General features: G+C 45.5%; 1 protein-coding gene across 2 annotated transcripts; it reads right to left on the bottom strand.

Moving 5' to 3' along the window:
* Positions 1–19,326: 19,326 nt before the first annotated feature.
* Positions 19,327–44,598, bottom strand: DOK5 (docking protein 5). 2 transcript variants are annotated; one of them, XM_088064733.1, is made up of 8 exons: positions 44,423–44,598; positions 30,466–30,573; positions 24,785–24,899; positions 24,575–24,694; positions 23,674–23,824; positions 23,197–23,332; positions 21,536–21,656; positions 19,327–19,947 (listed from the first exon to the last, which is right to left on the bottom strand). In XM_088064733.1, exons 1-8 carry the CDS (start codon positions 44,486–44,488, stop codon positions 19,880–19,882), a joined length of 885 nt encoding a protein of 294 aa, XP_087920859.1. In that variant the 5' UTR covers positions 44,489–44,598; the 3' UTR covers positions 19,327–19,879. The 2 variants fall into 2 exon arrangements, with proteins under 2 accessions (XP_087920859.1, XP_005524918.1); XM_005524861.2 differs by having other exon boundaries at positions 23,674–23,863; positions 44,423–44,597.
* Positions 44,599–71,725: the final 27,127 nt, after the last annotated feature.

Here is a 71,725-nt window from a genome sequence, read left to right on the forward strand (position 1 = left end):
AGCGATTCTTTGGATTTATTTCTCTAAACAATGATCCATCCAGCTCGGTAAAACACACCAAAACTTTTCTGCAGGGTTTGGTTTTGGTTCTTGCTGGAAATTCCCCCTTTTCCTTCCTTCTTTTGGGAGAACTTCTCCCATGCAGAGAAAAAGGTGTTTAAACAGCTGAAGTGCCACTTCATCCCTTACAAAATGTGGTACAGAAAGGGAAATCAAAGAGGTTGAGACCATTTAATAAACCTTGGATGATGCAGCAGATTTACAGCTGATTTTTCTGGGGCTCCCATCTGCAGCAGGACTCAGCGCTCTGGAGGACAAGATTCACACAAAGACTAAAAGCTGTTTGCCTTGAGTTGCAGCAGATGTTTTTGCTGCCTGTGTTGTAATTTTCCCTCCCTTTCCTCTGGTTTCCCTAAAAAGCTCTGCCAGGAGCAGGACACACAGGTTGGGCTGCCAGGCTGAGAGCAGAGCCTGACTCAGGCCCAAAATCAGGCCTGGATTATTCCCTGGCGACACCAAGGAGAATAATTCCCAAGCAGCATTCATCCACCTGCTAAAAAATCCAGACCAGCACCTGGAATATTAGCATTAAAAACAAAAGTGGGGTTATTTTTTGCTCAGGATATTTAAATTGGAAGTCCTCAGATGAAGCCAATTGGAGTAAAGCACCTCTGCTCATGTGCTTACAATGTGCATAGCTAGAGCTGCCACAGAACGCTCCATGAGAAAATATCAAACATTCATTCATGCTGTTTAATGCTTTATCTGTGATGTTTTCGTCAAGTTTTGTAGAAAGACCAAGGAGGTGCTGGTGTAAAAGGAAGATTTTTGGTTTATTCTCACTGAACAAACTTGAGGGTGACAAGAGGATTCCTCAAGGGTCAGAGGAAGATCTCACATCTCTGTTCACCTGGGCCTTAAATTAACCTCAGCCTAACTCTGTCTCACCACAGAGGGAAACATCAAAGGTCCCAGAGCCTCAGAGTTACTGGGAATCATGGAAATCCTAGAGCCACCGAGTCCAGGATGGTTTGGGTTGGGAGGGACCTTCGAAATTGTCTTTTTCCATCCCTTCCCCTGTCCCAGCTGCTCCCAGCCCCATCCAGCCTGGCTTTGGGCACTGCCAGGGATCCAGGGACAGCCCCAGCTGCTCTGGGAATTCCACCCCAGCCCCTCCCAGGGAGGAATTCCTTGGTGTCCCATCCCTCCCTCTGGCAGTGGAACACATTCCCAGAGGAATCAGAGTCACCAGGAACAGCACAAGTGGGAAGGGCTGGAGTGAAGCCCAGGTCTCACACTCCTCAGAGTGAGGGATTGAGCCCAGGGCAGGTTCCCTGTGACCCCCGGATCACACATTTTCATTTAGAAAAAATCAATTTACTCAGCAATAGGAAATCTGTTTGTCTGGGCACCACAGGCTCCCACTGAACCAGGGAATGATTCACTTCTCTCCAGGACTGGTCTTTGGCCTCCCAATGGATTTATTGGATGAGTCTGTGATTCTGCCACAGCCCAGATCTGAAAATGCAGAGCTGGCTCTGATTCAAAGAAATGTTTGGAGACAATGAATGGGTACCAGAGATAATAAAATCAGCTGTCAGTACATTAAACATTTTTTTCCCCATGACTGGTCATCACAAAATATCATCAGATCTGTCATAATAAAGGGCAGCCTGTTAGCAATGGGCCGATGAGCTCGGAAAGATCAGATGTGATTTATTTGATCATTATCAAAGAGAATGAAGAGTTCAAAGATGCAGAACTTTTTGTTGTTGTGGGCTTGTTTTCCTCGTTTTCCATAACTGAACAAAGTCAGGATGAAATTTTTATATCCAGACACAGAATATTTCAGTGGCTGTTGACTAGAAACTCATATCTCACTGACTACAGGAATTTTGAAGGATAACCTAATAAATATCATGACCTAAAAAAACTTTTTGCCTCTAATGAAAAGACTTTGGGGTTAACTTTGTTCAGGATTTCCTGGGAACAAGGATGAATATGGGAAAATACAGAGGGAAATTACAAAGTCAAAAGAAAAAAAGCCACAGATTTTTATAATCCATATATAAAATCCCATATAATCCATCTGTAAATTCATGTATCATTCATATTTAATCCATGTATATGTGATGTGTCTCTCTTTATTTGGCCAAAGATCTGGGAAAATTATTGTCCATCATCTTGGAGGGTTTAATATTCCAAAAGTAACCCTGGGAAAGCTGCACAATATTTAATAAAGGCATTAATTGAGTTTGCAGTGCCTCCCTCTCCATCTGCCACCAGCTTGGTGCAGACAGAACAAACTCATCTCTGGCTGTGGGACACAGGAAGATTTGTGTGCAAGACTTAAACACTTCCAGAAATAAATAAACCACTCAGACACCTCAAATTAAGTGAATTTGTTTGCTGCTACTATCATTTAGTAAATGGTTTGATGTTAGAGGGAAATTACAACCTGCAGGTGTTGGATCACTGCTCAGGGCATTTGGACATTTTAGAGATGCATTAAATCTCCTGAACACCTAAAGGAGGGATGGAAATTAGGTTCCATTTTATTTGTTTTGATGGTGAAGTCGGATCTATTTGGACATTTTTTATAGTTAATATACAAAGCAGATTGTCAGGGATTTACTTAGGGATGCATTAAGTTATTTTTCTTCAAGATTAACTCAGGACCCGTTTCATGGCTTTGCTATGAATATTTCAATGTCTGAAAGATCCTCAGCTGAAAATAAATAATATTTGGTATTTTACAAATATTTGTAATGACATAAAACTCCCATATTTTCACCAGAAATGTTAAATGTTGTGTTCCAAAAGTAGCCCAAAATTCAGCCCTGAAAACACTGAATATCAAAACCTCTTTACTAAAGAATTTATCTTTGATTGCTGGTAGCAATTTAAGCCAGACACTGCTAATTGGTTCTGATCTTAATTAACAGAGGGTTACAGGAGGAAAGCCAGCCAGAGCTGCTCCAGGAGGATTATCCAGCACAAGTGACCGAAATGGATAAAGCTAATTTCATGTCATGCTTTCCACAGCTGAAAAGGCAGAAAAAACCCATATTTTTGCTTTTGCAAAAGCATAAACTCATCATAGTTTGTGTTTCAGCTGTTAATTAATGACAACACATTAATTAGAGATGCCAACAACTATGCTCTGAGATGGGAATCACAATCCTGGGCTAAAAATGCCATTTCCCCACTTTTTTCCTTCAAATGTTTGCTTCTTTGCCACATTTTATTGCTGCTAGTATAAATTTTGATTAATTAAAAGAAGAAAAAGAAAGTTTTTTGTTGGAGGGAGCCACAGAAATTTGTAAAACCTTGGTGCAGCCAAGTGTGGAGGACAGAAAACCAATTAACCCACGGACACGGCTCAGAAGCAGGGCTGGAAAAATGAGTGGATTGTTCCTTGCTCCAGCCATTCTTGCAAATTCCAAGCTGGAAATTAAGGCTGGATATGCATCTTTTCCCTTGGAATAAATTGGGGGATTGTTGGATTCCCCACTTGGCTGAAAGCTGATGAATAAATGGTGTTTTGGGCCTTTTCAAAGCAGGGAAATAATGAGTGAGTCTCCAGCAAGTGTAAGAAATACAGTTTTCTAAAGGACTATGAGAGGTAATTTCTCCCAGCACCTCCAAAAGATCCAGCAGGATTTTCCATTTATCCTGGCAATGAGAACAGTGCTCCTCAGATAAGGAATGCCACTAAAATACTTCCATTATATCCCATTTTATCCAGCACTACCTGAGACTCTAACTCAGTTCTCCTTTAGATTATTTAAACTCTATTTTTCCTTCCCTAAAAACATCCAGCTCTGGAAATATATTCATGGATCACATCCCAACCAGAGTGCCAAGTAAAATTCATAAAATACAATTAAAAATGAATCAATTTATCTCTCAGTGTTTGAATTGCAAGCATGTAAAGTTTGTCTTTTTCCACCCAGGAAAATCTTCCGTTGTCCCAGGCTGCTCCAACCTTGGGCACTTCCAGGGATCCAGGGAATTCCAGCTTCTCTGGGAATTCCTGTGCCAGCCCCTCCCCACCAATCCCAGCCAGGAATTCCTTCCCAAAATCCCACCTAACCCTGCCCTCGGTCAGTTTGAGGCCATTCCCTGGATCCTCCATCCCTTGGAATTAACCTCTCTCCATCTTTTTCAGCTCTTTCAGGCACTACTTGAACAAAACCAGAGTTTGGGAGATGTGTTTTATTCCTCATTCCTGGTGCATTTATTCCATCCTCCCTTCTCTCCTCACCCCAGCACTCCCAAAAAGAAACACAAAAAGAGCTGGAGCTGAATTCCCTCCAAGGCAGCACTGCAGGAATCACTCCACTCAGTGCTGGCATCCTGAAAAAACTGATTTTTTTAAAAAACCCCACATAATTACATCTTCCATCTCATTATTTCCCCTTGCAACAACAGCTGGGCTGCCACAAACAAATGCCTAAAACCGTGTTCTGTGTATTATCCCAGCACATAATGGAAACAGGGAATTTCTGTTCATTTCCAAACCTCTGAAAAGGCTTTTTGGGTTTATTTTGTTGGGCTCTGACAGCTCAGCAGAGGAGGAGAAAATTATCCACGACCGTGAGGTTGTTCCTACAAATTGAGTCTTTAAGGGAAGCATCACCTTACAGGTAATTTTAGATTGTAGGAGCTCCTAAAAAAAAAGGGGTTTTAATTTAGGAAAAGCACTGAGTTTTCTAAAAACTGTGCAAGACAGTCAAGGAAATGATCCCCCAGCAGGAGCAGAAATCAGTTTAACCAGGATGGATGGGGAGTACATTTCTTAGAGTACATTAAAAGGAAAACATTGATAGAGATTATGGATTTAGGACATTTTTTTTTTTCCAGTCAGTTCAGGGTTTATATAAAATACCTTCATTCACTTTGAAGCCACATCTTAATATTTACCAAGATAAGATTTTCAATTTACTCAAACAATTTGCTTTTTAAATCTACTTTTACATAAAACTTCGCAGCCAGTTTTACCTGTGTATGGCATAGAAAATATGGAACATTCTGCATTTTCAAATTCCAAGGGCTGAGGTTCCAAAATCATTTAAAACCATGTACGATTTACAAACACAGCTCTGGAAATGCAGAATATTCCTTCCATGGAACCTCTTTGGGAAAGGTGAATTTACCACAGATTATATTCACTCCAAACCCAGAGAATATTTTGAGATCTTTAGATGATTATGGATTAAATTACCTAACCCTCTTCCTTCTTGTTAAACAAAGTTCCTCAAATGAATAATTTGGAAGAATTTCCTGCTGTTTAAAAACCAAATTTCTGTTGGCAGACAACCAATGGTTACTAAAATTTGAGTTAAAAGATTTTAAAGCTGTTTATTGCAACACTTAATTTAAATTCTTTATTTTCCTCCTAACAATGCCCTTAAATTAGCTGAATAATAAACACCTTAATCACAGTTACCACGTTCTATTTTAGCTTTATGGCTGAGATTTGATTTTAAATTCATAAATGAATAACCTGCTGTTAAAAGTGACAGCTTGACAGCGCTATAAATTCTTGTTCACCCAGTTAAAAAATAAAAAATAAATTTGCAAACAAAAGATCTCTTCCCTCCAAAAAAAATCACATCACTGTGCTTTAATCTCACCCTGAAGCCTGGGTTTAATTTCAAATTTATTAAATTATATATAATATTATTATATATTAATTCTATATTCTATATTCTATATTCTATATTCTATATTCTATAATATATATTATATATTATATATTCTATATTCTATGGTCTATATTCTATATTCTATATTATATATTATATATTATATATTATATGGTCTATATTCTATATTCTATATTATATATTATATATTATATATTATATAATAAATAAATTATATTTAATGATAAAATAAGAGTTTAATTTAAATTAATTGAATTATTTTTTTTGAGACTCTGGCTTGCATTTCTGAAAGATGCTTTTTAATAAATTCAGTGTTTCCTGTCAAATTTGCTTTAGTGGCACAGAGCAGGTTTGGATGTCTGAGCTGGAGATGAATCTATCAGAGTTTCTTACCAGGTGAAAAGATTTTCCCCCCTGTAAAATCACATTTCCTTCACTTTTTAAGATGGAAAATTGGAAATTTCACTGCTGGGAAAGATTTTTCAGCATTCTAAATGAAAATTGCAAGGAAAAATGCAAAGGTTAATTGCAGCCTAATTATGAATTAAGATTAAATTTTAAATTTTAGGTAAACAAAAAGCCACATCTGGAGAGAATCTCAAAATAAAATTCATGTGATCAATTCATGAAATATATGTAGCACTAATTAACAAATCCATGGGAGCCTCTTGCAAAAGCAGGGGAGTGATTACAGAAAAAACTACCAAGAATTAATACTTAAGTAAAGCTTCCTAGAAAACACTGGATTTCTTCATTTTAGGATGTGTTATGGCAATAATAGAAATGTTTATCTCAGAGCTGTGAGTGGGATGAAGTCTCTACACCCAACCCTGAGAAAAATGGAATTTTTCTGGGAGAAAAACGGGATTTGGCAGCCACCACATCCAACCCCACACAGCTGCCATTTCCAGTCACTCCAAATCCCTTTAATTCCCCTTTCCCTGCCACCCCTCTGACCACCTCCTCCTCTCCCCACAGTACTATTCCTTGCTATTTTTGATCTAATTTTATACTTTTTTTTTATTTGTTTTATACATTTCCTGCAGCTGCCACATCCCAAAAGCAGCTGCTGTGGGATCAGTGCAGGAAATTCCCCCACAAACTCCCAGTGCTGGGATATTTCCCTTGGATATTTCCAGCTTTATTGCACTGGATTTAATTCCAGCCCCAAGTGGGTGTTGCAAATTCCTTTTCCATCCAGTCCTGATTCAGAAGCTGGGAATTCTGTGATCTTTAAGGTATCCATTCCAAAATTCTGTTACCTTTAAAGCACCCATTTCAAAATGCTCTACAGAAATGACACACACCAAGCAGGCAAAACATAAACCAGGAACTTTGGAAAAGGAAATAAAACAACCAACATAAACCAGGAACTTTGGAAAAGGAAATAAAACAACCTCTAACACTTTTTATCCTGATTTTTTGTTCCCAGTAACCCAATTTCCTCTCTGGCTCTTCCCTGAAGGAGTCTGGCTGGCTGCTGTTTGTTGCCAGAGCAGCAGAGGGTGAGGATGAAGGGGTTGGATCACAATTTGCTGATTTTGGGGCTTTCCAGGCCCCTAAATTCCAAAATTGCAGGAGAAATGTGCAGGCAGCACCCGGAATAATGAGGGCAGCACTGCCAGAGCCACCAGGAAATGTGGGGAGGTCATTGAAGGACAAAGAGGGGTCACCAAAAAGCCTCATTGCCACTGTCTTGGCAGCACAAGCTGCCTGATTTTTGCTCTTTATTTCCATGTTTTCATTTGTTTCCATCAAATCCTCCCTTTATTCACAAATTCCTGCAGTTTGTGGCACTGCTCAGACCCAATTTGTCCTTTACAGACAGAGCTGCTCTCGTTTTCTCCGAGTCACCCCAGCCCTGCTTTCCCCGCTGTGTTAAGGAGTATTTGTTAGCAAATGAAGTTAATTTGCACAGAAATTGGTCCCATTCACCAAATCAAGGCAGTCCAGGAGCCTTAAAATCCTTGATTCCAGTGGCATTCCGTAATTCCATAAATGTGTTCCTCTGGAAGAGCACCTCAATTACAGCTCCTGGCTGGAGGGACACATTTCCTGGGCAGGGAAGCTGAAAACAAATTTATCTCAACTGCAGTACTTTGCCCCTAAATCTTTTAAATCTTTTTAAGAGAAAAAACACTTTACCACTCAAAAGATGCAACAGGAGGAGGTTTAGAAACCAAACATACTGGAATTAAGAGAGGTTGTGGCTGCCCTTGGTTTTGTTTGAAATACCTCCATGTTTGGGCTACCGAGTTCAGCAAACACATTTGGTGTTAAATAAGTCATTTTTTAACCTTTTGGGTAGATAGCACATTGCAACTCTGCTAGTTAATAACATCCCCATAGCTATGGCACACCAGAGAGCTCATTTGGCTCCAGAAATAATTCCATTTACCTGCCTCAGATGCAGCCCCTTGGCCCCAGCCAGTGAATTCTCTCAGGCAAGTCTTGGTCTGGGAACCTTCTCATCAAACCCCAGGAGAAAAAACAACCTTAAATTCAGGTTTAAAACATCCAACAAACTTAACTGGTGAGATTTGCGTCATCACTGCCTTCCTAAAACCCCTGGTACCTGGGCAGCTGCAGGAGGGGAGCTCCTTTTTTGGGGCCATTTCTTGTTACCAGCAGCTTTCCCTCGCTTTTACAACATCGATTTTCTTGCCATGGAATAACCTGTGAGCTGATCCCGAGGCAGGGTGATCGATTAGCCCAGGGCACGTACAGCTTCGTGTACCTTCAGCTCAGGAACTCTATTTTTACCCAGCTGCCTTCCTCTAATATTTGCATTTCTTTTGAGGGTAAATCTGCAGGTTTTCACTGGTTTGGAGCTTTAAAACCGAGATTCTGAGCTGACACGGAGCAGTGGCCGGATAAAGTCACCTGCACCTGAGAGATCAACCAAGGGAACCCCCGAGGAGTGAGAGCTCTGTGTGAGCCAGCCCCATCTCAGAGGCAGCTGCACATCTCCAATTCTGGCTGTAAAACCCAATGGGATTCATTTGGATTTTCCTTTCCCAGCCCATTCCCAGCGCAGCTTTCGGAGGAGCCGTACCTGAGCTTCCCACTGCAGTGCAGCCACATTTCATGGAGTGTGCTCATCACTTCCCATTAAATCCACCTTTCTACACAGGTTTGTAACCCATGAAACGTGGGAATAGAAACAATCTGACAGACAACACCCAGGTGTTTGGGGCTGTTGGAATTCCTTAGTCCCCTGGATCTATTCAGGGTCACCTGCCCTTTGTTCTGGGGGAAGAAAAGCTTAAACAGAAATTGGAAATGAAAGCCTTCAGCTTCTTTTGTTTAAAGATCAAGTGTAAAATCTCTCCTCCAAGGTTTATGATGATTAAGGATTCCAGGGTATCCAACAAATTCATGTAATGCACCGGTGGGTTAATCCCAAAGCCGTAGAAAATATTGTTAAATGGCAAAATAATCTATTTAGAGAGCAATCTTTTGAGAAAGGAATATGAACTTGAGGGTTAACCAAGGAAGCTCACTGCAGATTCCAGTGGGATATCAGGAATTCCCTGGGAAGTTGGTGAACTCCTCTTTGCCAAAGTCTGTCTTCCTGCCTTCTGGAAATTCCTTCCTTTTCCAGCACTGTTGCACACAGGTCATTCCACACCGAGCCAGACCTGACCAGCAATTGATGATAAAGCTGGCAACACCTGAACTCATTAAAGATTTACACAGACCTCATTAAAGAAAAGAAAAAACCCTAAAATCAACAAGTGCAGAACATCCCAATGTTCTCTTTCCAAGTCACACTGCAGGTGCATTCCTGATCATTTTGCTTCTTACGAATGTAAGGTCAGAAATTAATTTATATTCTATTAATAACTGACATTTTGATGACATCTTGGAAAATGGGTCGCCGGGTTTAACCATATTCAGCCTCATTCTCAAGTGCTAAATTAACATTTGGAAGGTTCTTCCCTGGGGTGGGACTTGGAGGAAAAGGAAGAATTGCCTGGAGCTCTCTGGTCACTGAGGGCCCATAAAGCAGAGAGTCCTTGAAGGGTCAGTGTGGGATCGCTGCTGGTGTTGGGATTGTTCTGAGAATTGCTCAGTGATGGGAATCAGGACTCCACAACCAGCTCAGGGCTCATTTCTGCTCTTTTTTCCTCAGGTACAACAGCGCAGGCAGGATCAGAGGGATGTACAAATGCTTGAGGAGGAGGAGGAGGAGGGAATGATAAAAGCTGGAGTCAGGATGGGCTCCCACCCTGGGCAGCACCAACAGCAGGTTCTGATGGACACAGCCTCAAGGGTTCTTCTGTCCCTGTCCTTTTGGTGAGCAAATTTAAGTGTTTGAGCACATTTCAACCCAATCAGCCCCGGGCCTGTGTGTGGCAGCCCAGCCCCAGCTCTTCCTGCAGGAAATTTGTTTCATAAATAACTTTAGAGCATAAGGACATTAAAATCATTGGTGTTTACATGAAAAGTAATTGAATATCAATCAAAACACACTGGCAACCTCCTGACAGCTCCAGTTCTGCTGTAATTCATTGAATTAATCAAGGCTTGACACTGTGAGATGTTATTGCAAAGGCTGAGCAAGGAGCAGGAAATTACAAAGTTAAGAAAAAACAACCCAGGATATTCTTTTTTTTTTTTTTTTTTCCCCTTTTCTTCACTGTATATGAAACTCTCCAGTGGAGGAGAATAAGGCCATGAAAATGCTGCCACAGTTCAGAATCAGCTCATTTATATTTCAGCCAAAAAAAATCCACTAAAATAATGGTGAAAGGATTGTCTTGACTAAAATGACATTATGGCACCTGCATATCCTTAATGAGGGGAAAGACCAAATTAACTGTATTATATTAATATTCCTCTGTTTCTGAAAGGGAATCATCTCTTCTCACTGGCTACAGGAAAACCTTGAAAGACACAGCCAGGATAAGGTTTACAAAAATTTTAATAAACACCACTGGTTTTGATCAGCCACCACAGCTTCTTTGAAGTATTTCAGCCACAGGACATTTACATTTTAAAACCCCACTCTGGGCACCACAATGAGGAGGTGATCCCTGAGTTTCTGCTTTATTCCTGAACCATTGGGCTTCAGCATCCTTGGCTGTGGGCAAATATTCACCTGTGTGCAGGGGTTCCCGGGATTTCTTCTGCAAAAAGAGCTAAAACTGGTTTTTTGCATAGCAGGCAGATAACATCCTAACTTTTGTCATCTCTAATCCCCCAAGGGATGTCCCAGCATCGTCTGGTGGAGCTGCTCCAGGAATTCTTGCTGCAGCTTCCTACTCCAGCCCATTCCTGTGCTCAGGAATGTCTGCAGACCCCAGGAAAGCTCTGCAAGCACAATAAAACATTCCATCATGCAAATGTGTGTTCAGTGCACGCTGGAGCCTGTCCTTAAAACAAATGGGTCACTTAGGAGGACAAATAGGCAACTGTATAATCAAAATAATCTTCATTCCACCCATCCAGACCTGCACACACCACAGAGGAGGTTTTCCTGCTGAGGCTGTTCACACTCTCAAGACAAAGTGCTGGGGAAAAGCTCTGCTGTAGTGAACATTTACCAAAAAACCCACAGGATATTCTTCCCTGCTCCATCCTGTGCTTCTGCAGCATGAACAGGAGCAGGTGAACTCAGAGCCATCTGCTGAAGAGGTGCAGCAGCTCAGGGGGCAGGGGGGGAATTCTGCCCTGGGATCTCTGCTCTCCAAATGACCTTCCCGAGAAAAGCTGGCACTCCCCAGCAGCTCCTTGCTGTTTTTTGACACTCTGCATTGAGAAAAAAGGGGAAAAAACAGCCAAGCAGGTTTTAGTTTCTGAAAATGAGAAGATTTTAAGATCGTTTCAGCTGGCAAAGTGCCACAGGTGCTCAGGAAAAGAAGAAAGTGAGATATTTTAAACCTCACACTCTATTCCCACATCATACAGCAGGGAATATAAATACCTTCTCCTCAAAGGTTCTGGCAGAGGATATTATTTTACTCCACTTAGATTTGTTTTTAAAAAATGAGCTTGGTGAGCAGATGTTGAATTTACCCCAGTGGAAAATGAAGTCTGCTCTTCATCCACACAACAAATCCAGGCACTCTAAAATCAGAGCTGACAGATCTCCCCTGAAGTTCCGTGCTCTGTTCTTCACTGCCTTTTGTTGCACCCACCATTACGATCCAAATTCGATTTTTCCAGTCCTCCCCCCATTTCCAGCCAGGTGGAAACACCACGAGCCTGATTTTTAAACATGCTTTCCCCCCTCTTTCTTAGAAACTGAGTTCTATACTCACAAGGGAAAGAAAAAACCTGCAATAATTCTTCATTTGTGCAGAAATAAATTTGCTCTGCAGTCCTGAATTGCTTTCCAGAAAGTGTCCTGCTTTTACCTCGTGAAATGTTCAGATTGTGGACAAGTCAGAAAGCTGTTTCGAGCAAAGGAACCATTTAGATGAGATATTTAGGGAGCTGTGAGCTTGGGGAAGATCTCCTGGCTGGGAAATTGTGAGACCAGCGCTGGGACAGGAGGGAAGGGGGTCTCTGGCAATCAATGCTGGATTTCCCTTTTTCCTCCAGCCTGGGAAAACAGGAATGAGCACAGCACTTCCCAGCCCATCCTGGGCCTCCTCTGCCTGTGTTTGCCACCGCAGGGCTTGGTAACGTCAGGAGTTTTGGAGGCAGAAATTCAGGAGGTGTTCTGGTCTGGAGGGATATTCCAAACCAAAACCTTCTCTCTGCTGCCTCCTGCTGCAAGAAATTACATGAAATCCCCAGATCCTGACTCCCCTTTTAATCCCCTGAATTTAAATCCATATTAGCAAATCTTCCCATCACAAGTGTGGCAGCGGCTCCTCCACACACCGTGACTGGATCCAGATCCTGATTTCCTAGGAGTTAAATGACTCATGGGAAAATCAGGTTGGAAATTGTTCATGAGGTTTTAGATTTGGGTTAAACCTCCACCTGCACATCATTTAGAGATCTTTGCTGCAGCAAGCATAAAACAAACAGCAGAGAAAGGCTGAGGTGCACAGAACCTTGGAATGGTAAAAGGCAGAGAACAGGGCACAGGAGGTGCTCTCAGAAATTCGTTCTCATCTCCAGCTCACACACACACAGGGCAGTGATATTTAATACCTCAAACCTCAATAATATGTTCAGCAGCAGTTCCTAAAAGAAGAAATTACTTTTTCTGCAGCACCAATAGAGCCAGATCTCTTGGGAAAAAGGAAATAAAATGTTTTTGTTTGTCTAAAATATGAGCTGTGAAAATAAATAGCTGCTCCATACAGAAAATGCCATTCAAATAAAACCCTGCACTTTTCCTTTTGATAGGATATTAAACATTACACTGGCACTGTCTGAGATCCCTGCCCAGCTCCTATTACCCCACAGACACCTCTTGGTAATGCACAGTTTGTTTTATTGGTCCTCACATGCAATATGAGTCTTTTCCTGCCGTGTAATTAATCACTGTTACACATTTGCACAGCTCCAGAGTCTCCTCAGGGGAAAGGCTCCACTACATATTTAAGAAGTAGATTTATGTGTGCTTATGTAGATGGACCCTCTGGGATAATTTCTATTTTGTTGGGGTGATTGCTCAGTCAGACACATCTGAGCTGCTTTTGTTTTTTCCAGTGCAAGAACAACATCCACAAAGTCAGAGACACAGAAATAAGCCCAAAATAAAGTGGCACTCCCTGGGAGCTGAAGGAACAACACTGCCTTCAGCAGTGAAGGTGTTCAGCACTAAAATAGGAATCAGATCTGGTATTTTAATCGACTTCCCAAAAGTTGGAGCAGATTGTTGGTTTGCCTGTTTGAGCAGTGGTGCTCCAGCATCTCCGGAGTGAGAGAGCTCCAAGATAAGAGGCATTCTACTCTTTCCCTGCTCCAATCCTGCAGATATAATCACTTCAGACTCCTGCCCTGACTCAAAGCACAGTGAAATGAGCAGAGCCTTTTCCTGGGGCTGCTGAACTCTCCTGGCTCCCTGCACAGGGCTGCCTAAGGTGTGGAACTAATACAGTTTAGGGGTGCATAATTCCCATTCATGTCAGAAAGGAGAGGATTCCTATGGAGATCAGCATCTCCTGATTGCATGGCTAATCACTGCCTTCCCACTCCACAGGCCAGGGAGATAAATATTTTTCCTGGGAGTGAATAAATCCAAATGTGCCAGCTGAAGTGAGAGGAGCTAAGGGGAGAGCAGCATTCCCGTGGGAGGATGGATAAATAAACCCCGAGCTCTCAGGACACTTCACCAAGCCAGGGGGACAAGGCTCTGCCCTACCCAGAGCATCCCCACACAGAGAGGAACAGCCTACCCCAAAACCAAACAATCTGAAAGGGAAAAAGGGGGAAATCCTGCTTGGGGTGAGAAGGATCTCTGTAACGAGCAGGGCTCAGCTCAGCTCCGTCCTTTCCTCAGGGTCCCAGAACTCTGGTGCAGAATGGAAGACTCAGCACCTCCTGCCTTGCTCTGAGGGGATACAGGGAATTTCACCATCTGCTGTGGTTGTCTGGAGCTCACAGGAAAGGGATCAGCAACAGGGAGAATATCTGGGCAAGCAATTCTGCACCTTGCATAGTGGGAAAATAAATTTGTGTCTATTGGCAGGACAGTCTGGGGTTCATTCTTCTGAAGAAGGATGGTATTGCCCTCCAAATTTTACTTTCCAGAAGGATTTGAATGGTCCCATAGTGGAAAACAAGTGGAGAGTGGATGGTGAGAACTGTGCCAAAATAATCCCTAAACAGAGCAGGCAGCTGAGAGCCTTTCCAGAGAGCAGCCACTTACCAAACACAGAAATCACCTCTCATGTGAAACCCCAGTTTCACAGCTTTAAACAATCCTCTCACCTTGGTTAAGCAGAAAATCAGAATCATCTGCTTTTATTTTTCTGTCCCAGCATGTTGGGGTTTTTTTTAATTTTTATTTCCTATTTACAGCCACAACTTGACATCTATTTTAACCACAGCTACATTCCCCTGACAAGAATAATGGAAGCAGCAGCTGATTTTAGGTACTGAGCAATTTGCTGGCTCCAGAGCAGTATCTTAGCACACCTTCTGCTTGCACCTCGTGGTTTCACTGCAGAGCAAAGAGTCAGGAATGTTTGATGGAGCAGGCACAGGTGTTATTGAATTATTGGCACTGTGCAGATTTCCATGGCTTACATTGATTTTCATCCTTTGGCCAAGAGGCCTCGTTCCATGTTTGACCATGGGCAAAACCAAAGTGCACACTGTGGGCCCAGCAGAGACCAGGAGTGTTGAATTCAGATAGAATTAATTCCCTGTGTGATATTCACAAATCTTTATTCCATGTCTTTTCTCCAGGATGAGCTCCCTCAGCCACGCCTCACAGGGCTCACAAATTATTTATTTAAAATAATGAACAGAAAGGCACAACACAGATATCTGCACAGTCCATCCAGGACAGGAAATGCAGGATATTCCTGCCCTGAGCCGTGGAATGATTAAAAGCCCTCATCAGGAATGGCACAAATATTTGGAGAGGCAGGGATGGTTTATACCCAGAGCTTGGGCTGACAGCTCAGAATTCCCTCAGGTGCCTCCCTGGTGGAATGAATCCTATCTCCCATCTCTGCTGCAGCAGAGGAAATGGATATTTCGGTTATCAGCATGTTCTGCTGGACTTTCACAGTCACTAGGAGTAAGTGAGGAGCTGATCTGGCTCCAGCAGCACCAGGAGGTGCAGCCAATTCCCCAAAATCCAGCCCCAAGGGAACCCTGAGCGCTCCTGGGTGTCCATCCCCATGGGCTGCCATGAGGAGAGCAGCTCTGGAGAGGCCTCTGGCAGAAAATCCCATCACCAGGAGGTTGCACTGGGTTTTATAGGATTTAATCTCTCATTAAATGTCCAAGTGCTGGCAAGGGGGGTGAAACTCACCCATTAAATGTCAGCCTTTACAAAAGGGATGCCACGAGGAGTCACATCCTCTCTGAGGGGTCAGGAGATGAACGCTCATGGGCTGCTGGAAGGGGCCACGAGCATCTAAAGCTCTCCAGCCTGTGTGGAAATGGGAAAAGATGATTTTTGTGTTGCCTTGCTGCTGCCAGAGAAAAAAACTCCTTGCTAAGAGAAATACAGCAGAAGGCAAATATCCCCAAAATAGAGATAGCAAGCGAGGCTTGCCCCCAGAGAGCAGCAGGAATTCCCAAATTGTGCTTTGTTTTGGCTCTGTGCCGTGCACCCCAGGGCTTTGCTCTAACCCAAGGGATTCACCCAAACCTGGGGCAAAGGCTTTGGATCTCAGGCTCAGGTTTTGAACTTGACAGAGATGAGAAACTGTTGCTTAAGAAAGGGAGAATTTGGGCTCATAAAATGAATGAAATCTCCTGTATACAGCAGTCCTCAGGCAGTGCTGGGAGAACAAAACCAAGGTTCCACCCAAAATTCTCCAGGTGCCAGGAAGGAGAGAAGCAGGACCTGAATCTTGGGAAGTGGAGATTTTCTGACACTGAGCACATCAAACTCTTCCCACAGCCCCAAATCCCTTGGGAACAGCGCTCCCTTCGTCCCGGGCAGCGGCGGCGCGGGGGATGCGGGGGATGCAGAGATTGCAGGGGATGCAGGGGATGCGGGGGATGCAGGGGATGCAGGGGATGCAGGGGATGCAGGGGATGCGGGGGATGCAGGGGATGCAGGGGATGCAGGGGATGCGGGGGATGCAGGGGATGCGGGGGATGCAGGGGATGCGGGGGATGCAGGGGATGCAGGGGATGCGGGCAATGCAGGGGATGCGGGGGATGCAGGGGCTGCAGGGGATGCAGGGGATGCGGGGGATGCAGGGGATGCGGGGGATGCAGGGGATGCAGGGGATGCAGAGGATGCAGGGGATGCAGGGGATGCTGGAAGGGGTCACCAAGCAGCATCAATCCCGTGGGATTTTCCCGGCGGATTTTCCCGGAGCAGTCGCTATAAGGACAAGGCTGGCATCCCGCGGCAGCCGCCGGCATCGCGCCCACAGAAACGCTCCTGCTCATTCCCTCATTCCCTCATTCCCTCATTCCCGACATCCCGCGGCTGCAAAACCACAAATTCATTTCACCAGCGCCAAAGAAATGAGTTTTGTGATGGCTGAGAGCAGATGAACCCCTCCCTCCTTTCACCTGCAAGATTCCCAAAGTGTTTAAAAGCTGGGAAAACACCCACGGACAAGCCAACCACCCGGAATGCCTCAGCACCCAATTCCAGTTTGGTTTTTTGGGTTTTTTTCTTTTTTGGATTGCCTAAACCAGAACCCATAGGCAATAAAAAGCATCCACAGCAAAATTTTCCCTGGCATTTGTAAATCCATGCAGGAAGTGTGGAGCAATCAATAGAGCCGAGGCCGGGGTTTTAATTAGAGCCTTCGGAATGAAACCAGCTTTGCTTTAAACACTACAGGGCTCGTGGCAGGGGCAGAATATTCCCTAAAAACCAGGGAACGGTTCATTAGTGTTCATGGAAACAGAGGATCAATGTGCCCTGGTGAAAGTTAATGAGCACACCGAGATTTCACATCCTGCCCTGATCTCCCTGCCTGGGGCTGCAGGGTTGTTCTGCACTCCCAAGTGCTCAGCAACAGGGCTCAGACACAACTCCCACCGAATTCATTTCATCTAGGTTTATTATATTTAATATATAATAAATATATTTATTATTATATTTATTATATATATTTATTATTATATTTATATTTATTTTATCACTATTTAAATTCATGCCAATCTGGCTGTAAGTCACAAACTTCAAGAGATGCTCACCTACTTAAATACCCGTGATGCTTTTCTGCTGTGAGGTGTAAGGGAAAGGAAAACTAAAGACAGTTTTAAGAACAGGCATTGACAGCAGTGAAAGCTGGAAAAATAAAAGGTGTTTCACTCAGACAAATGCTAAAGCAACCCACTTCAATCACTGCCTTCCCTCAAGGAGGCAAAAGTTGCTTTATTAAATCTTGGTCAAGCAAAAAATGGAAGATCTCCTTTATTAGGGGAAAAGAAAAAGGTTTGAACTATGATAAAAATACCTCGAGGTTTTGAGTGACTTTTAGCAAGTCCTGGTGCAAATCCATGTCCCTTCATCCCTTTAAATGGAAATGGAGATGACGTGACCCATCCTGTTTCTCCCAGCAGCACCAGGATTTATTTCCAGCAGTTGTGATGCCCTCTGTGCTATTTAAATCATGCCACTTGCATTTTGTTACCTGCCATAAAAACATCTGAAAAAAAGAAATGTAATGGGAAGTCTTGATATTAGATTTATGTGTTTGTTGGGTTTTTTTTTCCTAATGCATTTGATTCCAAGATTGGCGTTTTAGGATCGTTACCTGCTGCAGTCAGGACCTCTCCCTCTACCCACTGTGCTATTACAGTTTGTAATAACTGGAATAACTTCCCAGCATGGATCTGAAAAGTGGGGTGAGCAGCTCCACACTTCCTCCCTGCTCCCTTTCCCAGCATCTCCACTATTCTGACCTGCAGGTGCATTTTGTGCGATGAAAGGGTCCAGGGGTTCAGCATTTCTGTGAGGTTGAAAGATATCAAAAAGGCCATGCTGGAAATCCACGGGGCAATTGAAACCAGTCTGTAAATTGGTTTTTATTCTCCTTTTCACACAGAGCCCAAGCTCCAAGCCCCTTTGTGAGGGGCTGTTACTGGGGAGGGTCCCGTGTGGGGAGGGCAGGCACTGGAGATGAGGAATTCTCAAGGATGTGGCACCCACCATGCTCTGAGCCCCACAGAGGCTTTGCAGGACATTTTCTGGAGTCCATTAGACAGAAGCACCTGAAGGATCCACTCCAAGTCCTTCCCAGCTGTTCCAGCATCCACGGAGCCTGAACTCCCAGCTCCAAACACAGGGAGCCCTTTCCACTGCCAGAAAGCCATTCCCTCCAGGAACAGCAAATTCCCTCATTCCCTCAGCTTTCTGGGCCAGCACTGGTGCCAAGATAACTTCATGTGCTGGTACCAAAAACCAAACCAAAGCAACTTCTTCATCCTGTGTCATCCACACCCAGTAATGCAAAGCAAAGTGAATTCCAGGCTGTTTTCCCAGCTTTCCCAGGCAGTTTCACTGGCAAGATTAATCTCAGAGCTGGTTGATTTAATGACCCTTCACTTAAAGGCCAAGGTTAGAGTGGCTTTTCTTTGTCTTCTTTGTAATTGGAGTGTTGAGCCACAGCTAGCTGTGTTCTATCAATCACTGCATGAGTGAAAGGTGAATAAAAGCATTTACTGAACTGTCATATCCACGATAAAACAACAGCTGCTGCCAGGGAGGGAATGCATTAGCAGAAATAAAGCTGGAAAAGAAAGACTTATCAGTCACAACATGCCCTTCAATCCCTTAGCTGTGTGAGCAGTTCAGCTCTGGAATGAACATAATCCTTATTTACAATATCTTAAGCTTCTCTTTGCACTGTGGGGTACCTTCCACAACGATGGCAGATTGATTTTGCCTCCCTCACAAACACATCTCCCTGCACCACTCTCAGGGTTTGGCTGCCCTCCCTTCCAGCTCTGTTCCTACAACACTCCAGCACGTGGAAATCCAACATTTACCTTCTGCTGTTTGTAATTCAAAGCCCCAGACCACAATTCTGTCCTGGAAGCAAATTAGCCTGTGCTAAATGAATGACAAAAGTGACAAAAAACACTGAGCCACAAATTGCATGGGACTTTTTATTTTCAATGTTTACAGAGATGGAAATAAATACAGGAAAGAGGAGATTCTTTTAAAAGAAATCAATAGAGTCTGCAAACAGGAAAAATTGTATCCAAGAGCTGCTCTAAACTGGCCACCATTCCAGAGCTGAGGAACAGGGGAACAATAATGGGAAGAACTAAAGATAAGCATTGCCACAAACCAGGGTGACACGGCAGTGTCAGGAGACAAAATAACCACACTACAGCAGGAGCCTCACATATTTACAACATACCTATCATACAAAATCAGAGGGAAGTGTTTAGGGAGTGGTTTCTTCTCTGTCCAGCTGTAAGATATAAAAGATACACCAGAGGGTTTGGTGGTTTGGCTCCTCTCCCCAGTATCCACAGAAGAGTTTCTGCTTTTGGCAAAGTCTAAAAAATCCTTTGTATTCCAAGAATGTTTAGTCCAGCCTGAACTTCTCTGCATGTCCATCCTTGGTGGTCATCACCACTGTTATCCACTGGGGCAGTTGGTCAGAGGCCAAAGAGTTTGTGAAGTTCTTCCTGCATTTTTATCGATGCTCTGACCTGTAGGTTGGAAAAGTGTCCGTGCGGTGGAGCTTCACCGGGCTGGAAACATCTTCACAGAGCCAGATGAGAAAAACAGAACAAGCCCAGTTAAACACAGGCACCCCAGCCAGGGACTTACACACAGATGAATTAATTCAATCTAACCCTGCTAAATCTGATGCTCCAGCTCAGAAATACCCACGCTGATTTCCTTTAACCACTTCCTTCAGAACAGAAACTTGCACAAATTAATTTTTTTCCCGAAGTTCTGACTTGCATTTAAAATGTAAAAATGCTCTTTTGGATCCCTTTTTTCCCAGTCTAACGAGCAAGGTATTTTTTTAAATATAAAACAAGTGGTTTGTAGCCGTGCAGCCCATTTATCTCAGGACAGCTGCACGCTGAATTACTGATTTAATAAAGGCACAGAAGGGTCAATGCCACCAGCAGCTCCTCTTGCCAAGCCCTCATCCATGGAACAGCCCTGAGCAGGCATGGAAGTGCTGCTTTTATCCTTCATCCCTCCTCTGGATGGAGCTTTCCACGTGCTGCCTGCCCCCTCTAGTGTTGGAAAGAAAGAGCCAGGAAAAATATTTCCTTTAAGGCTTTTTTTTACTGTCGGCTGGGGTTTTTAATTCTGAAAACAAACACAACTCCACGGTGCTGCCTTTGGCGCAGCTCCTCCGAGGTGTGAGCACCTCCTGCTCCAGGAAGGGAAGCACATCAGCACCAGGCATCAGAGCTGCACCTCAGGTGCTGCAGCTTCCCCTCTCTCCGGAGCCTGGAGTTCAGATCTGAGCCCTCTGAGATCCCTGGGGGCAGAGCCTCTCCTGCCTCCCGGTGTGCTGCGGTCCCTCCCACACCCACCCAGGCACTGGGGACCACTGGGTGTCCCTTGGAGAGCACAGAGGGACTGCTGGGAACAGGGAGCTGCTCCTGGAGCATCCCTCCCTGGACCCTGGAGCTGCTCCTGGAGCATCCCTCCCTGGACCCTGGAGCATCCCTCCCTCCCTGGACCCTGGAGCATCCCTCCCTGAACCCTGGAGCATCCCTCCCTCCCTGAACCCTGGAGCTGCTCCTGGAGCATCCCTCCCTGGACCCTGGAGCATCCCTCCCCTCTCTGCATCCTGGAGCTGCTCAGGCACAGGGACCGAGCTGTGCTGCCCCAGGATCCTCCTGGATTTGGAGGAGACACCTGCCGGCCCTAGGCCAGGCTGCAATGCGCTGACAGCACTGCAGGTGCTCAATAAACACTTTCCCAGGTTGATCGTGGCCATTTCCTTTCACTTCCCCTCATTTCACCTTTGGTTTGGGGGATGTGCTTCGGGTGAATTTTAACAAGTACACAAAATCAGTGATGAGGGTTCTCAGTGCAAGGCAGCCATGCAGAGGGAGGGGAAGCCAAGGGGTTTCAAAAAAGCCCGAAAAGAGCCATGAAGAATTTGGGAGCAGGTCCATCCTGAGCCTGCTCTGCCCCCCAGCTCCTCACAGGATTTGTGCTCCAGACCCTTCCCCAGCCTTGCTCCAACACCTCAACATCCTCAAGGATCCCATCCCAGCGGCAGCCCGAGGCGCCCGTGCGGAGCTGTGCCCAGGGAGCAGAGGGGTTTTGGGGTGTCCCCCTGGCAGGTGACAGGTGTGGGCAGGACCCCCCTTACCTGGCAGGCCGAGGAGCTGCCCGGTGCTGTGCTGCCGGGTGATGTGGTGCCAGTAGGCGCTGCGGGGCAGGGGCAGCACCGTGCCCAGCGACACCGCCCGCTCGCTCCGCTTCAGCTGCAGCTGCAAGGCACGACAGGGTCAGGGACAGCGGGGCACAGCTGCCACTGCAGCGGCTGCACAACTGCATCAGGGCTGGGGCTGCCACACAGGGATGATGAGAAAGCCATTTTTTGGGGAGGATGTGCAGCTGCTGAGTCTGTGGGCACGTGGAAAGTGGGGATTTTACATCATCTTGTGATTTTACATGGTTTTACATCAGCTGTGAAAGATGTTCTTCCATAAACGCAAAGCAAACAAACTCCAAATGGCCTGTAAAGCTGGTCTCTGTCATTTCAGAAGTGACCCAGCTTCCTGGGAATGGAATTGTTCTCCCAAAAGGTTCCTCCAGCACTTCTGGCCCTGCTGGGCTACGATGTTAGTGAAGTTGTGCTGACCTAGCCTAGGTTAATTTTAATCTGCTTAATTTAGTCACTGTTGAGTACTCATCTCATCTATCCATCTGTCTCCACTGAAGATAAATTTAGATATTTTTGAAGAACTCTTTTCATTAACTAGAACTGAGAGGTTCTTGGTTTTAAAGAAAAAAGTAAAAGCCAGCAAAGATGGTGTTAGATGGTGTTTTACTGGGACAGGGCAAATGAGCGGCACTGCTGCTGCAGGTGAGCTCTTCTCACCTTTCTGAAAGAATCAAAGTGTCCAGCTCTCCCCAGGAAACCTCTCTGATTCTTCCCAAAGCACCCCTGGAGCACAGACACCACTCAGCAAATGGAAAACTGAGCAGGAGCCACGTTTTGCAAATAGATTGATGAGAAATGCTTCCAAACAAACTGATGGTGCTGATCAATCATGGGAAACTGCACGCTGCCAGGAGCTGATCTTCTCTGTGCTCACTCACACCTGACAACTCTGCACCCACAAACATCGAGGAATGGGAGTGCCCTGGCTGGATTCTATCCTTGAACAGGAACCCCACTTATACATATTGCCCTACATTTTATAATCAAGTGGAATTTGATAATTAAATAATGATAATAATAATAAATGATAATGATGATGTAATAATAATAATAATTATAATAATGATAATGGTTATAATAATTATAATCGTTATTATAATAATGAATTATAATTATGATAATAAATTATAATGATGATGTAATAATATATTATAATCATTAGAATACTTAGAATAATTCAAATGACTGTGATAATAAATTATAATGATGATGTAATAATAATATATTATAGTAATGATAGTAATGATAATAATGATAATTATGATAATAATGATAATAATGATAATAATGATGATGATAGTAATTATAATAATGATAATGATAATAATTATAATAATGGTGATTATGATAATATTAATGACTATAATGATAAGGAATGTAATGATAATGATAATAACGATAATGATGATAATGATGATGATAATGATGATAATGATAATGATGATGATGATAATAATAATAATAATAATAATAATAATAATAATAATAATAATAATCCTCCCCCTGAAGCAGCACAGTTTGGGTTGATGGCCAGTGTGGAATCCCAATCCCAATGCCAATGCCCACCCCAGCAAGCTCCGTACCATGGAATTCTTGACGCTCTGCAGCAGCCGCTCGTGCTGCTCCGCGATGGCCAGGGCAGCCGAGTGAACCTTCTGGTAGATGGCTTCTCCATCCCTGGTCTGGAAGATGAAGAGCCCTTCTCCTGTGTCACACATCCTGCCAGGGCAAGAGCACAGAAGTGGGAGGTGGAAGTTTCCAGCTCATCACGAGCCAGCAAAACCTTCCCCTGCTGCTCCTGCACGAGGGGTGAGGAAAGCAAGGGGGCTGAAGAGGGAACAGAGTTGTTTCCACCTCTCTCCTGCCTTTTCTCAGCCTGGAAATGAAGCTCGAGGTCATTTTAGTAAGGAGGTAATATAAGAGAGGATCTTTATTTGAAGGGCTTCAGGGCCCTTCCAGACCAGCCTCTGGCTGAAGATCATCTCCGTTTTCCTTGGGAAGAGTTTGGAAAGGGCTGGAGCAGCCCAGGAAGGGAAGGGAAGGGGAATTTTGGCACTCACCTGCCTGCCTCGAAGGTGAACCAGGCTGGGTCCCGCCCGTAGCGCCGCAGGGCACTTAACGGCCAAGAGACGAGTTTGACTCTGGGATTGTGGATGTCCCAAAGACAGATATTCTCAAATGTTATCTGCAAGGTACATTCCCCATGCACATCTAAATTAGGGGATGGCATCAAATACACATTGAATCTCTCTGGGAGAAAAACAAAAGGTTAGTCTAAAATCCCTGCCCAGCACATGTGCAAGTCATTCAAGGAATTTCCTATTTTCCAGATCTATTTCCACTATTATTTCCACTTAGAACTATTCATTCCCACAGAAAGAATTCCTTCCTAGAACCTGGTAAACTCCACATTTGGGGCAGTCAAATGCTGCACCCAAAGGGCTTCAAATATTTGTGTTTGCACTCAGAGCCTGAGGAGAATAATATAAATATATATAGCATAATCCTGGTATTTGCAAGCAGCTCATAAAGTTTTGTGTGTGAATAAATCCATTCCTTGTGCAGGCACTGAGCTCATTTGCCCGGGTAAGTGGAGTAGCCACGGGCTCAGGTTTTGCATGCAATTGCTGTTATTTATTATTCCCTTTACAAAGCCTCAGTCACTGCCATCACACCAGAAAACCACACAACAAATAGTTCCCCTCTCCAAGAGCAGCTAACTCATCTGAGAAAGGGAAGTGCTACTCCAAAATAATCCTAGATAACTTATTTATCAGCTCTGGTAGCAACCAAAAGCCAAAAACAAACCCCCAAACAACCAAAAGCAACCCCCCCAAAACAGCAAGGACAGCTTGGAAGAACAGTTTTGCTGCTCTTTATTTCCAATATCCGTACTTACAGCCTAAAAGGCTTGAAAATAATGCAATTAAAAATTCAAAGGGCCAACATTTCTGTACCTACCACTCTGCTCCCTCTCTACTCCAGATGCCAGCAAGTCAGGCTCTCCAAGGCTAATGTCATTAATTCGTGTTCCCAGGCACTCCATCTGCAGCACCTTGCACCACTCATCCGCCTCAAGCTCTGTGTAAATGCCCAGAAAATCCGTGTGTAGGTACACAATATTTATAATTTCACAAGCAGTGCTCTGAGGAGTGCGGCCACTTTACCCACCTGAGTCACAAGCGAAGGTTTTGGAGGTGTCATCACTGAAATAAATGCCCACTGCGTGTTTCTTTGTGCTTTTTGGCAGCCTGGAGATATTCTTCACGTTATTGAGCTCCGTGACCTGGAAAGGCACGATTTGGGATTTTAATGAGGAGCTTGGGAGGAGATCTGTCCATTCTTGCCTGGGCAAGGGGAGGAGAGAAAAGAGGGAGAGAAAGGTGAGACAGCATCAGCGGGCTCTGAATCTCCGTGATGGCTCTTGAGGAGCAGCCTTGACAGGAATCACCTCGGGAATCCCGTGGGAAATTCCATCTTCCCCTGGGAGACGCAGCAGCCACGTTCTCCAGCTCTCTACGAGACATCAGTGTGACACCACTCTGATGGAATTTTACCTCTGCTCTCCTCTCCAGGCTGGGTTTCCCTCAGCAGCACTCACAGGGACAACCTGGCACCCTGAGGTCAGGAGAGCAAGTGATTCCCTGCAGAAGAGAGGCTGGAACCCAACTTCTCATCTTCCCCGCCTTCCATCCCATGGTGGAAGCTGATTTCCATGTCTGGAATCAAACTCTCCACAGGCAGCTGGTGGCACCTGACAGAGCAGGGGTCTCAAGGTCTCCTCCTGCACCTCCAGCTGTCCTGGTGGCCCCTGAGCTGCCCAAGAGGCTGAGGTTGCCTTCACCTTCCCCAGTGCCGCTCTGGAATGGCTCCTGGCACCACCCAGAGCTTTATCCAAGCAGCAATTCCTGCTGCCAGCGCTGCCAGGGGAGAAGCCCTGGGGAAAAATCAGGATATCTGACCTGCTGTGGCAGCAGCAGTGCCCTCCCCAGCCCAGCTGACTGAGCAGCCTCCCTCTGCTCCTCCTGGCACCACAGATGGTCCAAACTGTCTGGCACATCCTCCTGGAATTCACACTGCATCCTGCAAACACCCCCACGCTCCTGGAGCCCAGGCAGGAGCAGGCACCAAACACCTGCAAATATTTGGAGGCTGAAGTTTGTTTTTTTCCCTCATTTTTTTCTTTTTTTTTTTGCATTTTAAAATAGCTTTCCTCCTGCCAGGCTCTTGCAAAAGAAGTGTTTTCGTGGTTAGTCTAATTCATATATGTTTTATTTATCTGAGATCAGGAACTAATGTACATTTATCAACTTAATTCTAAAATGGGGGTTAAACCACAAATATCAGACCTAAGGCAGTATTAACAGAGAAATCACAAGAATGATATTTTGTTGAGGTTTAAAGACCTCTCTTTGCATATTCCCTCCCTCCTTTTCCCTTCCAAGCCTCCCTTGGATTACAATGACAATCCAGAGAACTGAAAAGCATTAGATTAGATTAAAAACTAAAATACCTGCAGAGTTGTGGGGTGACAGAGTTCTGAACCAGGACCAGGGATTAATCCATCAGTCATTCCCCAGCTGACAGAACAGGCAGAGCTTCAGCCTGACACATCCACCCAGCCAAAATCCTTCCATCCCTCCCATTCCCACCAAAAACACGCCAAAAAAAAGCAGTTTCCTAAAAAAATGGTCCAGCATTCCAAGTACTGTTTGAATTAATGGATAATTCCCAAAAATGGGGAGCATTGCAGAGCATAACACCAGGGATTGTATTTATTGCCTACACAACATTTCCCAAGCACCTTGGGTTTTAATCTTAATTAAGGATTCATGGCTCTGTCTTGGCTTCCTGAAAATCACCCCCATGATGAGAATAGATAAAACATTTCCCAGGAAACCCCAGGGGAACATTTAATAGAAAATTATATTGCTCACTCCTGCTTGTAAGATCTGCCTGCACATCTCTAACCTGCTAAATATAAGTAACAGATTAAATTTTATATAAAATCATGGAAGGGTTTGGGTTGGAGGGACCATCTAGTTTAATCTCTCTTCTCTTCTCTTCTCTTCTCTTCTCTTCTCTTCTCTTCTCTTCTCTTCTCTTCTCTTCTCTTCTCTTCTCTTCTCTTCTCTTCTCTTCTCTTCTCTTCTCTTCTCTTCTCTTCTCTTCTCTTCTCTTCTCTCCTCTCCTCTCCTCTCCTCTCCTCTCTTCTTTCTTCTTTTCTCTTCTCCTCTTCTCTTTTCTTTTTTCTTCTTCTCTCTTCTTCTCTTTTCTCCTCTTTTCTCTTCCCATCTTTTCTCTCCTCCTCACAAACATCCCACAAGCCCCACTGGGTGGAATTTTAGTGGAGACACCAAAATCCCCTGAAAAGTTCCTTTAATTCTCTTTAAAGCCCAGAACCTGAAGCCTCACTCCCAGCTAAGTGACAGCAATCATTAAAACAAATGTTCAACAGCTCCTTCTTAGCAGAGTGCTCAGACTTGAAACATTTAATTTGCTACCGATACAGTTTTACCTGGAAAACAATTACAAGTTCCACAATCCAATTTTCCAAATGGATTATTCCATAACCAGACAGAAAAGACTGTTTAAATTACTTCTGCTGTTTCAAGGCAAGATTAATACAATCGGATTAAAACTCAGAACCCCCCGAGGGCTCGGTGTATTCCTGTCAGCAGGACACCATTAGTTCTGTTTTTACTGCAATTTTAAGGATTCTTCTGGCACATCACAAAGTCAAGAGAAATAAGAATTTCTCCCTTCCTCCAGTATCATTTTGTTCCAGAATGTGGCAATTTGTGGTTGCTTATTTATGTTTAACAAGTGAAAATCAGACAGTCACCTGAAAAGCAACTCTGTGCAGATTTTGTAGCCTGGATCCTAATTATTTTCCCTCCCTTGTGGCACCAAAGGAATTAAGTGGGCAATTTGCTTTGTGTATGCAAATTCCCCGTTCACTCCACAGCCACAGATGACTGCTCTCACACGACCTTTATTTTAGGGCACCGTGACCTTTCCACTTTTAAAAAATAGAGCAAGATTAGATTAGAAAGGATTTAAAGGTTAATATTCAACCAAAAAAAATAAAAAATTCTTATTTCTGCTTCCAGTGGTGAGGATGCCCAAACTCAGGCAGAGCTGCAGACAAGGCCACATCCAAATGCAAACAAATGGGACCCTCCAAAATAACAGAATATATAGATAAATATAAATATATAAATAAAGAATAACAGAAGTGCCAAAATTCCCATGGGGAAAGGAAGGAGCTGCACTCTCAGCCCCAGGGACTGGTGCCACACAACCAGAAGAACATAAACCAAAGAACTCTCACACTTTAATCCATCCCAGGAAACAAAAGGAAAGCCCCAGAAGGAAACACTTGAGTGAAGGAGGCAGGTGCTGGTGAGAAATGAGCTCCATTCATCATTTTCCTTTTCTACCCTTTACGGTTTTATGATGGATTAAACCTCTCCCGAGACCCATGGGCTGAGTGAGGGCTCCTCAGGATTTTTAGATATGATGCTGCTTTCAGCAGCATTTCAGAATCACTCCAGAGCCCAGGTAGGAGTTTATTTTAAGGGAAAAAAATTCTTATTTCCTTTGGCTTTGTGACATGCCAGCAGAATCCTTAATATTCCAATAAAAACTGCATCCAGCGTTTTCCTGAAACCCTGGGGATGTGCAGGTGAGCTTGTGCTCTCATCTGCCTGGCTGAACCTTGGATTTATCAGCACAGCCTCGTGGCACTGCCTGGGTTTTGGTTTGGGGTTTTTCTTTTTGCAGGATGAACTTCTTCTGTGACAGCAGAGCCTGGGAGCTGGGACCACCCCAGAGCTCTGCACGGGGCCCTGAGCACCAAAATCCCAACATTTTCATAAATCATGTCACTAAAATCTTTATAACTAAAAAGTAGGTGGAAAGCAGTGAGTGTTGAAGCCACTGTCATATTCTTTGTTGGGTGTTTTTAATATTTTTTTTATAATTTTGTTATCATTTATTTATAATTCACTTTGATTTTCATAAGAATCATTCAGAGCCTAATGCAGAGCAGCAGGGAGAAGTTCTCTTTTTCCAGCAGCTCATATTTAATACTCTCAGAAGCTCCATCATTCACCACATTTAAATTTCACACCTTTACAAGGCTTATTTAAAAAAAAAAAACCAACACATTTTTATCCACCTGTGCTCTTTACAAATGAGCCCATTTTGCCCAGAAATGCCATTTAATATTCATTAGCTGCCTCTCAGTGAGGTTTGTTAAAAACAAAGGAGACCTGTCAGTTTGGAGAGCTGATGACTACAAACCAGAGAACAGCCTCACTCAACATCCCTGGTTTGTTCCCTCTCTGCCTGAGAATATTCTCAAAATCCAAATAAACCCCAGAAAATCCAAATTTTCCCAATTTTCATCAGCCAGAGCCATCCCTGGAAGTGTCCAAGACCTGGCTGGACAGGGCTTGGAGCAACCTGGGATTGGGGAAGGGGTCTCTGGGGTAGGACTGGGTGATCTTTGAGGTCCTGCCTTTATGATTGGCAAAGTTCTGATAAAAACCACATAAAATTTGTCTGTTAGCTCTCAGTGACTGATTTTGGACTCTGATCATCATTCATTCCTGTCAAATCAGCTATTAGAGAAACCCAGAAATTCAATTTATAGGAGAAGCAATAGTTTGAAATGAAGTAGCTGTTAAGAAGAGACTAAGCTTGGCTTAAAATTGAAAATCCCTCTGAGCCAGTGAGGCCTTCCACGGTGCTTCACTCTGCAGATCCGGGCTGCTGGTGGGTTAAACACCTGCAAATAGGTGCTAACCTATGGAAATTCCCGAAAGAAGAGAAGAAATTCCAGCCTCATTCAGATTCCTCTTGGATTTCACATCCATTACCCAAGGTGCTGCTCATCTATTGCATCAACACAACGGAAAAAACACAGATTTGCATCAATAATTGACAGAGTTTTAATAAAATAAATGCAGTGTTTCACACGGAGCTGGAAGTTCTTACAGGCACTGTGCAGCCCACACAGCAATGGAAAAAAAAACTCATTACTTCTGAAAGTTGCCTAATAGAAATCTGAATTATTTCTGGGCCTGACTTATTAGAAACAGCCACGGGTTTTATGACCAATCAATTACAGATTCCGTGGCATGCAGAGAGGATTCAGAGGCAGGATTCCCTCAGGATCTCCTCCTGAATGTCTGCCACAGTGAGTGCACAGCAGCCTCAAGCTCCTGGGAATTGATGCCCAGAATTCCTAATCTTCAGTTTTTGTCTACAATTCTAATAAATTAAAAGGTTTCTTATTTCCACCTCCATGCCCAGGAGAAGGAAACATGGAGATTCTCAGGTGAATATGAAATGTGCATCATTCTGGAGCAGTGGCTGGAGGGAAATTCTTCATTCTTTTCACAGCAGTGATTTTAGCAGAGCTTTTCACACCACAGTGCTGTAAAAATGTCCTTCATGGCTGCAGCTGGCTCCTGTCCTCCCACAGAGGCAAAACCCCAGGAAAATGGGAACCTCCAAGTGCTTTTGGAATCCCCAGGATCCCTGGGATGGCTGCTCCTGTAAGTATGAAGAGCAGGAGCCACTGCAAAATATTTCAGATGTGATTTTTAAGGGCTGAGGAGAGGAAAGGCCAAATGCTTTAACAATAAAGTCATTTTCCACTTGCTTAGCAAGATATTTGCTGCAAAGACCATTCATTTTGCCTCCACTGAATGAAAGCACACACAGAGGTTTAGGACCTTAAGATTTTTTAAAAAATTTCCATTTTCAGGACAGCTAATACACAAAACTTTAGATTTTACTCTTGGCATTACAAGGAGTAATCAAAGTTTGAGAAACCCTACCTTGTGGTAGCATCTGAAGTAAGCAGCTCGTTCATCTGAGAACTTCTCCAGCCTCTTGGGCCCTTTGCTTGAAGCTTTTTTGAACACCAACCAGCATCTCTGGTAAATCTGGAGACACAAAAGAACCAGCTTGGCACCTCCACTGACCTGAATGTCACCAATTCCCACAGAGGAGTTAAATCCTAAATCAGCTGTGCACTCTCACAAGTTTAGAGGGAACATAAGCCAAACCCAGCCAGAAACTGCTGTGTGTGAGGTTTATTTAAGGCTCTCTGTGTACTCTGTGAACAAGGGAAACACAAAGGAACTGAGTTAGTGATAATGCAAAAAGCAGATTATTTAACTGTAGAACCCAGGACCATGCTGTCACTTCGCTTCCCAGGGTCTGACTGCATTTAAATCAAGTTTTTTTGGGCAGAATCTGTGCAAAGTGGGTTTGAAAGCAGCACAATTTCCAACTGTCCAGCTGCTGCCACCATTCCTTGCAGTCTTCCCATCCTTCCCTGAGTTCAGAGCCCCACTCTGAGCCTTGGAGAAGCAGGAACCACCAGCCTTGCCAGCTCCTCACAGCCCACACTCCATCAGCCATGCCAAAGTGACACCTGGTAGCTTCCAAAGAAATCAAAACTGCCACCAAAATTAGTGTGATTTCTAAAGCAAAACAACAACAATAAAAAACTCATCAGACAGGCTGTCAGCAAGTCCTTCACACACAAATTCGGTGATCTCAACATCTCACTGCCCCCTGAGGCAGCTCCCACCAGAAAAACAGCTCCTCCTCTCACCCCTGAGGGCCAGAAAAGTCTTAATGTCCATGGAAAGTAGCTGCAACTCCCCTGCTGGACCCAAAAAAGGTTATTAACTGACCAGCTGTGGTTTTTTCACCAGTTTTTAGCTGTTTCTCCCAGCTTTATTATTTTCCCCTCAGCTTTCCCACCTCACACAAGGACCCTCACACTCTAGGCCCACATGGCTGCAGGAGATTTTAGGTCATGGCTAGGCTGCCAGGCACCAGCTGAAACTGGATTTTTTTTCTTTTTTCCCATTTTCCCAGGATTTTTTCCCCCATTTTCCAGCTTTTTGGCAGCTCGGCCTGTTCTGTTTAATGCAAGGGTTTGAATTGAGCTGTTCAGAAATCACTGACCACAATGACAGCTCACACCAAAGCCACAATTTAAATATGCACCTACTCCTGCTGGGAGAGACTTTGTACAATTTGCCCTCTGAGAGTTTGGTTTGCCTTCTCCTCACACTTGACAAGAAAAATAAAATAAACCTCCAAAACCCCACCCAAAAGAGATGGTCAAAAGTTTGAGTATTCAGCCCTTTTGCTCTTCAAAGCCCTGTTGTTTTAACTTCAGCAATTAGAAGCCCAAAGAAGAGGAGAATCCTTTAGTAATCATTTGCTGTTGTATTTATAACCAGACTCAGAAGGACATACACACACACCCTCACTTAAAATCTGCTTAAAACCTTCAAAAGTGGGATGGAGGAGGAATCAGGAATGGGCACTGTCAGCACTGCCCCACCTCTGGGCCCTCAAAGTTCATAAATCTCACCCAGCACCACCTTCAGGGAGCAAAAACTACAGGAAACCCTCAACCTCCAGCAGGAAAGCAATAAAAAAAGGCGGCTTTTAAAGCTCCCCTCCCATCAAACCATTCCAGGAATAATTTGGCAGCACCTTCGTGCTCAGGACAGAGAATTAAACCCCAGCTCTTGCTGTGAGCTCCAGAACAGAGCAAGGAACGAGGTGTTTGGTGCCACCAGGGCTGGGATGTGCTGAGACCTGTCACTGTGTCAGGCACTGACTGCATCAACTGCTGGTTTTTACAGCTCCAAATGTTCCCAGGTGCCTGTTCCATCAGGAATACTGAGCTCACCCACCCCCAAATCCACGTTTTCCCTGCTGCTCCAGGACTGGGAATTAGCTGGACGTGGTGCTGCAATTCCCTGCACTGCCAGCACTGGGGCTGACAGGGATCAGAGAATGCAAACAGCAAATTCCGGGATCCGATGTGCTGCCACGGAGCTGGAATTTGCAAAACACCTAAAACTCACCAAGTTTTCCCTGGGTGATCTGAGGAAGTCCAGCTCGGGATTTCATTCAAGGATCAAAAATTAACATCTTTTGGCCTCTCCTGAAAATTTCAACTTCTCAGAGCCCGTGGAGCAGGTAACAACACCAAATTCCAAGGAAATATCATGGTTGTGTGTGAAGTGGATCCCCCAAACCCCAGAGAGGCATTGCATGGCCAAGGTCACGTCAAGTCTCTTCTATTTTTGCCTGCAGAGATCATCTGACATAAATCATTGCCACCATGAAGTGACTTCAGAGGAATGATGCAAAGTGAGGATCAGCATTCCTGCCCCTCAGAGCTTCCCAAGCAGGCAGGAATTCCCAGGAATGCCCATCCATCCTTGGGGCTGCAGCAAATCTCAGCTGGAACTGGAGCTTCCAAGCCATGGCAGGGACACCTCTCCTGTCCCAGGCTGCTCCAGCCCTGTCCAACCTGCCCTCCAAACACTTCCAGGCATGGATCTGGCTGAGGAAAGTGGAAAAAACTCTTCTGGTTTTCTCAGCTTTGAGAATATTCTCAGGCAGAGAGGGAAACTGAAACCAGGGGTTGCTGATGACCCAAACCCTGGAGCATCCTGGAAATGAGGGTGGGAGGGAGACCTGGCACTCCTCACCTCCTCAGCTGAGCTCAAAATCACCAAAGCCTGCATTTAGAAGTGCCTAAAATGCTCTTCCTTATCTATGAAACACAAATTATTCCACCCAGTGAGCACAGAATAGAATATTCCACACGATAAGAAACAGAAGATTTGAATTTAGGAGTTAAAATCTGCATTACTTTGCCCCAATCCTCATTATTTTTGTTCAGGAACCAATCTAAATAAACATAGGGAGGTTATTTTTTCGGATCTTGAGGCAGGGGGGTTAAAACGGCTGTTTTAAAAACTCAGATACGTGGCTTCCACCACACTCCAGGAAAGCAGAGATGTTTTACTACTAAAACAAACCATCCCACCCTTGTTTGTTGTTTCAGAGGGGCCCAGAGGTCACAAACAGCAGCACAAAGTCTCAGCTGGCAAATTTCTCCTCTGAGAACAAGTGAACCTTTAGGGGAAGCTGCCCTGCTTTATTCCCCTGTTGTGTTTTTCTCCACTTTGCCCTAAAACAAAGAATTCCAATGAGCTGCATTTACAGGGACACTGAACTTGCTGTCAAATAAAAACAAACTTTGCTTTTTTTTTTTTGCCAAAGCAGGAGCTGCGAGTTCTCTCATGCAGCTTGGGATGCCTTCCAGAAACCCTGGGAAATCGCCAGAAACTTGCTTTTTGTGACTCTGGTAACCTCTAGAAACAGATAAAACAGTAGAGGCACAGCACAACGCTGGAGAAATTCCTCAGTCTCTTCCAAAATTTGCCTTTTTTTTTTTCTTTTGTAGGAAAAGGACGCTGCCCCTTTACCCAAGGCTGGTAGGAAGCTCACACCCTGCAGGCTGCAGATGTAAAATCATTTGAGTGCTTTGGTGGGCTTTGGTAGGGAATCTCCAGTGGGCTGGAATTCCAGCTCCAAGGTCCTTCCAACAGGGAGCTGTTCACACAGGAAACCAGCCAGGGTTTGGATCTTCATGCTTCTATTTAAGAAAAAAAACGCTTTAATTTGTCACTTCAGAGTCCAAAGGTGGGAAATGAGCCCTGAAATCATTTCCAGTTCAAAGGGAATTTGTGAGGGGTCGGGATCTAGAATTTTGCTCTGCTTCCAGAAGAATGAAGCCGTGCCAAGAGAGACAGATTGCAGCTCCTTTGCTCCCTGCCCTCCCCAGATCCCAGCTGGAATCTGCTCCCTTGGAAAGCTGCAGAGCTTCTTTCCAGTAAAGAGCTCTGGGTACCAACACCCCTGCTCTGTCCCTCATCTGCACGGGACTGGGTGACCCTAGAGAACATCCCACGATCTTCCTAACAGCTCACAAACTATTTAATTGGAATTATTTCCTCCACAAAATTACAGCTTGCCTCTCCTTTTCCTGCCCATGCCCACATCCCCACACGCTGCCAGCTTGCCCAGCCCAATTTCACCCTGGAAAGCCACAATATAAGCACGGGACAATTACAAAGAGATGGATCCCTGGAAAAATCCCCAGGGCTCTGACGGTCTCCAGCTGGAATTGTGTTCAGCAGGAGTTAAATGATCCCTGCAGAGTGGATCAGCGGCTGTGTAAAAGCAGCAGCAGAGTTGCCCACAAGCTGTCTGTAAAGCCAGCCCTGCTCTTGGCAGCAAGACAATTTCCCTGTCCCAGAACACCCATTCCATGTGTTAGGAGTGAGCCACGTTCCCTGGGACCAGCTCCTAATGACTGCATCAATCAAGGCTGGTTTGCATCCAGCTCTTTCCTTCTCCTGGGCACTAAAGAAAATAATCTCGATTTTTCCTTCCCTCCCTGAAGAACACACTTGGAGAAGGATAAACCTCCCTCCTTCCCCTCATTCAGGCTGCATCTCCACCAACATTTTACATGAGAGTCATCCACAGCTGCTAATAGGGAATGAGGCTGTAACTCGTTGCTGATTGCATTCAGAATGCACAATCCCAGTCAAGATTGCAAAGGTTTTTTCACCAAGTTACAAAACCCAGCTCTGGCTCTGGGACTTGCTGCAAGGCCAGTGCACGAAGAAATGCCTGGCAGATCTTTAGGAATCTGTGCACTTTTAACTCTTGTTAATGCAAGTCACAACAGATTTCTACTGCTCTGAAACATCAGGCATTTTAAGGCTTTTCTCTTCAGAAGCTCTCCCCTCCCCAGCTGGAATTCCATCAGCCAGAAGTGGGATTTTTGTTAAAGGTTCAAGCTCAAAGCCATTTCTCCAACCTGAGTTTCAAACAGCTGAGAGCTGATTTGAGCCCACAGACGCATTCCCGCCTGACACAGCAATCAGGAGGCAGCCTTGTCCCACATCTTCATTTATCTGGGGTTTTTCTGGTCCTTCAGGACCACACAGGATTGATTCCACAGGGAAGATTCACTGCATCGGGAAACTGCCTTCAAGGGACACCTGGGAGCTTCCAAGAGTGCTCAGTGCCCGTGTCACTAGAGCACCCCAGCAGCAGTGTCCCCCTCAAACTGCACCCAGCAGCTGCAATTCTGGAGTTCAGAGGCTCCTAAATTACAGATCCTGGCCAGGTGGGGAAGGATTTTCCAGTGAAACCCCTCTGGCACACAGCTTCTGGAGAGCTCTGCAAGGCTTTGGTGCTTCAGGCGGGGCAGGGGAGCCACCTGCACGGCACTGAGGACCTGGAGGGACAGGGACACCCAGGAAGGTGGCACCTGCAGCTGGACAGTGAGAGCCCACAATGCAGAAATGTCTTTAAGGAGACAGGGCTGGGGTTTAGACCCTGCTTATCCCCAGGAATGTCCCAAGTGTTGTGTAAAGGAGTCATTCCTCTCCTCCTCTACTCAGGGCACACCAGGAGGTGCTTCTGACCTGAAGGACACTGATGCAGGACTCGAGTCTCAGTCTGCTCTCCCTGCAGAACTGATGAGCTGGATATCATTAGAAAGAGCATTATCTTAAATATCCTCCCTCTTATTTTATGGACCTACAGCCTACAAAGTCCAGGTTTTCTGGCTTGCTGGGTTTTTTTATAAACCATACACAGAGCAGGTTACAGTTCAGGGCTGCTTAAGGCCATCAGGGGAGAGAAGAGCCATTCCAAAGGAAGAGCCAAGAAGCATTTACAGCAGAAACCCTCCCTTGCCAGTGACAGCTGAAAAAAACCAGCCAGGCTGGAGCTAAGTATCAGATTTGGCTCCTTGAACATCTGCTAAGCTTTGTACATGGGCACAGTTAATTCTGGGCATGAAACTGGATAGGAGAGAACCAGCCTGGGACTGTAACTGGGGAGGAAAAATAGTAAAGGCTTCACTGGAGGCTAGAGCTGGGCTCTGTGCTCATGCTGACAGCAGCTGGATTTGCAGCTGGATGTGCTGCCCTGCTGGGCCAGGCCATGGCACAATCCTGGGAATCAGCATACTGGGATCAGGGAGCTGCAGATCAGTCTGTGATGAACCAGGGTCTGGAATGATTCCTTTGTGCCAGAGTATCTGACTGGGCTACTCCAGTTCCATGGAAAGGCATCACTGCAGCTCATTAAGAGCTCCCAGAGCTCACTAATTAGGCCACAGGAGGCTGCTCTGGGTGAGAGGCGCCCCAGCTCTGGGGGACACTCCTGGAGGAGCCAGGGCAGCAGGGTGCTCACTCACACACTCAGGTTTTCATCCCCCCACAGCACACAGTCACCCCTGGGAGCTGCATTTCAGAGCTGCACCAGTTTATGTCACAGCTGGACTCGGAATTTTAAGATTAAACCTAAGGAGAGCCAAAAGAAAAAAGGGCAGAAGCTGCACACGAATGAAGCCTTTCTGTCACTAAAGGAATTTTTCCAGCACGGGAAAAGGGCTGCAGCTCCTTCATCCCTGCGCAGCTCAGCTGTGCCTGGGAGCAGGATAAAGAACCCTGCAGAGCTCGGGTAATGATGATGCCTGTTAGGAGCTGCTTGGACAGCCAAAGTGACAAATGCCCTGCAAGCATCCCACTACCAGCTGGGATAATGGGAATAACTTCCCATTCCTGGCCTGCTGCCACCCTCTGCCACTCACCTGCGAGCTCCAGGAAGCAGCAGAGGTTTTTCTGCAATGAATCCAGCTCGTGCCACCCCTGCAGACAGCTCCAGGTGAGTCCATGGCACTGTCTCAGCACAAGGTAAATTTATCCCATTCCTTCCACATTCCCCTTCACTCCTGGCATCACTGCCCGGGCTGCTGGGGAGCAGCTTTAAAACCAGAGTGAATCTGCATGGAAGAGCAAATCGTGCTGCCAGTGAGTCCCTGCAGGCTGGGCTTCCTCAGAACGGGCCTTGGGCAGGAGGGAGAGTCATCCTGCCCCTCTCCTCAGCCTGGGAGACACATCTGGAGTGATCCTGCCCCTCTCCTCAGCCTGGGAGACATCTGGAGTCATCCTGCCCCTCTCCCCAGCCTGGGAGACACATCTGGAGTGATCCTGCCCCTTTCCCCAGCCTGGGAGACACATCTGGAGTGATCCTGCCCCTTTCCCCAGCCTGGGAGACACATCTGGAGTGATCCTGCCCCTTTCCCCAGCCTGGGAGGCACATCTGGAGTGATCCTGCCCCTCTGACCAGCCTGGGAGGCACATCTGGAGTGATCCTGCCCCTCTGACCAGCCTGGGAGACACATCTGGAGTGATCCTGCCCCTCTGGCCAGCACATCTGGAGTGATCCTGCCCCTCTGGCCAGCACATCTGGAGGGATCCTGCCCCTCTGGCCAGCCCCATGAGGCACATCTGGAGTGCTGTTCCCAGCTCTGGGCTCCTCAGGACACAAAGCTCCTTTTTATTTGTTTGGGGTTTTTTTCCGAGTTACAGGAATGGACCAATATTGACTTAAAGAATCACTGAGTAAAACAGTGATTCCAGAGCCAATACTTCCCAGGCAGAATTCCCTTTCCCACTGGCTCCTGCAGCCCTCCTGCCCTTTTCCAGCTTCCTCCCCACATTAGTTCAAATGGACAAACCCAGCTCGTAGGAATTTCTCACATCCCAGCTGTGGAATTAAAGACAGAGTTCAGGAATTCATTCACATTTAGGAAGATCCAAACTGGAGAAAGCTGCATTAAAAATGTCTATAAAAGCTTTACACTCCTCCATTTAACAGGGAATAGCCACTTGTATTTTACCAGGAGCACTGTGCCAGGAGTCTGCCATTTAATGGGATGAGTTAATTCAGAACATCAGCAAACACCCCCCTCACCTTCCTGAAGACATTCACAGGAAATTCTCCTTTGCCAAACAGAGAATTCATCGATGGTTCCCCAGACAAACATCACTTGGCAAGTAAAGGGACAATTTAAGCTCCTACATTGACATTGCTGAGGGGAAATGCCACTCATTTTACCCTACTGATATTCTGAATTTAAACAAGTGACATTATTAGCAGTAAAACAAAAAATAAAAACAAACAAAAAAAAACCCCACCAATATTCATTTCAACAGCTTGAACTCTCCCTGGTATTTCTGACAGCACTTGATAGAGTCAGACAAAAAGACAATGGAACAGTCCATCATCTTCCACGGCATTCCTGAAGCTACACAAGCACCAAATTAAGATGTCAGTCTCAAATGAAGATGTCAGTCTCAGGAGCAGCCCTTGCATCTGTTACTTTCTTTCAAGTGTTTCCACAGCCATTGCAAAATGTTATTTATCCCTGATCTCACTCCAGGGCAATGCCCATGCACAGCAGCAGGAGAGTTTCCTTCCCACTGGAAAGGGAACTGATGATGAAAAGGCAGCAGAATCACCAAAGAGAAAATTTCACCTGTTTAGAATTAGGTTTCCTTTCTCTTTCACTGTCTTTACAACCATCCCTGACACACCCTTGTAGGGCTGGCTCTGTCACCTCTGGAAATCACAGGTTTTTCTACCAAAGGAAGAGCAAGTAGGGAAAAGAGAGCCAGGATCCACAACCAGCAGGCCAGGGAAGTGCTTGGGATAAAGGAGAAAGGGTCAGATTTGCTTTAAACTCGTTACAATAAAACATCTTTGGAACAAGATAGCAAATGGGGAAGAGGCACTTGCTTAGGAGTCAATTCAGTGCATGGAAACATTTGGAATTGATTGTTTTACTTCACCAAACTGCGCCCATCTTCTAAAGAGCACAGAAGGTAATTTAACTGAAAACAGGCTGGAAAGCACAGAAAATGCCATTCCTCCTCCTAAAATGGGCCAGCATCAAAATAAGAGCTTCATACTCCAAATCATGATCTGCACAATCTTTCAGGGGAAAAGCAGGAATAATTCTAAGGTTTGTCCTTTTTGGATTTTGGTGGGGTTCTTTGGGAACAAATTCAGGCCCTCACCCCTCATGCTGTTCCCACGAGTCAAACATTAAAAGGAATAAAACATAATTCCACCACGGGAGCTGCAAAAGTTCCTCTTGCCTCCCCCAGAGCCAGGCTGAGCACCCTGATCCCCCAACACAGGGGTGACACAAGGTGACAGCAGCCAAGGGACACACCCTGCTGCAGCCCCAGCCCCAGAGCTGACCCCATAAGGACACTGGGCTCTCATCCCATGAGCTCTGTGCCCCATAAAACCCACAGGGGCCTTGCCCCAGTGCCCAGCTGGGGCTGCTCCGGGCTTGCCTGGCTTTTATTGGGGTCCCTCCCTTCATCAGCTCAAGGACAACGCTCCAGCTTCCCAAGGAATGTTCTGGATCCCACCCCTGCTGCCACTGACGAGCTCCAAGCAATAGGAAATCTTAATATCTGTGAATATATTCCAACACCTTATCTAGCAGCTCGCTAGGACTCTGAATTTCCAGCAGGCTCAATATCCTGCAGGTTGGAGTTGGTGCCTGAGGAATCTGTGCAGTTTTTCCCTGTCTCCAACTTCCAAGGAAAGGAGCTGCACAGGTGAACGGAGTTTTATTAATAAAGCTGCTTCAAATGGAGATAAAGGCAACTTTTGCCTTCTCCTTCCCCCTTCCCCCAGCCTTACATCATTCTTCTTTCCAGTTTTCACAGCTCAGGCTCTGAAATCCCCATATTAACTTGCTGGCACATGTATTGAAGCACCAAATCTCTCCCACCATATGGTTCCAGTCCTGCAGATTGTCTCTCCCCCACTCTACCTCTCCTCCCACAGGGTTTCACAGAAGCAGAGCTGTGCAGAACTTGTCAAAGTACATGGCACTGGCAACGTGCAGCACCGAGCTCCTCAATGGAGCTGCCACAGGACTGGGCTTCATTTAAAATCAAGCACAGCAAACCCTGAGAGCCTGAATCTCCCCGCAGCCTTCCACAATCAAAGGTTTCTGCTGAAGTGGACAAGAGCTTTATGCAGGACTTTCTCCAGTTTTTCAAGCACGAGCCAGAAGTTTTCCCACCTGAAACGAGGGTGTGCAGCCAGCACTGATGCTCTGTATCCTTCCATGGGGCAAAGCTGATGGATTTTCCCAGCTCAGTCTTGCACTGGGCACCAGGGAGCTCCTCACCCAACACTCTAATAAATACAGGAAGGCTCCACACCCTCCTCATTTTAGGTGGAAGTTTCACATTGCCAGTAAATCACTAATCAAAGTAAAGCAGGCAATCCAGAAAACTAAGAACTATTTCTTTTCACTGAGTTTGTTAATCAATCCAGGAATATTTGAGCGCTGCTGACACCCCTCCAGCATTTCCTAGGAGCAAACAGCTGGCTGCAAAGTTGTGGCAGGCTCAGCTCCCTCCTGGCACAAGCTGAAGACTGAATTCCTACAAATCCCTGCCAGGAGTGCCCAAATCCAGCGCTGGAGGACACCCCTGACACCACATTCCTTCCCCCTGATGTGATGAAGATGCTTTGGGCCTGTCAAGCACAGAAACCTGACCCACACAGATCCCATTTCTGTCCTCAATGAGGGTCACACTAAAGAGGGAACAATTCCACTGTTGTAGCCCCAGCAGTCACATCTCCCACCAGGGTTCAGGACTGAAGGGGAAGTTCAGCCTCAATGGGGAGAGCAACCCAAGTGTGAGCCTGAAACCAGCAGACACCACTGGGAGCCCCCAGCCTCCCCAAAACCTTTTCCCCTGTACAGCTCTTTGTGCTCACCAGTGCTACAAACCCCTCCCTCTGCAAAGATTTGCTCCTGTTTTGATTTTGATTGGTGTTTTTAATCGAGCCAGCCCAACCTAAAAAGATAGCTCAGGTGTGTTCACATCCACCCACCCCAGAAAGACAAGAACAGGCTTTTCCATCAGGGAAACATCTCTGTGATGCACTCCCCCCCAGAAAGGTCACACCTGTGCCACAGAACGAGGCACCATTTGAAAACCATGAGCACAAAAATGACTTTTTAGACAGAGAGAGGCCATAAAGCAGCAGCCCTGCCTCATACATAGATACAAATCCCTTAATCAGAGAGGTGGCTGCAAAAAGCAGGAACACAGGTCCTGGTGGTCTGGCACACAATCCCTCCTCCCAAAGCAAAGCTGTTTTTTTCCTGGTTTAAAGAGCTCTGGGAGGTTGTGCTTCTGCCCTGTCAGCAGTTTTCCAGCACACAGCCTCCTGTGTGTCGCTGCTAATGACACACCACACCGACACCATTGGCTGAGGGAATTATTTTCCTCCCTATAAGGATGGAAAGTCGGGAAGAGTGAGCTTTCTCCTGAATATATTTGGCTCTGCAGAAGACACATGTGATACAAATGTTGCTATGGAAACCATTCTATTAAATAATATTCAATTAAACTCACGCGTTTCAGGCGCACAGAAAGAGTTCAGGTGCAAAACTAATTAGCCTAAATTCAATTTTGGAATCACAAAGTAGGGCCTTCCAGAGCTGTCATGTTCCTTTTAAAGGAGGTTTGGATTTGAGGGAGCTGCTTCTCTGCACCCCTTTCATTCCCAGCGTGGCACCTGCACCCCAGTTACTCAGGAAAGTCATTTCTTGAGGTAATTTGTGGCTCCAAGCTCTGCTCCCAGTTCCCTTGGAGATGGAATTACCACGGCATTACAGAGTGGAAGGCAGGAGCTGCATTCAGCCTGGAGAGACAATGCTCTGATTACAGCTGTGCCACCAGAATATGGGAATGGATTTCAGCGACTCCCACTCACATCCTGCCACACAGGGAGTGCTCAGATCCCTCTCAATCCAGCAGCAATCCCACAGGGCTGGAGCAGGCTCGTCCCTTCCCGTGTTTTCACAGCATGGGAAAGTTGTCTGGAAGTTACTGTTTTATACTGTGAAGTATTTTCTCCCCTTTCCAGCTCCTGGGTATCCCACAGCCCTCCCCAGCAAAAAAAAACCTGTTGGCATAAATCCTTCACCCTCTGAAGGAGCCAAGCTCACAGTAGGCACTGGGTGAGATGGAATTCAGGCTCTTGCTCAAGGCAGGAGCTCAGCCATCTCCAGCTCCAGAGGTCACATCCCACCTGCAGCCAGGAGCACCAAGGACACGCTCCAGCCCTGCCTTTACTCAGGCTGATCATAATTCCCCATTTCTTGGGTAATTCTTTCTCCTTGCCTGCTGCAAATCAGGGCTGTAAGCAGCTTACAGAAAATGCTACAGGAAGAATCTGTAGCCACATCTGCTCTCGAGTCGGGGGCCAACACCTCCCAGGCTGGAAGCCACCAGGAGAGAAAAGCTTGGCCAGGCTGGGTATGGACAAATGGAGCAGGGTTTGACAGGTCACCTCTGCAGCACCAGATCCAAAGCAGTGGCAGCCGGATCCCTGCACCTGCCAGGGTCCCTCCACAGCTCGGGAATGCTCCAGGACACAAAAATCAGAGCTGGGGGCAGCTCAGGGCTCATCCTCAGCCTTGGCACCTCCCTGGGACTCAGCCTGTACTCCTTCACAAGAGCACAACTGCACTTCCCAGCCACTGAGAAGGATCCAAACCTTTGGAATTGGAACAAAAACCCAAACTGTCTTTTCAAAGGAGACATTGCCCATTTGTTCCATTTCCATGGACTCGGTGTCATTCTCCATTTCTCTGTTTTTGCATTCAGCTGTCACATGCACATCTCCTAAGAGGACACCCAACATTTCCTCACCAGCAGCACCCTCAGAGTGGCCTGAAAAGCCTTAATAAAGGGAAGGCACAGGCAGTGATGGCATTTACGATTGTGGAGTTAGATAAACCTTATTCACATGTTCATTGAGCTTCACTGTTACAGTATGGAAAAATATATCACAGTTGAATCTTACTCATCCTTTATGCAGGAGCAAACTGAACACTGATATCTGTTCAGTAATGAGACTGAATCACCACACACCAATTGTGCCAAAATTTACTACAAGTGCTCTCCAAATGACATCCCCTCAAAATGTCATAGAATCTCCTGGTTTTACAGAATGAATTGTGCCTGCTAGTGCAGGGATGAGAAATCCAGCCTGATGGAAGAGTTTTCAATGTTTTCCTGTTTCCAAAGCAGCCAGGGAGGTGCAGCTTCCCAAAAGCGTGGAGAAGTCATTGCCCATGGGTCCGGCAAGAGAAGGGAACTGTCATTGCAGTGAGGCAGCAAAAGCTTTCAGAGGACCACAGACACCCACAAAACGAGCAAATTCTGAATTGCCAACCCAACAGTTCTTAATAAACACAAGAAATCAGTTCCTTTCCAGTTCCGAGAGGCAGATACACCAATTAAAAGGTTTTATATACACAAAGCCTCCCTCCAGGTGCATCCCCGCTGAACCAGGCTCGCTCAGGAACACGGAGCTCTCCAGTCCCATCCCTGACTGCTCAGGGGAGCTCCTGGACTGGAGGAACAGCCCTGGAATTTCAGAGCTCATTCCAGCCCAGGTCCTGCGGGGAACTGCCCTGCCACTCCCGGCACATCCAGCACCCACAGCCGGAACCGGGAACACGCCACGGCAGCAAAACGACCCGAGAATAACTTTAATATTAAACCAGCAGCTAAAGGGGGCTGCTCGAATTCTCATTTCGCGCAACTCAAGAGACTCTGAAAAGCCCCGAGGGCACGGCAGAGCTTCACCTGTCCCACGGAGGATCCGAGAGCCGGGGCGGCAGCAGGAACGCGGCACCGGAGCGGCTGCGGAGCGCTCCGAGCGCTCAGCCCGGCCCTGCCCGGAGCCCCCCGGACCCCCCTGCCCGGAGCAGCGCTCGCAGCCAAGGGCAGCGACGGGAGGAGGAGGCAGAGCAGCATCCCCGGCGAGAAAGGAGAAAATAAATAGATACACACACACACACACACACACACACACACCTCTATTTTATATATATTCTGGCGCCTTCGTTCCTCTCTCCCCATCTTTTTGTTTCCTGCGGAAAAACCCACCGAGCTCAGTTTGCAAAAAGAGGACAAAGGAGTGGCAGGGGAAAAATAAATAAATAAACAGCAAAAAGGGCAGAAGCCCGCGGACACTCACCCCCAGCCGCCGGCTCCGGATGCGCACGTAGCCCTGCTTCACGATGTCGTTGAAATTGGAGGCCATCCTCCCCCGGGACCGGCGGCGGCGGCGCCGCTCAGCCCGCCCGCATGGCCGAGCAGCGCCGGAGCCGCGCCCCGGGACCGACAGCACCGCCCCGGGACCGACAGCACCGCCCTGGTAGGGACAGCACCGCCCCGGCAGGGACAGCACCTCCCCGGTAAGGACAGCACCGCCCCGGGACCGACAGCACCTCCCCGGTAAAGGATCGCACCTCCCACCGCACCGCCTCTCCGAACAACCCGCACCGCCCCGGAGCCACCCCGGAGGGATGCGCACTGCCCCGCACCGCCCTCTGGAGCGCCCCGCGGCACTCCGGGAGCGCTCCTGAGTGATCCGAACCCTTCCTGGAGCGACCCGCACCTCTTATTATCACCCCATGGAACAACCCGAACCGCTCCGCACAGCCCCTCACAGCCCCGCACAGCCCCTCACAGCCCCGCACAGCCCCGCACAGCCCCTCACAGCCCCGCACAGCCCCTCACAGCCCCGCAGAGCCCCTCTGAACGATCCGCACAGCCCTCGGAGCGAGCCCGGAGCGCTCTGCAGAGCCCGCACCGCCCCCGGAGCGCTCCGCTCCTCCCCGCACCTCTCCGGGCCGGGGACAGAGGTGTCACAGCCCCGCACTCCCGATCCATCCCCGCATCCTCACCCCGAGCCCGCACTGCGCTCCGGCTGCTCTGCCGAGAGCGCCCTGAGCGGCCTCACCGAGCGGGACCACCTCCCTCCCAGCCCTGCTGCTTCCCCAGCAAAGCGGATTCCCCAGAAAGTCTTTCGGGTGCCTGAAATTCAGGCAGGATTGTCCGGAATCTCCTCCGAAGGAGCGCGGACGGGTAACCCGACCTGCTGCCCCGTGCCTCACGCCGGGGAAATGTCACAGGAGCCCGAGCTATGTTTTTACAGGAGCCCGAGCTGTGTTTTTACAGGTTTTTGTGGTTGCAGGAAGGACAGACCTTGCCTGGCACCGCACCCCGGGGTTGCCTTGTGTGGCTCCGAGTTCTCCTTTTGCAAGAATGTGCAAACTCTGCAGAGGTGCAGGAGAGAGGGGCTCTGGTGGCTCCCCACGGGCTGCCTGCCAGTGCCACGCTACAAATACAGGATTTGGAAACTGGCAATACTGGTTCTCTGGACTTTTCCTCCTATCTCTGGCAGCACTTTTCCTTGGACCCACTTTTTGGGACTGGGAAGAGAGGAAGATGCAAGAGAGATGGCTGCTAAAGGGATGGTGAAGCTTCCTAGCCGATGCTGCTTGTTCCAAGAGCTCGTGGGTTGTTCACCTGTCCTACTGTACCTCACATACCTAAATGTTGTAAAAGAGCAAATGAATTAGAACTAGAATTAGAATTAATTAGAATTAGAATTAGAATTAGAATTAGAATTAGAATTAGAATTAGAATCAGAATCAGAATCAGAATTAGAATTAGAATTAGAATTAGGATCTTTTGGACTTCCTGCATCAGTCCTGGGCAAGGGGACTGCTTGTCTCTGTGTGACAGCTTCTAACTGAGCCACAAATACACAAGAGTAGAGCCACAAGCCCAAGGAGGTTCAGCCAGACTCCTGACTTTGACTTTGGGAATTATCCTGCCATGGAAATTACAAATGGGACAGCAAGACTGGCAGAGCAGGGAAGCACCGTGGAGCTCACCAGGGAGAGCAGCCCCCAGCTGGGCCGAGCCCAGGGCTGTGGGGAAGAGATGCCCATATTTATTTAGATCATAGAATCAAAGAATCATTTAGGTTGGAGAAGATTATCGAGGCTAAATCCAGCTCTGATAAAAGTGGCCCCTGTGTGGTTTGGATGAGTGGCTCCTTCATTTTGGGCAGCGTGGTGCTCACAGCTCTTGCTTGAAGAGGTGATTATGCTTTGAGAAATATTAATTGATGGAGTGGATTTGGGAGGGCTCTCCAGCTGAAGGGCTGATTCACTGAGGATAGAGGAGGCAAATCTGCACTCCTCACTTTGGGATTTTACACTTCCCTCTCCTTCTCACGGAGCTTTTTTACGGAATGCATAAAATAAAACAGCTTCAGCCAGAAACAGCAGAACCTTCCACCCCCCTGCACCAAAACATAGCAGAAATTAGAGGAATATTCTGAGATCAGCCTGGAATATGACCTTGAGGCCACCAGGTTGTTCAGAGGGATGGAGCATCTCTCCTGTAAGGAAAGGCTGGGAGAGCTGGGATTGCTCACCTGGAGAGGAGAAGCTTTGGGGTGAGCTCAGTGTGGCCTTGCAGAGCCTGAAGGAGCTGCAGGAAAGGTGGAGAGAGTGCTGGGACAAGGGATGGAGGGCCAGGACACAGGGAATGGCTTCAAACTGACAGAGAGGAGGTTTAGGTGGGATTTTGGGAAGGAGTTGTTCCCTGTGAGGGAGGTGAGGCCCTGGCACAGGAATTCCCAGAGAAGCTGTGGCTGCCCCTGGATCCCTGGAAGTGCCCAAGGCCAGGCTGGAGCAGCCTGGGACAGTGGAAGATGTCCCTGCCCAAGGATGAGCTTTAGGATCCCTCCCAGCCCAAACCATTCCAGGAACTCCACACACAGCAGCTGCATAAGGCAAAGCCCAGGCTGCAGAATCACCAATAAACACACTTTCATTCAGCACCAATGCTGGAAGCAGCGAGTTCCAAACCCAGGATTAAAAAATAACAATAACAAACAAACCCAGAGAGGCTTGGTTGGGTTTCAAAGCCATTTGGAGCAGGGAAGAAATGACAGAGCCACTTTAGATGGCTTTTCAGCAAGTTTAGACGTTCCTTCTAATCCCTGGCAGGACCTGTAAACACTCACTGCTGCTTTCATCAGTCACTGGCACATTCCTGCAGGGAAACACATTCCTGAGAGCTTGCCTAAGTCAAGGTGGATTTAAGCCTGTGCTTATTCTTTGATGAATTAGGATATTAGAGGCCACTTACATCTTCCCTTTGAACAGCAGAAATCCCTTCCACACGCCACGGTTCAAAGAGAAAATGCTCTTTTAATTCCCATGTGGGCAATTCATTCCAAGAATGTGCCACAAAATCTCTTTGTTCAGGTTTTCCACTCGGTGCTGTCTCCAGAAAAATAATTTCTTCCCCACTTGTCAATATGTAAATGTGGGCTCTGGTTGATTTGACAGGAATATTTTCCTTTCCCTGGGGTCTGGTGACCATCAGCCCTCACCACAAGGAAATGCAGCACTATATTTATCTTTATCCACCTTCCAAACTGTCAAAAACCTCTTTAATAAGCTGTCACTGAAATTCTTTTCCTTTTAATGCCAATATTATTGCTATATTTCTCGGGAAGATAAGAGCCAAGGGCCACTTTGAAGCACCAGCCTGTTGTTAATAATTTAAATGGATTATTGTTATATTTTAATCTCATCAAGCCTCTCACTGTGCTGCCCTACAATGAGCTCGTTGCTTTTAACCTCCTGCAAACACAAATCACAAATTTTAACTCGGTTTTCCCCAAGATGCCATCCTGACATTTGAAAAGAAAGCTACATTCATCTTATTTCATCTTATTTATCTGCAGCACGGGACCCTTGGCTCTTCCTAAGAAATAATAGCAAAAATATATTTGCATTAAAAGAATTTCAGGATATTGTTTCATCACAGCTGAAATCTGCCAAACATCTCTGGGACTTCCCAAATTAAAGGATAAAAAGCTGCTTATTTTCAGGAAGCAATATTTACCATAAAAGTTATTTCCTGGGACTAGTCAAGCATTTCCTGATTAAAAAAAAATTAAAAAAAAGAAAAAAAACAAGATAAAGTTTGTCATTTGATCACCCTGAAGTGATTTTCTGGAAATATATAACACACATCAATATCTTTCTATGAAATCTTTCCACATTTGTTTTGTTTTTGCAGAGGAGTTTGGAGATGATAACATCCCCTTGAAGCGTGCTGACTTCTTCCAGGGCTCAGAGGTTACTGGAATCCGATATTCCGACCACAGGATCTCCATGAAAAGCTTTTGGGCATTCCAAAATTTTGTTGTGGGCTGAGGCACATTTTTGACATTTCCTCCTGATTTTTGCAGTGGGAATTGTGAACTTTGATGAGTTCTAGCCGTGGGGAGATACAACAGAAAATGAGTGAAATAAGAGACTCTAATTCTTTATTAAAATTGATATTTTCTCTTGTTATTGCAGACTGAGAAATCCCTTATTCTCCTTTTGCAAAGTGCAGCCTTGGATCATTTAATTTTGGAGAAAGACAGAAAAAAACCCAGGAGTTTATCCTGAATTTCTTTCTTTCAGAATGCAGAGATTTGATTAATTTTGCCTCCTAACTTGTTCTCCTCTGCTGCAAATGCTGGATCCACAGCATAAAACTGCTCAGAAATTCCTTCCCCACTTATGTGTCATGGTGCTAATTAATTTTGAGTGAATGAATTCTGCTGCAATGAAGATTTCTCAGGTACTTTTCCCTGCTGTTCCATCTCGTCCTGTACCTATTTCTGTTCCCAATCTGTTTCTCAGACTCAGGCAATGTCCAGCTCTGTCAGCTGTTGTGTGTTGGGTCACAAAATTTAGGAAACATCCATAAAATTTGGCATAAATTGGAGCATTCCCCCATGAAGTGAGGGCAGGAGCCTTGGTTAAAACATCTTTATTCACTCCAGGGATTTTGAAATACATCAGGTAGAAAACTGCATTAGTGAAATGCTCACAGAATTACTATGCAGATGTTAATCAGTGCCAAAACATGAAAATTCATGAGACTGAACATTAAACTTATTAAAAAAACCCCATCTAGCAGCAGGAAGGCACAGAGCTCATTGTGCAGCACACAGGGAAGTGCCTGCCAGCAGGAACCACTGATAATCAATAATTAATGACAATAAATAATCGATTAACCAGGCTACTGTGTCACTGTGCTCAGTGCTACCATGGCAGGATTCATCCCAAGAATTCTTTGTGTAGGGCAAGGTGGAGAGGGGGAAGGGGATTCCATCATTTCACTGGGAACTCTGCTCTGCTCGGGATATTTTGTCCCAAACAACATTCCTGCCAGCACAGGGAAGGAATTCCCTGCTAAGGTGGGAATAAACAGGTGCTGCACAGGGTGAATGTGCACACCAAGGGAATGCAGGGGAGAAGTGAAAAAAACCAATGTTTATTTCTCTTGGTTTGGTGGCAGAAATCCTGAGCTCCCACACCACAGCACCTGGGATAACTCCTCCAAGGGATCCTTCCAAGGATCATCATCATCCCTGCTGATGGCAACAGCAAAATCTCTGGGATAAATCAATCTCTGGGATAAATCAATCTCTGAGATGGCATTTCCCCATTCTCTGCAGGGCTGGAATTGCCAGCAGCAAGCTGGGAGATGGAGCAGCCAAAGGTGTACAATTCCTACCATAAATGAACATTTCACCTATTGTATCTTCACAAAAGAACCCAACTGGGAAAGTTTTAATGGCACCCAGAGAAATATTTAAGGCAGAAATATTTAAGCTTAAATATTTTTTTATTTAGAAAGTAATATTATTTATTTTATTTATAAAATATTTATGGTTTAATTTAATCTGACATTTTTAAGGATATTCTGTAGGAATCTAAACCTTGTCCAGAAGAAGTTTTGGGGCTCCCTACCAGCACTCAGGCTGTGGCCAGTGCTGGAACAGGAACCTGGCTGCTAGTACACAAAATTATTACATAACACACATAATATTATTATTTCAATAAAGAATTTACCATTATTATCCTGCAAGAAAAGCAGGAAAGTTTCAGCTGAAACCCAAATATTCAAGTGTTTCACTTGAAAATTCAAGTAGAAGCTTCCTTGCTTTACACCACAAATTTAAGCATGAGCTGTTTCTAAATTAGACTTCAATGCACACATTTAGAGATATTCCAGTTCCAGTTGATTCCAGTGGAATTTCTTACCTATTGTTTTGCCCTAAATACTCATTCCTGAGCTGATGTTGAGCTAATTTGGTGTCCCTGTTAACAAAATAGCCGCAAGGCAAATCCTTCTCCTGCCTCAGTGCAGCTCTAAGCATTTATTGCTGCACATCTACAGAAAATTTACAGCTTGGAATTTTGGTTTTTGATCTTTTTATTGCTGTTAAATGAGTTGGGGAAAAGGAGATATTCTAATTATAGTCCTTGCAGATGGCATTTGGAAAACACACCAAGCAGTGTCAGTTTACAAGTCAGTTTGTTATTTTGTGCTGCCTTAGGAGCTGGATTTGGGGATTTGGGGGCTGGATTTTGCCATTTCCTTGGGCAGGGTTAAATTTGCACGAGCATTTGGGCACCTGAATAAAAGGAATGAATTGGAAAACGCAGAGAATTCCCCAGGACTGCAGGTAGGAAAAGCCAAAGCTGTCCCGATGCCCTGGAGCTTGGGAAGGTGGGAAGGGTGGATTTTGTCTTCCTCCCTTGGCAGGAAAGAGAATTTTGCCAGAATTGATTTCAATTTTGAGCCAGGTCACCCAAAAGCAACACATGAACTCAGGGGTTCTGACTGGAGAACATCTCAATAATAATAAATTTATTCTTTTATGATCACCCAAAGTTTATCCAGTTTCTCCTGGAGTGGGTGGGATTTGCAGCCCTTTCTCCTGCACATCCTTCCCGAGGAACCGCTCAGTGCCCAATTATCTTTGATTTGCCTGCAATTTACCCAGAAAATATTGCAAATTGAGTCTCTTGTGTGAATGATTTCCAGTGGGGGTTCATTAACACAGGTGACTTTTCCCACCTGCCTCTGGGGACTCATCACTGTCCTGACTGGGGGAACACAGATTAGCAGCAGAGAGAGGCACAGCTATAAACACACAAAATAAATATACAAAAAAATACAAAATATACACTCATAAATTCATAAATCAAACCAAGGAAGCCAGCCTGAGAAACCTGCCCAACGTTAACCAGTCCTGTCAGCAGTGCCTCTGTTTCCTCACTGATATTTAAATGTTACATTAATTCAAATTTCTCTCTGTCATTATTTGTGGCCAGACACATCTATCTCACTTTATGCTCACATTTTTCCAATCAGTAGTTTACAAAGCAGTTTAAATGTTACATGAATATTAATAACAAAGTGAATTTGGGTGGCAAAAAGCACTGAGACAAAAAGGTTAGAAATTGTTATAAAATGCAGCACTGAGGAATTACTGAACCTGTGTTCCCCATTACCCACAACAAAATGCGCTGAAACTTAAATATTGTGTTAAAACCTCATAATATCATTATTAGGAGGACTCAAATGTTACTTAAGAGTATTGAAATTCAAATTTTGGTCCTTCAGGGCGAGCCCTTGTGAATTTATACACACAGAGCCTTCTCTTTCAACACAAAAAAAAGGTGGGGATGGGAGAAGTCATTTTAAATTGCAGTTGTAACAATATTGTCTGTCCTTTCAGGCTGGAAGATCTGGCAGCAATCCTGCTCCTGGCACCATTGCAGGACGTGTGGGCATGGCTGGGCTGCTCCAGAAATCTCCTGCGTGCTTTGGGATTGAGAAGGGCCCAAGGAAATGAATTTTCACTGGGGCTTGGCTGCCTCCCTCTGCAGGTTCCTGGGGGAGCCTGGTTATTGCATTTGGAAGGAGGCTTTGCCACGGGTAGGATTTTCCCACTTTGCAGGGGATTTGGGAGGTTTTAGGCAGATTTAGGCAGGTTTTAGGTAAAGTGCACAGGGCAAAGAGCAGGAAGGGGCTGGCAGCAGTGGGAGCAGGTTCCAGGGGGTTTTATTGTGTTTACAGCCATGGCAGGCTCCCCCCTGCCCTCACTCAGGAAGGTGAGGGCAGGGATTCATTCCCCTCCTGCAACTCTTGGGAATTTCTGACCAAGAGCACTGGAAGGTGCGGCCCTGACTCACCAGGAGCCTTCGCTGTGCACTTCAATTAAAGCACTCCCATGGTGACATTACAAATTAATGTCTTTACACTGAGCAGTGCTCAGGCCCTGGCTGTTCCAGGCCTCGTTCCCTGAATGATGGATGAGTAATTCCAAAGCCCTGGTTTCACTCTCCATCAATAACAGCAGTTATGAGTTTTTTTGGGGGTTTTATTCTGGAGGAACTCGTATCTGCTTGTTGTAACTCTCGGTTGGAGGCTCAGCAAATCCAAACTGGCAGAATTTCATTCCCTTCAGCCCAACCTGCACTCGTGGAGACCTCTGTCTGTCCTTTGTCTTGGGAGTCTTCCTCGTGGTCTCCAAACAGGGACTGATTCCTGCCCAATATCCCATCCAACCCTGCCCTGTGCCAGTTTGAAGCCATTCCCTGTGTCCTGTCCCTCCATCCCTGGCCAAAGCTCCTCCAGGCCACACTGAGCTCACCCCAAAGCTTCTCCTGTCCAGGTGAGCAATCCCAGCTCTCCCAGCAGAGCTGCTCCATCCCTCTGCTCCTCCTGGAGCCTCCTCTGGACCTTCTCCAGCAGCTCCAGCTCCTGCCTGTGCTGGGCCCAGGGCTGGATTCAGGATTCCAGGCTCTCACCACGTGAAGTTCTTCTCCACAATTAATCTTTCACTGCAGGAATTCACACAGGATGGAAAATGTTCCTGCAGAAGTTGGGGACGCCAAGGATGACATTCCCTGCTCAGCAGTGCCTTGGCTCTGTAGAGATGTCACCCCCTAATCCATTTTTTTTGGTAGCTTGTTCCCTGTTTTCTGAACATCCTGGAACATCACCCCAGCCAACAGCGCAGTGATCACTCGATGGGAACAGGGACAAGTTATCTCATGGAACACAGAGCTGTTTGTGGCTCCTGGGGACACTTGGAGTCCCCATGGCACAGCCAGGCTGCTGAGAGAGGATCGAACAGCTCCTTGGTTAATTGGGAGGGTTAATTGGGGGGTTAATCTCAGCTGCCTGATGAGATGGATGGGGCACTGGATGGGTCAGCTCCAGTGAAAGACAGCTCCAATTCCCAGCTGTGGGTCAGTTCAGGACAGCAAAAGCGATGCTTGGATGGAGCCGTGGCAGTAAATGATGGATGGGGGTTTGTTCCCGGGGCACTGGAGCAGCGCTGGGCCTGGAGGGGCTCTGCTGTCATCCCCCCTGGCCCCTGGCACACTTCATTTCCCTAACACCAAACCTGAGCAAATGTTCCTTCCTCTGATGAGAACCAGCACTTTCTATCAGACCTCCTTGGGGCAGCTCTGCTAAAAAGCATTTCTGGGTAATATTTAATGTCGTCTTCGCATTTTCTGCTTTGTTCCAAACTGTTTGCCACTAAACAAAAGGTATAATTGCAAATCTAATTACACAGATTGTCTTTATAAATGTGCTTAGCAACTGGGTATTTTAATGGGCAAAACACAAACCTATTGTTGCTATTATTAAAGGTTTTGTGACATCTCTTGCTTTAAAAGTGTAAGCAATTGGTGATTTGGATGGATAAAGTTATTTTGTGGCTCTTCTTCTGGAGCTTTTTTTCCCGTATCCAACTTAAATGAAGGATTTTACTCCATTGCATTGTAACAAACCCTTGAAACCACTGACAGAAAAGAATGATATTTATATCCAGTGGAATCTCCAAGTCCATTTCAGATACATTCAGGTGTTGTTGCCACCTCTGAAAAGTGCATTGAAAAGGTGAAAATCTGACTTTTTTAAAGCCCCAGACGCTTTTTTACCATCACCAGTTGTTTTTTATTAATTATGTAAATTACATTTCTAATAATTTTAATTTCAGAATAACAACAAGACCCTGAAGAACAGCTTGGTTTGAAGCATCTTTTAGTTACCAGAATCAGAATATGTGAGTGGAGTTTTGATTTAGTCCTGCCCATTTCTTAAAGGACATCTCAACCCAGACCACCTCAGTAATCCCAGAAAACATTTTGCAGCGGATTCACTGACATTTTTTGCTTGTACCTTCATTTCTAGAAGAAAAGCAGAAAAACTTTTTCTATAAAATTCTGTTGATTTTACTTTACTGACTCTTTTTGGGGAGTTGGAGTTAATGCTCGTGGCTAAGCAGGATGAAAACCTGATCTGGTCTCAGTAACTTCCCTGAGCTTCAGCAGAAGGACCACGAGCAACAATAAACTCCTCTCACATGGGCACTTTCTGCTCTAAAATTCCCAACCTAATCCAAAAGGAAGATTATCCTTTCTCTCAACAAGTGGCAGTGCAGAAGATAAGCAATGGTGCCAGCAGATTAGAAAGACTCCAAAATATCCTTGTAAAATAAACTATTAAAGCTTTGATGTGTCCTTATCTGGCAGGGAGAGATTTCCCAAACTTTCCAGAACAGAAACAATTGCACTGCAGGACTGGAAGGCAAAGCAATAAATTCTGGGTGAACTTTTGGAGATGAGTCAGTAAGAAAAAAAAGCAGCCCAGGCTTTAAGGAAGCACAAACCACACATTAAAAAAAAATAAAACAATCAATATTAAATAAAATATACCTTGCACATATGGAAACTAAATAGCTCCTTGTAGCTTAATGCAGAGGATTCATTGAGTTGGGAAATATTTTTACTGATAAATATAGGAAAGGGGTGAAAAGACCTCCTAACAGTTCAATAATATAATTTAACAGACACAAAAAGTATAAATGAAATCAGCCTATGTGAACTTTGCAGTATTTTCAAGGAAATTTGGGCAAAAGGGTTGCTCAGAACTCACAAACCACAAGCCAAAACCCGGTGTGGTGAAGCTAAAAGGCAGGCCCTGAAAATATAAAAAAAGATCAAAATGTTAATGTAAAAATCTGCTGAAAGTGAGTGACTGCAAACGGCCACGCTGGCAGAGCACTTCATCCAGAGAAGGCTTCAGATGGTTAATGGTAATTATAAAATATGTGACAAATTAACTCAAAGCAAGTGAAAATATACATGACAGATAAAAGCAAATATTACAGTGCTGCTCGCAGCTCCTCAGTCTTTCAGTGACAAGAACTTCAGAATCAGTCAGAAATGACATTAAAAAAGGAAAGCTAAAGGAAGATAAAAGCTGTCATTTGGGAGATGAAGCCACTGCAGTTGCAATGGAGCCATCCACTTTGATGTCCCCAGGCATTGTGGGGCTGATCAATCTTCATGGATTTGGGGAAAATCAAGTGTTTTTTAAAAACCAACCCAACACCCAGTCAAAAAATCATACTTGTGATTCACATTCCTCCCCTGAGCTCTGCTTCGCTCTCAGGGTTGGCAAGAGCTGTGAGAAGACCCCTCAGCATCTCCAATATTCCAGAGGCAGCAGGAGCTGAGGTGAAACCCAAACCCCACCAGCTTTCCTTCCAGCAGCCACCCTCACAATATTATCTTTTTATCACCATTAAGCGGCAGAACCTTGGCTCTTCTCCTGACCCCGATGTGTCAGAACCAGCACAAATCCCAACAAAAACCGTGCTGCCCTTTGGGGCTGTGCCAAAAGCACGCCTGGTCCAGCACAGCAGCTCCCAGCAGCCGGGAGGAGGCAACTTTTGGGATCTGCCACCCCAAAATTTCCCTGCAAAGAGGCGTCCTGGGCATCCAGAGCCTGGAAATGTCCCCTCCCTCCCTTCCTCCAGCACTCCCGGTGGAAATCTGCCCTGGGGGAGCCTGGTCTGTGCTTCAGAGCAGGTTTGATTACAAGCAGCATCCTCGTCTGAGTCGCTGCCAGATAAAGGAGCACAAGACAATTAAAAGCATCGTTTATTAAAGCCCATAATTGCATTAAAGCCCATAATCCTCTGCCATGTTGTGGGGTTTGGGGGTTCTGTTTTGGTTGGTTGTTTTTAATTTACTAAAATGCGAGTTAAATCACCTCTTTTTCTTTTTTTCTTCTTTTTATTTTTTTTTTTTGGTCCAATTTCCCTCTCTTGGCGTGATCCCAGCTCCACAAATGATGCTGGCGAGCAGAAGAGGAGCATTAGGAGCAGACACCCAGGCCAGACAGCAGCTGCTGCAGGCTCTCACCTCTCCCCAGCAGGGAACAGAAGGAAAAGCAGAGCAGCTCTGCAAGAGGAAAACCATCCAACACACACCGGGAGCTTAATGGGATTTGCATCAAACCTCCAACTCGGTGAATAAAAGAGAAAACAATAAGACGAAGAGCTTCATTTGTCTGCTGGAAGTGGGGAAAAATCCCCGAAGGAGATTCCAGTGGTGACATCCCAGGTTAGGAATGAGAGCTGGGGTGAAGGTGGGAGCAATCCCAAAGCTGGGATTTCATATTTCATATTTCAGTGAGCTAAATGGGGATTTGCATTTCCCCCGGGGGGAGGGAAAAGCTGAGGGTGGCAGACGATTTTTCCTGTGGAAATGTGAGCAGCCACACAGAGGCATCACGGGGATGGATGGGGCCTCTCCCAGCCAGCCCTGCCTCACTATCACTCTTTCAAACGAGGCCATTACTGAATAAAAACCTTCCTTTAGTCTTGATCCAGTTTTTTCACCTGTGACTGCAAAGAAATTTCCACCACCACGTCCTGTTGATGCCTTTTTGGGTTTACCTAAAAGCATAGGCCAGACAGAATTAAAGGAATAAAAAGCAGATATATTTATTGAAGGGCCTTCAGGGACATGTTGGGCAGACAAAGCCCCCCAGGGCCTGCACCCAAAAATGTCACAGGTTCCACACTTTTATAAGTTTGTTCCATTTGCACATTGGGGTTAATTTTCCAATTCCAGCTGCAGGTAATGAAGGAATTTACCCCCAGTTTGCTGCCCCAATTCCCTTTGGTTTCCATCTCTGGAGCCTGAGGCAGTGAGGTGTCCTTGATCCCCAGGCCTGGAGAGGAATTGCTGTGTCTGCCCAAACTGGGGAAGCAGCAGCTCACTCTGTGTGTGGAGTTTGGAGTTACACACTAAAGAAACAAGGTTACAAATAGATGGAAAATATAAAAGCTAAAATCCTAAAGCATTGCTGTTTGGGAGGTTTTTATTCCTGCTCAGGAGTCAGGGGAGGCCCAGACCCAGGGAGGTGCCCCAGTGGAACACCTGCACACTGGGAGTGACCCTTTGTGCCAAAGCCAGGGCTGTCACTGAGGGGGGAGGATGTGCAGTGCGGGATTTAACCCCAAAATCGGGATTTTCCATAGGTTTTTAATATGGCAGAGCGAGGATGGACTGTCACCAAACAAGGCACCTCTCAATCCTCACCGTGACACCAGAGCAGCCCTTTCATTTGAGATCTGCAAGGCCACAAGTATCACCTGCTCCCACCAGGGGACCCAGCAGCTGCTCTGACAGGGAAATCAGTCCTGAGGATTCTTGTGATTCCTTCAGAATAATCAAAAGCATCACTGACATGGAGGGGGAAGAGGAATTAATTTAAAATTAACAATTACTGGTGTGGCATGATGGCACGAGGTTAAAGGAATGTCTGAGTGCAGACAGCTCATGTTTTAAAAAATTCTCATTACATTTTGCCCTGGAGTAATGATTTATGCAATTAGGATGTTTCCTTCAGCTAACCTTTCTCCCTCTGTCCAGGTTTTCCAACCATCTTCATTATCCTGGAGCACCCTCAATGCAAAATTTATAGCAATGATCAAATCTCTAGGAAGCTCATCTTCAGTGTTTTTTTTTTAAGTACCTCAAATTAAGGACTGGAGACAACAAAATCATTTCACTGCTCGGTCTTAAAAATGTTGGAAGGACTAATCTTAACTCAATCCACGGATCCCTCTGATCCATCACAGGGAGCACTGACAGCGATGTAGGAATGCTGAATTTCTGTAACGCTGCAGCTCAGCCACATTCCTGGATTCCTTAAGGATCATTCATTTTTGGTTTTCAGGACATTTAAAGAAATTCTTCTCAAGCCAAATGTATTTGTTCTCCTCCCACTGTTTGATTCTCAGTCCAGTGCATGTTGCAAAGATCACGTTACAGTGAAGTGAATCACGATAATTTGAAACCACGACGCGCTGCCACCTCCTTTCGATGGATTTGTTCATGAATATGCATCAGGAACCCAGAATTAGCCTTTTGGGCCCGAGCTGATCCTCCTGTGGCTGTCACACAGCAGCATCCCAGACCTGGATCTCACTGAGAACTGATCCAGCAGCATCTGCCAGCACCTTGTGAGGAGCTCCAGAGAACACAGAGGCTGCATAATTAACAAGTCAGCACCCTGCAACCACCCCGAGGCAATGGGAGAGCTAAAAATGACTGGAGAAACTGCAAGGAGTGGCAGAAGGACTCGTTCTGCTCGTTCAAATAATGAATTGGCTTCAAAGAATCGAGTGGAGCTGTTGTCTTAGTAACCCAGTCCGAGAGAGAGAAAAATCTTCCGGGAAGTTGGCAGGCAGAGCCTGGAACATCTGCACACCCAGGCAGGTTGGCAGATCCAGGCTCTCTGGCAATACCTGGCAGGAATTAGGTTGGAATTTAGCAAATGCTGAATTAAACAGAACAAAAGAAATTGCTTTTGCTGCCCCTACGGCACTCATTTCCCAAAAAAACCAGAGAAAATCAAACTGGCAGGTCAGCTCAGGACACACCTCGCTGGGATGTGTTTGGGGTTTTAAATAAACACAAGACCCTCCTCATGCCCAAAATGCCTCTCAGTGTATAAAATTCACTAGAGACCAAAGTTGTGTGGGGGAGAGCATTTCCTGCTATCCTGTTTGAAAGGATTTGCAGTGTTGTGCATTTGGAGCTGCAAAAGAGAGTTACCAAAATATGAACAAAAATCAGAAATTGTGTTCATGCACGGAGCTGTGCATGAAGATTTCTGCCATGGAAATGCATGCTGCAGCTGCAATTTGTTAAAAATACATCATTCCCTCAGGCTAAATCATCTGCAGGGATTGAACTCACCTTTGTGGACAAGCCTGGATGCCATTGGCCTAAAAAAACAGAAAATTTGTATCAAAAAGAGTGTGGCCAACAGGAGCAGGGCAGGGATTGTCCCTCTGTGCCGGGCACTGGGGAGGTCGCAGTGTCCAGTTCTGGCTCCTCACAAGAGGGACCTGGAGGGGCTGGAATGTGTCCAGGGCAGGGAATGGAGCTGGGAAGGGGCTGGAGAATTCCTGAGGGAGCTGGGAAGGGGCTGGAGAATTCCTGAGGGAGCTGGGAAGGGGCTCAGCCTGGAGCAAAAGGGGCTCAGGGGGAATTTCTGGCTCTGCACAAGTCCCTGGCAGGAGGGGACAGCCAGGGGGGTCGGGCTCTGCTCCCAGGGAACAGGGACAGGAGGAGAGGGAACGGCCTCAGGCTGGGCCAGGGGAGCTCAGGGGGGACAGCAGCAGGAATTTCCCCATGGAAAGGGAGCTCAGGCCTTGGAACTGCCCAGGGAGGTTTGGAGTGCCCATCCCTGAAGGTGCCCAAGGAATTCCTGGAGGTGGCACTCAGGGCTGGGGACAGGGTGGGCATCAGGCAAAAGTCACAAGATTCTGTTATTTATGAGGAAAAAATCCTCCAATCCAAAACTCAATCTTCAGAAACCAAACTATTCTTTTCCAACCCCCGCTGTCATTATAAAAGAACAATTACTGTGGCAAATAGGAAGATTTAACTGGAGTGCCTGAAGTGATCGCTCCTGAACAATATTTCACAAACACCTCTGTATTTCATTGCTTTGCTCTGCAAACAGCAGAGAACTCTGCAAGTCACACAACAAACAATCTTTTGCAGCATCACTTTGATTTTTGAGTGATCTGAAGTGAGGGTCTAAGAGCCTATCAAGCATTCAGATCCCTTGCTGGAATTTTAAATGTGTTCCCCAAAGGAGAGAGTGGTGCTCATGAGCCTGGAGTTCAATTGGCCTTAGTGGTTTAAATGCAAAAGAAAGTTAATTAGTCATTAAAAAAATGCTCCATGATAAACATGGCAGCCCAATTTGTATTCAAATATGACTTTTCTGGTCTAAAATAGAAAGCAAAGCAATTAGCCTGCAAAGGCATTAACTGCTGGGGTTATTCAGTGGATAATGAGCAAATGCAGCCACCCGCCACTTTCCTCTGCAATGCTGTTTTTCATTGCCTTTAATGCATTCCTAACATTAGGGTTTGTTTACCATTATGGTGATTAACAACAGGATCAAACCCCGCTCTCAGCTGCCTTACAAGACCAGAAAATTTATTGCAGGAGCAGCACTTGGCCCACTGCAATCCCTGAATTTCAACCACAGCTCAGCAGAGAAGCGATTTCAGCACTGAAAAGCCTCTTCAAAGTGTGCAGAAAGTGCTGGGAGTTTGACTTGGTGGCTTTTAAAACGTAAATAAGAAATTATCAGAGATCTTCAGCTCAGGGAGTGCACAGAAATCAACAATGTTTTCACAGAGGGAAATGCAGAAGCGATGGGAGCAGCAGTGAATGACCTAGGAAAGAAGCACTGGGCAGGACAAGGACACTGGAAATAAACCCTGGAGGCACAAACAGGCAGAGCTCCACTGCAGCTGGACATCCCACCTGCAGAATGACACCTGCAAGAGGCACCTGAGAGATTCAGAGGGAGGAATCCCAAATCTTAACTCAAGTGGTTTAACCTGATTTGAATTGCATTACTTTTCTTCTCCCTCTTGGAATATTAATTGGGATTTTTGACAGATCAGTTTGCTGTCAGTGAGATGAAAGATATGCCTGTCAGCCACTGTTTACGAGGCAGTCTTCAAGCTGAAAGAGAAAATTAAAACCATTACCATGCCACCAGTCTGAAGCCAAACTTAACATCACACCAAATATTTTGCAATTAAGCTGAATTAGAAGAAATGAAGGGAAGAATCCTTCACCTTGGCTAGAATTGGAGATTTTTTACCTCAGCACATTGTCCAGTCACACTTAAACCACAGATGTGAGGAGAAGGGAGAGGGAAAGTGAGCTCACCAAAACATTCTGTCTTGTAAAATCATGTTCTCAGAGTGTTCTCACTCCACACCTTCCAAGAAGTTCTGCTGGGATCAGCTGGAGATGGAGCAGGGTGTGGTTAATTTTGCAGGTTAATTGCTTTGTTTTCTATTTATGTTATTTATTTTTTATTTATTTATGTTTTCTATTTTAGCCCAGAAGTTATATCTGAATGCAAGCTGGGGTCCAGAGCATCCTCAGGATGTTCTGGGTCTCTCTGGCCCTCTGCTGCCAACAGAAATTGTTCTCTTTGCTGCTTTTGCCCAAATTTTCTCAGAGTTCTGTCGGAAGCAGCCAATTTGATTCCTGAATCTCCAGAGAGGAACAGCAGACCCTGAGCCATTCCTCAGCCTCCCCTTGCAGCCCCAGGGGGGTCAGGATGGGACCTGTGCTCCCCCCAGCACTGCCCAGGGAGGATTTTCCTGCTGGGATCCAGCAGATTCCCAGCCAGCTCCCCCTGACTGCACTTTCCCCCCAGGACAAAGCCCAGCTCCAGCTGGGATCTCAGCTCACCTCCCAGCGAGGAATGGTTTATTGGGAAGCAACATTCCTGGTGCTGGGGAATAACTGGATGAGACAGGAGAAGCCTGAGGCACTTCCCCAGGCCCGTCTGAAGCACTGAGGCAAAACAAAACGGGGATTTGCAGCCCTGGTTCAGCTTTCCAGCAGTGCACATCAGCTCCAGATTTATCAGCAGTGAGTCAGTGCTCACTGACAGGTACAAAGGTCGATGTTTCCCCCTCCTCGAGCACAGGAAACTGAGGCTGCTGACTCAAAATCAGATTTCCAGTCACTGGCTTGGCTGATTAATCATCTGTTTTGTCCCAGCTTCAGCATGAAAACCTGGAGCTGTTGGGAAGAGTGAATTGGGGTTTCAAATGCTCTCAGAAATGAATATTTGGTGTCTATTTAAAAGCACACAGAGTAAATGGGAAGGGCAGGTAGGGAAGGACAACACTGAGGGAAGGAGGAGTAGCAAGAAAAGTCTGGTGGAATTTCAGCTTAGAAAAAATCCTCGAATCACAAAATGGTTTGGGTTGGAAGGGACCTTAAAGAACATCCAGTTCCAACCCCCTGCCATGGGCAGGGACTCCTTCCACCAGAATATTTTGTATTTGATTTTTGGTTGGAGTTACATTCCAATTTAACCAGCTCCAGCTACTTTTTCTGCCACAGAGAGCAGCCCTGCTAACATTTACTAGGCTGTGTTGCCATAGATTTTAGCAGATTCACGTTTTGATTGCCACGAGTCTTCTCAAACTAAAAAACAAAGATAAAATCCCTCTTAGAAGAGCTCAAGGCATTTAAAGTCTGTGTTGCAGCACTGAATACTGATATAAAAAAATCCTTTGAAACACTTTGGAAATATGGGAGCAGAAAACAGAGTCCATATCTTTTTATCTCAGTCTTGGCAATTTTGAGACAAGAGCAGGGGGATATTTTGTGGGTTTTTAAGAACTTGTTCAGAGACTTCAATTTAAAAAGGATTAGCTACCACTACCCAAAAATGTGTTTTAGAGGGAGGAATTCAAGGGTTTAAGTGCCTTTATGCTCCTCTTTCTGGTGTTTCAGGCCTGACACAAACACTAACTGAGCTGGCAAAGTGATTTTTGCACTTGTGTGACCTGACCAGAGCAGGTGAGCCCCCACCCCAGGCTGGCATAGAGCAGGATTTTCCTCACCCTTCCAACCTGCTGGGATTTGATACAGCCCAAGGCACCACTCCCTGCTCCTGTGCCTAATAACCTTTTGTGGGGTTCTCTGGGTGGATCAGGAGCTCAAAACCAGGCCAGACAATGGCAATGCTGGAACAGGTGTTCATTTTCTTCTCCAAACTGTTCATTTTGAGCTGTTCTAGCCTGGATGTTTTCTGTGGGCAGGAAGAAGAAGGAAGAATCCAAGTTGCTCCTGCCAGTGGCTCATGCGTTTTCAGCAGCCAGCACAGGAATGAGTTCATTTGGAATTGAAATTAGCTCATTATAATTTCTCTTATTACTGGCTCCTGACCAAGCAAGGAAATGCTTTCTAATATTCAGAACACGCTGTACAATTCACTGCTTTACAAACAATCGGAGAAAAAAAGAAATATTGTGATCAGAAAATGATATTCTGGTTTGGGTTCAGTTAGACTGTTCAGTTAGAAACAGGAGCTGGAAAACAGAGAAAGTCACAAATTTTGGTGAAATTATTCCACGAGATTTGTGCTCAACATGCCACCTGTAATATTTCAGTAGTAATTAATACAGCAGTGCTTTATGAACCTCCTTGCTTTCTTCTAATTAAGCTATACTGGCACTGCCTGTAAAAAAAAAATGAAAAAGAGAAAAACATTTTTCTGAGCATTTAAAAAACTCCAGCAAAACAATTTTGCTTTCCACTGCAACGTGGCCCAGGTGAGATTCTGACTGAAGAAAACAAAATTTAAATTTTTAGAGGGGAATTTCAATGAAAAAATGGCAAAAGCAGCAACCAAAGTGCTGGGCACTGGAGGGAGAGGACAGGGAGCAGGAGGGGAAGGTTCCTGTGGTCTCTGGATGTTCAGGAGTCCCTTGGAATGATCAGGATCTGAAGGTTTGGTCAGCTCAGGTGAGAACCACGAGTTCTGTGTGGCTTTGGCCACCCCAAAGAGTGACCCTGAGCCAGAGAGGGCCTTTGGCTCCTTGCTCCAAGAAGGGGGAACCTGATTCCGAGCAGATCTCCCCCAAACCTGACAAACTCTGGGCAAAATGTTCCTGTGCAGCAGCCAGCTGAGAGCTCCTGCTGTGCCCAGACTGGGCAGGGGTGGGAACAGTGGGAATTCTGCTCCAGCCTCACTTCCACACTGCTCTCCACCTGGGAACAGCCTCATTTCCCAAGGACAGGGGCTTTGCTCTGCCCTGGGTCTCCGCTCTCCTCCAGGGGCAATTCCCAACAAGGAATTAATGGAAACAATGCCTGGCTTGGATCTTTTGGATCAGCTCCCCAAAAGGCTCTGCTTGGGTTATGGACAGCCCAAGGGTGGCAATGAACCTTCATTTTTTATTGAAGGAACAATCCTGTCAAAAGAATAAATAAAGAGAAGTGTCAGAGAGGAATTTCTGAGCAATTTCCCCTTTCCTGACACTGCAGAATGAGAGGGGAGACCTTGGAGTTTGCTGGGTGGGAGAATTTGAGGCTCTTGTCTTCCCACCTCCTGGCACTGCCTGTCCATTCCCTGAATCCCAACAAGCTGTGCTCCAGCTCTGTGTCCACAGCAAGGTGGGAAGGGGTTCCCAAGCTTCCTGCTTTTCCCACGTGCATTCCCTGCCTCCCAAAAAAACAACACCTGGAGATGTGGATGTGCTCAAGCCAAAAAATCTTTCTGCTTGTTCTCCAGGTCCAGAAATTCCCTGATGTTCTATAAACGCTGGCACAGCTTATGTCAAATCTGGGACCCTCCAGAGCTGTTTTCTTGCATCCAGAGGTTAAAAAAAACCCCACCAAAATTCCTCAGGGCTGGATCATCCCAGCAGTGAGACAAGGAGCTGAATTCTTCTGAGGGCCAGCTGAAAGGACACGTAACTAGATAAAAACAAATTATGATTCTATTGAATTATTTTAATGAAACATTCATTTCAGCAGCAGAGAGTGTGCATTAAGATGTCAGAAATGTAAATGGCTGAAAGCACAATGGGGCATTTGGGAAAAAGCACATTAAACTGGTGTTACATTATCCTGGTGTTACATTATCCCAGTGAGGTGCAACCAACTCGAAGGGGAAAATAAATCCCTTCACCAAATTTACATTGGAGCTAATTAAGAATCAGAAATAAGAAGATCTGTGGAGGATAATGCATTATATCACCATTTTCTTAGTCAATATTTGACAAAAAGTCATTTTTTCCCCGCAGTTTGTCAGTGAAGTCAGACTCCTCCTTTCTCCTGCTCTGTTGTTTCCCAGCGCAGATGAGGCCTGTGCACACCAGGAGAGGGGAATTTGATAAAGGGATGATAAATTCCCAACCTTCACCTGCCTTTATTGGGGACATCACCTTGTGTAATATTGCAGACAGCTTTGATTATTGTCACAAAACCAGACCACACAATAAATCTCTTTCCTCTCTGGTTTTGATCCCTCCACTGGAGCTTCTCTGAAGAAATAAATGTTCTCCTTCAGCACTTGCAGAGCTGGGATTTCTTAGCGATGAGAAAAGTCTGACAGGAGCCACATGAGCAATCCTGGGTCCCAGGCAGCCTGGCCTGCTGAAATTAAAAAGTTGCCTCTTTCTCCCAAGGATCACAAGCAGTGAGAAAGAGCCTGAAAGAAGAATTTAGCTGACAATTCAACTTCATGGGCCTTTTTTCTGCCCCCAGAAGCTCCACTTTGGATCCCAGCTGTGTTTACTGCTGTGGCAGAAAACATTCTTTGACTTGTAAGCTGATTAAATTTGACCCAGAAGTTAGAGAAAAATGAATGTAGCATTCTGTTAATCCATTTATTTTTATTTTTTTTTTGCTAACCATCCAGCATCTCATACACAGCAAGCTGAAGAAGCAGGAACAGTTTAATAAAATATTACAGCTGACATTTAGTCGGTGCTAAATCGAGAGGAATGCTATCAGAACTGCTGCTCCAAAGGTACAACGGGATCAAACCCACAGCACATTCCAGAATTGCCTCCCAGGATTTGCAGGCAGCACCAAAGGGAAAGAGGCTGAATGAAAAATGAGCTGCTTGGGGTGGATGTGCTGCTGATCCTCACCCAGCCCCACACACAAACCCTGCCCTCACTCCTTTGCTGGGATATTTGAGTGGGAGTGAATTTAGGGAATGCTGCCCTTTGGGGATGGGCCATCCTGAACAAAACTCCTGAAAAAAGCAAAGCTGCAAAGGAGCTTTCCAAACTCAGGCTGGAAATGGCATTTTTGACAGCAACACCTGTAGGTGACCCCTCTGGATCCAGAGGGATGAAGAAGGACAGTATTAATTAATAAGCTGTTTAACTAATAAGATCTTGTATTAATTAATAAGCTGTTTAACTAACAACTGGATTTTCAATGGACAGGGAAATGGGAAGAAAGGAGTCTATGGGAACAACAGGCTCCAGGTGTTACTTTTGGAAATACATCCGAGCCTCGAGTTCTTGCTGCAAAACCAAGTTCCCAACACCCAAACTCCGTCTTTTCTTTGCTTCCTTCACCTAATTTTGAAGGCACAACTTCCAAACATCCCATCACTTGAGGCTGTGAGCTCTCCAGCCTGAAGAAACTGGAAGAAAAATCCCTTCTTTGGGGCTGGAATTCCTGCATGCCCTGGAGACCTGTGGGATCTTGAAGGGCGTCCAACACCTCTTTCAAAACCCACCTCTGATTTTGCATTTACTGATCAGCAGCTGGCTCAGAGAATTAAACCAGCTGTTCCTTGGGAAATGAGGGCTGCTGAAAAGTAGTTTAGCTTTGACAGTAAATTCATCCTGACTGCAACTTGTCTTTCCTTTGCTGCTTCTCCTCATCAGATTACAATTCCAATATTCCACGTGTCAAGAGCCTTCCTAATGGCTTTTAAAAGAGAGGGATAGCTCAGATCCAAACTCTCAGCCAGCTGAGTAATTCCTGTGCTCAGTTTTTCAAGTGTCTGAAAGTGATTTCCTTGTCAGACAAGCAATAGACAGAGAGGTTAATTAGTTTAATTATGGTTTTTGAAGATAAATGCAGGAAAATGGGAAATAGAAGGGCAGAACATGGAATAAACCAGTCCCCAGCATCACCTGTGCTTTATGTTCAGTGCACACTAAACATTAACCTCAGTCCTTGTGCAAACTGCTCAGGTGGTTACTCAGTGCTTTAAATCAGAGTCATTGTCCTGCGTAAGTCAGATGGAATTTGGAGACCTTCAATATTTCTTTACCTTTCAGGGCTGTAACCTGGAGAATTTCACCTGCTTCTGATTTTAAATCCTTCAATTGTGAGTTCACGTGTATAATTCACGAGATTTCCAAGACCCCAGCAGAAGCATAAAGCTGGAAAATCAGTTCCAGGACCTGGTTCACTGCCTATTTATTTCCTTTGGTTGAAATATCTGAAATATTGTCAGGACAATTTTAAAATATCCCATCACTCCCCATATAAAAATACCTAAGATGATGATTAACTGTTAGAAATGAGATTGATACCATTTGATTGCAGTGTAACTTCAGATATTTAAAAATCCCCCAGATTAGTGCATGCAAATGCTCAGCCCTGTAGCTCTATTAGGAGCAAACAGGATTTGTTATGTGAGCTGTCAGCTCCTTTGATCTGTGCATTCACTCAAATGCTCTTTGCAGGCAAGTGCAATTACACATGTGAAGTACAGAGGAAAATGGATTAAACAGGTTTGCAACCTCTCAGGAAAAAATTACCCCATGTACATTTTAAGCCACCCTTTTCAGAGCAGCTAAAATAAATTCCATTTATTTTAGAAGTGTATTACAGTTGCCAAAAATCCACTCCAAAATTATCAGGGGTAGGGATTATGTTGTATATTGGTTTACACACGATTTTGGGAACCGAGGCATCTCTGAGTTCAAGGACAACACAACCAGGATCAGCCTCTAGAAACTGTCAGAACACTCAGCAACTCCTTTATGAAAAATGAAACGCTCATAGCTTGATTCTTTGTGCAAAGCCCTACAGACTTGGAGCATTTCCTGTCCACCTGCAGCAAAGTTAATTGAAAATCAGGCTGGAAAATTGTAATTAAAGCCAATGTGCAGCAGCACGAGGGGCGAGGGAAGACATGCAGAGCGTGCTCAGCCTCTGATCCAGCAGTGAATTGTTCATGGAAGGGATCTCAGCATTTTTCCCAATCCAAACAGACCCCAAATTCATCAGTGCCACGAGAGGATAATGATCAGCTCGTGCACAGGTAGTTATGCAGCTAATGACCTGGAGACGGGGTAATTAAAGCAGCTCCATGAACTCTGATCCACTCCCCTGTCTCCTCATTGATGCTCTGTTCATTAAACCTGCGCCTGTCATTAACTCATTAACAGCTGCAGGATGCAAATGAGGGGAACCAGAGGCAAGTTCATGGTTCAGAGCTGGGCTGATCATTTTTACAACCATTATTTGTGTGGTTCTGTCAATGAAAGCAGCTCAAAAAAAACAGAATGAAAGCTAACAGGGATTAATATTCCCCTGTTAAATAGCCAACAAATTGCTGTTCTGAAAGGTACAACTCACTGCTGTTGGCTCTAATTTCCTGAACCAAAAGGTGCCCTTTTTTCTGTTTTAATGCAGGAAAACCCCCTGTGTCTCTTCACCAAGGTTGTACCACTGTGAAACACATGGACAGAGCTGGGCAGGAAAATCTGTGGCAAACCTGGAATGATTTATGCCCAATAATGAATTGCACCAATGAAGATTGTCAGAGGATTTGTCCCCAGCTCTGCAAGCTGCTTGGGCCAGAGGAGAAGCAGTTAAAGAGGAGCATCCTGATGGTATCAATCTCATTTTTGAGAGTTAATCATCATCTTAGGTATTTTTATATGGGGAGCAATGGGATATTTTAAAATTATCCTGACAGTACTTCAGATATTTCAAGCAAAGGAAATAAATGGGCAGTGAACCAGGTCCTGGGACTGATTCTCCAGCTTTATATCTCTGCTGGGGTCTTGGAAATCAGGTGTGCAATAGAAGTGAAGTATTTAAAATGAGAAGCAGGTAAAATTCTCCAGGTAAAACCCCCACATTTCCCCAGATCAGAGCAGTGCCCTTTTCCAGGCAGTTCAGCTACCTTTAAAAAATGACTCCACTTTTCCAAGTACCAGAGCAAAGGAGTTAATTAACAGGGCACTTAATCACATTTCCTGGCACCCATACATCAGCTACAGGTGTCATTTCCATTAACATCCTCTAATATTTATATTTTTCAGGACTCTGTAAAAGTGCTGTTAATGGAGTTGAGAAGAAGAGATAATTTCCTTGCTGCAGTGAGTCTGTGTGATGAAGTGCTCAGGCTCTGGTTACAAATGAATGCAACAACCTTTAAATCCTTTCCATACGGACAAATGAATGTATTTCTCATCATAATACTGCTGGAAATCCAGACAGGCCAGTGCATCTTTGTGACTTTCTCTGCATGAGTCAGATTTACGCCGCTGCACAGGGGGGGAAAAAATAAGGAAAAGGCTGGGCTGACAAGTTGATAAACAAGTTAAAATAATATCATTTGTGCTGTGCCATTTGTATGTTGTCAGCATGCACAGAATTCTAGAAATTGATGTGGATAAATCCATTCCAGGGCTGCTGCTGGCTCCAAGGGGTCCTGGTGCTTCCTCCCCATGAGGAATTTGCACCCAGCCCTTCCCCGAAGGATGAAAGTCACATTTCTGTTCCAGCACTGCTGCCATTGAAATTTGATGTCAGTGTTACAGCCTCATCCTCCTTTCCAAATCCCTTGTGCTAATAGTGCTTAAGCCTTAATTGCACATTTAATCATCAGAATTACAGAGTGGCTGGGGGAAGTTGGATGGGAAAAATGCAGTGGGCAAAGAGACCAGAGCAAATCAAACAGCAGAGGGAGAGAAAAGAAGTCATTTTCTGGTTTGCAGAAAACGTTAAACACATTCTTCAGCCAATGGTGGAATGAGATCCCTGGAAACATCAGCTTTGTGCTGCTGGATGCTCTGTGCTTACTGGAACTAATTATCTACAAATTTATCTGTTTGTCCACAATCTAAAGGACACACTGCCGTCAACTAAACTCAAGCACTAAAATCGAAAATAATTGAGCTCTGGACTCAGATTTTTCTGTAGCTGCCCGAGTTTTTTTAAAGCTCTGCATACCAATTCTCCACCCCACACAAGAAGTGTTCTCTTTTAGAAGGAAAAGACAGATTTTTAACTTGATAATTAAAATACTTGACTGCAAACAGAAAATCCATCCTATCTACAGGTTCTCTGAACACAGCATTTCAAGAATCTCAGTGAACTTTGCCAAATCACTTCAGTCACCAAGGAAATAAAGGTGACACAGTTGGTGAAATAATGAACTAAAGCTGGGAGCTGGGATGGTGATGCTGGGATGTCAGAACTGCAATTCCTGTCTCAGTGCCTGATCTCCTGCAGCACAATTATTTTGAAGAAAGTCAAAATCAGATTTTAAAGCAGTCCACAGACAACAGAATAATTCTTGCTACAGGTAACCATTTGTTACTGACACTTCTTCCTCCCGTGGAAGTCTTTTGGTGGCCATGTAACATCTGAAAAATGAAACTCTGACTTCATAACTGAGCTGCCAGCTCCAATCACTTTGTTAGAGCTGGGAATAAATACCTCTCCCTTCTTCAGAAAAAGTTGTTGTTTTCTCACTGGAAAGCAATTTGTTCAGCAAAACTTTAAAAGCTTTTTCTAAATAATCCAAAGGTACAAAGCTGGTCTGGAGGCTGCCCAAAAAGAGGATGAAGGACACAATCCAACCCCGTGTCTGACAGTGGGAATGAGTTTTGTCTCCAGCTAAATTCTGCGCTCTACACCCAGAAAATCAATTCCTCCTCTGGTTTAGCTGCCACCACCCCCAAAGTGATACTGCAGGGGAAATCTGGGAGGATGAGTGAGGATGGGTTTGACTTTCTGATCAGTACAGAGTGGAATCTCCCACAAGGCAGTGGTGTTCTGCATCCCCAGCTGTGAGGGAGATTCCCAGATTCCAGAAGGAAGGACACTGCTGTCCATGGGAAGCCAGGGAATCTTGGAACCTGTTCCTTGGGGCTTTGCAGAGCTTTGCTTTGCTGGCAGCCCTGTGCTGCTGCTCAGCCCAACCACAGCAACCCCAGCAGAAATTCCTGTCAGGAATTCCCATCTCTGCTGACAATTCCAGCCTGCCTGGGGTTGTGCTGCTCCCTTTCCTCGAGGATTTTCCTGCCACTGCCCTGCTGACATTTCCTTCTTCCACTTCACCAAATGCCATCAGATTTGGAAATGTGAGCTTGTCCTGCACTGCACAAACACCAGCCCAGGGAATGATCCTGGTGGTTTCAGCTCCCTGGAATCCTGATGTGCTTTGCAATGATTCAAAGGAACATTTCTTCCTCTTGAACACGCCGGGTGACGAACAGATGAAATCTCTCCTGAGCCCTATGAATTACCAGTAGCAAATCTGTGCCTTCTTGTACAGAAAAATCAGATAAAGCATCTACTTTGCAACCTTTCATTTAATCTACAGACTGATACCATATTGCTCCAAGCTTTATATTTAAAAAAAAACCCACAAAAGATGGACAGGCTGTGCCAATGGTGTTTGACAGCTCTTTGTCCAAGAGAGCACCCTCCAATAAAGTATTTCCAAACAGCAGAGATTTCCCTGGTTAACATTTGCTGTGGGTTCAAATGGCTAATGACAGGCTGGGGTACAGACAGGGATAAAGGACTCCCATCCCAGTTTAGCACGAGCCCAAGCCTCTCAAATTGAGCTCATCAGCAGCCTCATGATTTATTTTATTTTATTTATTTATTTATTTGTTTTTCTTTGTGTATGTTCTTGTTTTGGTAGGCACTGATCAGCAAATCAATGG

The sequence above is a fragment of the Pseudopodoces humilis genome, chromosome 19 (genome assembly GCF_049639895.1).
Source record: "Pseudopodoces humilis isolate 2021_Gansu_Grassland_sample_001 chromosome 19, ASM4963989v1, whole genome shotgun sequence".
In the NCBI taxonomy this organism is placed as follows: domain Eukaryota; kingdom Metazoa; phylum Chordata; class Aves; order Passeriformes; family Paridae; genus Pseudopodoces; species Pseudopodoces humilis.

Coding starts and splice junctions, on each gene's coding strand:
- DOK5 (XM_005524861.2), bottom strand. CDS start 44,488: ATGGCCTCCAATTTCAACGACATCGTGAAGCAGGGCTACGTGCGCATC. Junction 23,864..24,574: donor AGTAGAGAGGGAGCAGAGTG/GTAGGTACAGAA, acceptor TTTTTCTCCCAG/AGAGATTCAATGTGTATTTG. Junction 19,948..21,535: donor GCAGCTCCTCGGCCTGCCAG/GTAAGGGGGGTC, acceptor GGCTCTGTGAAG/ATGTTTCCAGCCCGGTGAAG.